We start from the raw sequence: 72,089 nt of genomic DNA, 5'->3' as shown, positions 1-72,089 counted from the left end.
ACTATGATAGCACTAGAAAAGAGAAATGTCTCCTCAAAGGCTTCATTGAGTTTGACGTAAATTTCCAAACACTGAGTCTTTGGAATAAACCATAGTATTTTAAAAAATGATTTTGAATAATTTTTTTTTCATTAATAAGGAAATACAAACGATTTTGTTAAAGTCAAAGAAGCAAAACGCCCAACATCATTTCTTTGTGATATTTCCCATTTGGCACATACATGGCCACAGAGAATCTTGGAAATAGGAAAGACACTAAATGGTTTTGATTTAAAATCAAACCAAAACAAAAGCAACACAACAGCAGTAGTACAGTCTTTACATTTTATCAAATAAATAGCAATATTTTGAACCACACTCTGTTTTTATCCCCTTACTCTCAACTAGGAAATTCTGTCAGGAACTCCCTGGGACATCTGAAATCTACTCTCTTCTTTCTCCTGTTACATTTGAAAGGAACATTTAAGCCTCAAAAAAAACAAATCACCAACAAAAGATATTTCAAACTTGACCTAGTTTTGACTAGGCCCCATGAGCATTTCAAGTGCATATTTACCCTATAAGATTATTCTCATTTTTAGCAGTTATTCAGACATGTAGATGTCAGTGCATTAAGCTAAACAAACTGAATAAGTTAATTGCACTTCACGTTCTGAAACACAGATTGACTTCCATGTGTAAATTTATGTATTGTGTTCTTGATAATTCATTCTTCCTCTTATCACACTGTAAAAATAAATAAACCTTTGCATTTGAAAACTTACCTTAGGATTAATTTAATATTAGTAATATTAAAAATGTTTAATCAAGTTGCAGACTGCATAGTATTTGGCCACACAGAACATGTATCAACATCAAATGAGTATCTGTGCTGGTTTGAAAGTATACCCCCTAAGAAAAGCCATGTTTTAATATAGATCCCATTTCATAAAGGTAGAATAATCTCTATTCAATACTGTTATGTTTGAAACTGTAATGAGGTCATCTCCCTGGATGATGTGATTTAGTCAAGAATGGTTGTTAAACTGGATTAGGGGATGACATGTCTCCACCCATTTGGGTGGGTCTTGACTGGTTTATTGGAGTCCTATAAAAGAGGAAATATTTTGGAGAATGAGAGACTCAGAGAGAGCAGAGAATGCTGCAGCACCACGAAGCAGAGTTCCACCAGCCAGCGACCTTTGGAAATGAAGAAGGAAAATGCCTCCCGGGGAGCTTCATGAAACTGGAAGCCAGGAGAGAAAACAGAAGATGATGCCTTGCTTGCCATGTGCCCTTCCAACCAAGAGAGAAACTGTGACTGTGTTCATCCTGTGCCCTTCCAGATGAGAGAGAAACCCTGAACTTCATTGGCCTTCTTGAACCAAGGTATCTTTCCCTGGATGCCTTAGATTGGACATTTCTATAGATTTGTTGTAATTGGGACATTTTCTCGACCTTAGAACTGTAAAGTAGCAACTCCTTAAATTCCCCCTTTTAAAAGCCGTTCCATTTCTGGTATATTGCATTCCAGCAGCTAGCAAACTAGAACAGTATCTAAGCTAACATTTCATCCATGCTAATAATGGAATCACCTTTCTGGCTGTGCACAAATCAATCAAGTTAATGGTCAGTAAATACTAACAGTAGAGTTGATGCTGGTGAATATTTGTTTATATATATATATACACACACATACACACATTTATGACCATATAATTAAAATAATTAAATAATAATTAAAATTAAATACTGCTTTCAGAGATTAAGTAGATTTATTTTGTCACACAAAGGAGACAAAATCTTTTTTTTTCTGCAAGCATATCATATGAAAACCTTTCAAGACATTGAACAGGGGAAAAAACCATAAGAGTCACTGACAGGTTTCCAATTGGGATAATTTGTTAACATTTATTGTAAACTAACAACCAAGTTAAGGTACCCCAGTAAGGTCAGACTGATTCCCCATCTTCTTACTTTGATTTTATTCCTACCACTTAATTGTTATTTCACTCCTCCGGATTTGCTCACCATCTTTTCCACCATTCTCTGTGGAATAGGATATTGACTTGTGTGCACTATATAAGTAGGATTTCTTGCTCTCTGACCTCTCAATGGGTATAACCAATAAGAGAAATCAGAATTGAAAACTGAAGTCAAGAGAAGAGTGAAGCCCAAAGATTTTTTTTTCTCAGTTACCTCCTTGCTGGGTCACTGTGGTTTGGCAGTAGTATATTCCTTTTTTAAGGCCTTATGGTTCTCTCTGTTTGTGTTTTGTCTAGTAACTACTGCTTCTCCTTGCTTCTTCAGTAGAGGTAGTCACAAGTTTATCTCTATTGTTAACCCCAGAGTGTTTCACCATTCCTTCTTCATTTCCTAAATATGGCCCACAGCTTTGTAAGTAGCTATTTTATTAAAATTTTGTCATTCATACCTTTTTAAATTGTCCCAATCCATTCATTACCTGCTAGGATACTGACTGACAAAAATAACTGACACTAATTCAGTGTTCAAAATAAATTGAAAGGGGCATTATAAGGTGGGGGAGTATGATAAAATTAAATGACACAACAGTTACTTACATTACAAATACACATATCTCTCCTTACTCTATTTGGCTTTCACGCTACACTATTTCATTGACATATTTGATTATTATGTAACCAATTGAGAAATTCCAGGCCAGGGACTGGGAGTACAAAGATTGAACAAGATTTTTAAAGTTTTTGCTTTAATGGGATTACAATCTGGTCGGGAACATAAGAAATACCTGATGAGATGATCTTTAGGATGAAATCTACAATATGGATAGAAGCTGGCCAGGCTAAGAATTCTAGGCAGAAGCAATGGCATTTAAAATGATCCTGGAAAAATATAGTGAACTTAAAGACTTAAAGAGTCTACCCTATCAGAGGCTGAAAAGGGGCCCTTCAGATGATTGGGAGACCTGGTAGCAGCCAGACCATAATGAGTATTTAAGACTTTCCTAAGTCTAATTCTAATGCTAAGGACATCCCCCACCCCACCACCACTACTGCAATGGAAAAACCAACCAGTGCTTTGAATGGAAGAGTGACATGATCAGATTTGCATTTTTGAAAGATCTTCTTGACAGCTGTATTGGAAATGGGTTAGAGAAAGCAATAAATGGACTCGGAGAGAAACAAATGAGGTGAAGAAGACTATTGCATTTATACAGGGGAGAAATTCTAGCATAAAGAAAACTAGCTAAAGATCGTAATAAAAAAATCACCTCTGTCAACACAAGTATAGCTCAACCTTTTTGATGAATGCTCCCTCCTTTTCATTTTTTTTTTTGGTTAGTCATTTTGACTTTCTTATTCTTTCTCATTCTCTTAAATAAAAAGAACCTTGGCATTTGGGTCATAGATCACTGTGGGAATCTAATGAAAACACGGGTCCTTTATTCAGAAAATGATCCATGCGGGCAGATTTAGAAGATTCTTAAAACAAGCAAACTCCATGATTGAAATCATAATCAAATGACACCTGAACCACAAGGGTGGATTTAGGTAAATGAACTTATTAGATAAGTAGAATCAGGCTTATATTGTTTTAATGTTCAATCACAAAAACTAGACTGTATTAATCAGGGATGTAAGCAGAGAACTTAATTTATGTGTAAAGCATTCGCAATAATTTGAAAATATTCATGAATCTTTGCTTCCATATTTTTTCCCTAGCTTGCCTAAGGATCCAAGTATGTGATTGTTTCTCTTTGTTCTCTTTTTTTTGAGGAGAAAGAGGAAGAAGAAAGAAGTGAAACTTTATTTTGAATTATTTTAGTAGGAATGAAGAAAAAACTATTCAAATTCTGACATCAAAATAGTATTTTGATAGCCTCAATTTTGTTAAAAGTTTTAACAAACAAATTCTGATATCCAAAATTCTGTTTTACAGTGCCACCACAGGCTAAAAATCTATGCTTATATAGGGAGAAATAGTTTCTGAATTCCTTCAGCATATCAGCTATCAGCATTCAATGACTCAGATCAAATTATAGTCAATGTAGAAATGATATTCATTGTGCTCATAATGCAAGCCAATGAAGGTCTCTTCCTTAGAGGAAGAGGTTATAAAATAAATTAACCCGGGTAAAGAATAGAAGAGAGAGCAGAAGAAAAATATTTCCCTGTTAACCAGAGGCAATTAGGTAAGAAAGAGTGAAAAAAAAGAGGAAATATAGGAAGAGCCACCATCTCTGCCTTTGGGTCTTTGGTGAAATGTGGTGAAGGTAAGATTGGTTAAGGAAATTGCTGTAGACAGGGTCTTTTGCCTAAATTTATGTCTGGTACTCTTGGAAGGAAACATTCCATAGGCTCTCCCGGATCAATTTGAATGGTGGGATATCAAAATAAAACAGTCGTTAGACCAAGCAGAGGCCTAGGGAATTTTGCTCTTGCCTTAGTATTAATGTGTCATGAGAAGCATCAGGAAGTTCTCCCTTGTGTTTGTAGGGGTATTTAGCTGAGGGTCTACCCAGAAAACTTGTCTGAAGGCAATTTTTATTGTAAGGTAGTGTAATGGAAGCTGTGTAATGGAAGGCTTCCTGAGCAGACAACCTAGCCTGGGAACATATGCAAATAAGAGTCAGAACTTAAAGACAGTCACAACATTAATAGCAAAAGCAAAAGCAAAGTTGATTGAAAGCCTTCCCAGGGGGACCCTGGACGCAACTAAGCTGAGAGCAAGGATCCCTAATTACACCTGCTTAAAGTTTCAGCAGCTGATTCAGGGGAGAGACCAGGGACAGTGAATACCAGGACTAAGAGCAGGTCAAGAAACTCAGCCACAAGGCAGAGGCACTTTTCCTCCCTTGGACAATACGGCCCAAGGGGCTGCCCCAACTTGGAAAAGAAAAGGAAAATGAAAATTACCAGAATGAACCAAACTTTAGATTTTCTTCAGAGAAAAAAAAAGTTTAATTTCAGAAAAATAAAGACATGGTGTTTTTCCTACACACTTGAGAATAGTTTGAATACATCTGTGAACCTAACCAAGTGGTTATAACCATGTACACAACCCAATAAAACCCATTTCTATTACATTTTTTCCCTGTTGAATGGGCAGTAATGAAAATGAAAGGATTCAAAGGGGGAAATCTATTGTATTGGAATAGGGAATTTGATCAAATGTAGCTGAATATACACCTGATTTTTATCCATGCACACACAAAACTCTGCTCCAGGAATGGGGCTGTTTTATGATGATGGTTTTATGATTGGGAAATAAAAACAGAAACAAATGAAATGGTAATTTGGATTTAGTTAGCCCTATCTTGGTAACAGAATTGGGAAGAAATCTGGGGGCAGGGGTTGTACTACAGACACAAGAAAGAGCATCCAGGATAAAATTCAAATTACCTAGGGAAAAGATGACAATAGTCAGCGTGATTTATGAATGTCTAAGTAGGGCATTTCTATTGGTTGTTATTGCTTTTGTTGCTTTGCCTTGATTTGTTTATTTTGTTCTCCTACTACCTTGATTGAAATTAGCCAAAATATTATTTCATGTTAGCTGTGTGAGTGTTTCAACAGATTTACCTGTGCACATCATTAGCTGAAAAGAGTCATGGATTAGAAAATGGTAAAAGATCATTTTTTTTCCTTGCTATAAAAAGACTTTGACAATCTGTTAAATATGTGTTCTCACTACCCTGTAAAATTACAAAGAAGGTTTGGGCCTGATAGGAATTATTTTATTGGAATACATCCCAGTTTCAACATAAAGTTAACTTAGAATCTGGACCTCTTATGAATATATTACATAGGTGCTATTTCTCTTATTTATGTGATGCACTTGTGCTAAAGCATGTCTTAAACATTAAGCTTACCAAAGAAAAACAGAATGAACTAGAAAAAAATGAGAATGTAAAGTGACAAAGAAGAAAAAGAGTGCTTTAAAAGGAACACATCGGCATGTTCCAGTCTCATAAAGACTACTAGACCTTTATCACAACTTCCATCGCTGCTCCTGCTTTTATCAACCCAGAGAAGTCAAACCCTTGGAGTTAGCTCCATCCTCCATAGGCCTTGATTACAAGGTTGACTCTTTCAAGGGAGCTTGTTTTAATTTCAAAGTTTTAAAGATGTTCTTATGTATAACAATTGCTTAATTTGTAAATTGAACAGTTACAATCTCCATGGTGTCTTTCTCGGATACATAAAGAACTAGATAAGGGCATTCTAAAACAAAGGCGCTTTAGCTCAAATGTTTTCCAGCCGAGGAACTGAAGAAAGGAAAGGGCAGTGTCCATCTTTGTCTGCATTCCACTGCCATAACTTTATCCTGCTGTATTAAGCCTTAAGACACAAATATGGGAATTCAGGAAAATTTGGCCTCGACTCTATCTCCCAGCGTCCTGGAGGAGAAAGCACTGACAGAGAATATGAATGTAAAATTCAAAGCTTTAGCAATATCGTGGTTTAAATAGAGCTTTATATGCTGATATGAAACACTCAGACACTGAAGCCAGAAAGAACAGTGAGAATTATTCCAGATTTCTTTTTCCTATTTCTCCTAATTTCTAAGAGAAAATGCAAAATAGTCCTTTTACTCTACTATTACTATTACTGCCTTGGCTCATGTTCTCACCTTTTCTGGTTTTAGCTATTGTCAAAATCTCCTAAATTTTCTCTCTGCTTTCAATCTTTTCTTCCTAGAGAGAGAGAAGTTAATTGTTATAGCATTTATCCATTGCATAAAACTTCCCAATGGTACCTCAATTTCCTATGCCTATAAGACAATTATTATCTGGTTTCAACTCCTATAAACTTTCCCTTTCCCCCTTTCCCCTTTGTCCAATCATAACAAATTCATTTTTCCCAAATATGTCATCATATTTAATGTCCCATACCATTACATATGTTGTATCTTTTGCCTGGAAATTCTTTCACTACCCCTTCTTAACTAAGGTCTACTTGAGATTCCATATGCTTTAAAGAGTCTCTCTAACATTGACTCTCAGTAGAACTTTATGTGATTGTCCCAGGAGACAAATGCAGCTGTCTCTTTTCCACTGCATGTCATTTATGCATTTATTATACTGACTATGAATTTCACCGGCCATGGTTTCTGAATTGTTGACATGTTTTCCTCTTCATTAAACTGGAAAATTTCTTAACGGCAAGGATGAGATCTTTCCAATCTTGGATGGAAACAATATTTGGCAAAGTGGTTAAGCAGGTATTCAATAAATAGTTCTTGAAATGAATAGGAAAATGAACTTAATTTTTGTTCCTTGAATGAGAAAAATGCATCTAGAGTTTTAAGTAACTGATCTAAGCAAACTTTAGGAACCTAACCTCTTTGCAAGTTGCAATCAACCCCTTTATGTTATTTCTTTGACTTTTCAAATTAAATATTAATAATTCAATTTAGAACACACTATTTTCAAACCCTGTACATGATATGATACATGATTGCAAAGACACCTTCCTTGCCCTTAGTTGCTCACAATCTCATTTACACGCTAAGGAAACTGGATTTATGAATACAAGGACACACTGAATCAAAACAGTTTAATTCTGTTTGACGCTCCTTTATTCCACATTCTCCATTATAGCACCTTAGTACAAAGCTTTCCCTTTTTACATTGTTTGAACCTCTATTTTCAGTATTCTGACAACAGTGTAAAGTAATTATTTGATATCTATATTCTCCATAAAATATGGAGTGAAAAAAAGGATAAAGTAAAAAGATATTAAATTCTAAACGTCAAGGTGATTCAGTTTTGTTATTGCAGTAATGCTCTTTTGACTTCAAAAGTATTTTGAAGTAGGGAATTTAAATCTTACTCATAGCCCATATGTTTCTTTGTTTTCTTTTTCTTCTTTTTTTTTTTTTTTTTTGTCTAAGGAGCAGGAAAAAGGTATAGAGGCTTCACATATGCACACCCTTTCTTCTTTATCTCCTTGGCGGAAGAGGTGGGATTTAGCCTGTCAGTGACATCTGGGATGTGGTTGCAATGAAATCTGTATGAAATATGTCAGAACATCTGAGATTTTTTTCAATAGTAATTATAAAATTAAATCTTTACAATTTCCTTAGGGTGCTAAAGGAATAAGACATTGCTTCTGCAAAAACACAATAGATTTAGAATCTTTAATAAATTTAACTCTTTTCTTGTATACATGTATATACACAGTATTTTACCTTTCCACAGTAGACTTCCTTTTTCTTAACTGCCTTCACTCCCTTGCAGTCTCTGGCAGGTCTATATCTTGTCTTTGATGAAGTAGAAGATTTAATTCATGTAACAATTCTTCGTTGTCTACTTCAAGTTCACATTGCACCATTTTGAGAAATTATATATGACAGATAAGACTTAGTGGTAAGCTGTATAATAATCTCTAAATATGGAGACAGAACAGACATAAAATATTCTACAATGACATTCTGATTTAAACTTCAAAGTCCATTTCAGATATATTAAATTGTATGATGTTCAACCATAAGTTTTTTGTGTTAGTGACTATGTTAGTATTGCTTTGACATTCACGTTATATTTTTCTTCATAATTTGCATTATAGTTTTTTATATATAAATAAATATATATATGTGCAAAATACTCAGTATAAATTAATGGCTAGGTTACTGATTTGAGTGGAACATTTTTTTCCATTAGGTTCCATTTAACCATAAAATCCAGCAATGTATATAAATGTCCCAATTACTGGTGTTTAAAGCATTATGAATTAGAACTGAAATAATATGTTTTTTATTTCAGATATATCTGAGCTATTGAAATTTGTTTAAAATTAAAGATTTTCAAATAATGTATATGTAAATTTCCTAGAAACCTTTAACTTTTAACGAGAAGATATTTTGAGGAATAAAAAACATTGTTCAATTATGACAGTATACTTTTGCTTACTCAACTGATTAATTTTTCTGTGCTCAACAAACCCACAATTCCCCATACCTGAATGAAGGTATTTTATAAGACTTAGTCCTTAGGTCTCTATCGTTATAAAAACTTTGCTTTTCTTATCTCATTTTGTCCAATTGATACAACTCACTTCTATGCAGCATGGGTCCAATCACCATCCCTGCCCTCACTTCTCTCCTGACTGGCATGCACATCTCAGGATGTCTGATTATCCTCTTGGCATATATGACAGCTTCCAAAACTCATTGCTGACCCTCACTAAGCCTGTATTTTTCTCCTGACTTCACTATTCCTGTCTATGTAACTACCATTCACACAATCCTGCCCACTCCAAACACCCTCATCTCTTTCTATTTCTCACACACACAGACTGTTCATTCTAGTTGTTTCTCATATATACTTCTGCTTTATATTCCAGAGCTGTGAGGCAACTTCAGGGCCATACAAAATTTTTGCTTAAAATGGTACTCTGTATCTTTTCTACATCATGTAAATGCCATTTGGTGCACTGCAACCATATCTAACTTTTCATCCTGTTCCATGCATGTCATTCTATATTTTGAAGGCCTATAGAATATCTCTGCTGTCTAAAAATGAATAAATCCTTTAGCCTCTTATGCAAGATCCTATACCATCTACTCTGTACCTGATAATCCCTGTTATTTCTTTCTCTTTTTACATGACAACAATCAACTCCAATTTAATTGCTCTACTCTTCTCAAAGCAAGTGTTTCACATCCCTGGTCCCATGCGCATTCATCATTCTATCCTCACTTTTTAGTGTTTTTCCATGCCTCTGTCCGGGCTCTACTTTTCTTTGGGGTCCACCGTCATTTTCCATCTCCTCCAGAAATGCTTTGAAAACATTTAATGCTTAATTTTAAGCTATTGTTCATTACTGCGTATGTTTTTTTAGTTACTGTTTGCTTCAATTAATTGACATATTTTAAAATAACTTTGGTAGGTTCTGAATTACTTTGTGTATACATAGTGGAACTGGCCCCCAACACAAGCAGCTCTCCAAGGTAGTGGATCAATAAAAATATTAAGCCCCGTGGTGAACGACAGAGACTAGTTCTGCTATCCAAGGCTTGGGTATCCTCTCCAAAATAAAGGACACATTACAGCTAATGAATATCAGCTATGGACTCAGGACCAATTACAGTCTGATGTGCTATTGTTTGTCTCACAACCCCTTCTGTAGAAAGCTTTCCGGAGATTGTGAACAACTGGGAACAGATTAACACATTATTTTTTAAATGAAAGAAAGTATTTTAAAGTATAATCAACTATTTTTATCTATAAAATCATTCCATTAACTCCGAGAAAAAAATTGTTGTGTTTATCTTTCCCTGCTTATTTTAGCTCTTTGCCACATTAAAAAAAAATCTGGTACATATTTTACTAAAATTTTAGCAAAATGGAATAGCTATTATAACATACTTTGCAGTTTGATTATTTCTAATCTAACATATTTTGACATATTGTTCAGAAAGTATGGTTCAGTCTCAGTGCGTGTGTTTTTTTTTTAAATCAAAAAACTTTGAATTAGGCAACACTCAAACGCACTCCAAATTATTTTGGAAACTCCAGGTAAAACCAAAAACTAAAGGAATATTTGAATAAGTAAAAGAAAATTATTACTCAAAGTAGTGACTTTCTAGATCCAATCGGTTTATCCAGCTGGTGAACCCAAACTCGCCTGATAAAAAGCTACCTACCTCCTTCCTCACTGAGTTATCCTTGGGTAATTAGAGCTGTATCACTGAGGTGTCACAGCTTTCACCACCTGCTTTGGGGCAGCCCTGAACTAATGACTGATACAAAGGGTGGTGATTGAGTTATGCACCCCAACTAACACATGCTCTTAATCTTAATCCACGATGCTGTGTGTTTGAACCTATTGTAAATAGAAACTTTTGGAGATTTTTATTTTAGTTAAGATGTGACCAATTAATGCAGAGTGGGCCTTAATCAGACTTATTGAAGGCCTTATAAAGAGAAACCGGAGCAAGGAGAGGACATCATCATATGATGGGAGGCAAGCAAACATGCAAAGGAATCACAAGGATTGCCTGCAGATAGCCGCAGAAAGGTACAGACTCTGGGAGAAAGGAAGTCATGCTGTTTGTACTTCTAGCCTCAAAACCATACGGCAACAAATTCCTGTTGTTTAAGTGAACTTTTTTGTGATATCTGTCACAGCAGCCTAGAAACTGAAACAAGTGGGTACCAAACAGGCAGGACTAACTCTGTGTTGATGTTTGTGCGGTAGTTCATTCAGTACTTCCCTGTGTTATCGGACTGAAACTGAAACAGAAACTTCCTTTTGCTTTGCTTCTTTTCCTTCCTCTATTCTGCTTCCCTCATTCACTCTCTACTGAGGACACTTCCCAAGCACATAACTTAATCTAATCCCCATCTCAGGCTCTGCTTCTAGGGAACCTTTTTTGAGGAAAATTGAGCAATCTAGTGTAGTCACCCTAGGCTGGGGGAACCAGTCCATCCTGTGAAGGAACAGAAGGGTGAAATCGAATTCTAACCTGCAGCCTGAAAAGAAAGCAAGCCTTGTAGGAAACTGCTTAACTGCAAGGCAAGTGCATGAAATGTGAGGAATTTTTTCCTCCCAGTTCTTAGCTATGGAAAAAAAAGAAAAAGAGGGAGAAAGGAGAGTTCTCACAAGGAAGGGACATTTGTAATTTTCCACACCTAGCTTTAGCTTAACAGCAAAGCAAAAAGCCAGCATATAAAAACCTCAACCTAGCTTAATCCAGGCAGGTCTTTATCTTGAGCACGCCCGTGGTAAAATTTCCCACCATGTACTTTCCTCTCAATAAGCTTTGCTGTTTTTCCTCTCAATAAATCTTGCTGTTTGCTGCTGATTGCATCTTTGAAGTCTTTCAAATGGTGAGAGACCCGACCTGGACCAGAGTTGGCGCCTTTGTTAGCCAATGTTGAGCCAGCTTGGGTAACAAATCCTCACCAGGGGTTTATAAGCAAAGTGCTCCCTCCATTTTATCCCAAGCCAGTGTCTTCCCAGAATGATTGCCTAAGAAGCACAAATTATAACTCTTTAATATACAGAATTGCATCACATTATAGGAACTACTTGAGTGTTGAATAGATATTTCAGGAAATATTTTCACTCCCAAGGATTTTTTTTTTGGGGGGGTAAGTTTCTCAGCTCCATAGTTAATATTAATTTTTAGCATTTGGAACTTATTGAGGAGAATTATGATCTTTGATAAGTATTCAAATATCAATTCCCTTGAAGCAACTTCTGAATTCTTAAATTTTTTATTTGTACTACCATATCTTTGGGCTATTTGCAGGTGAAAATTATTATCAATGCCACTATTAATAGCAAAACGTTATTAATCAAAATATCTCTCAATGAGAAAAGCACAATATGTAAAAGACAGCACAAAGAACTACAATTAAGAGAAAGAATATGAAACCACAGCAGCAAATGGAATCCAAAGCATCATGATTTTACTCATTGCATGAAAACAAGTCTTTTATCTCAAGGAAATTTTTGCTTTGTTCTTTCTTCTTTGTTCTAGTACAATATGATGTCAAGATAGCTTTGATAACTAAGCAAATTTCTCATGAATTTGAACATGCAGTTCTTGAGGAGACAAAGTAATGAGAATTTTACATATTCAAGAACTACTACAGGCTTTGTGAATGTCTCTCTAGAATTTTATTTTATCTATAATTTTCCCACATCCTACAGAAAACCTGTTTTACTGATATAAATGAGATATTTGAAAAGTCTCTACATTATATAATATAATACTAAAATATAGCATTAGCACTAGAAAATGCTATTTCCCATGTTGACTAATTCTAAAATTAAATTGTATAATATTCTCTTCCTTGACCAACTAATTAAGGCATTTGTTAAACTTGTATAATTTTAAGGTAACAAGGAGAACTTAATGGAGTTCTATTGGATTTTTTCTATTAACTTAACATTATAGACTTTTAATGAATGTCTTAATTAGATACTATTATTAACAAGGTTGAAGCACGAAGAAAAATCTGTCTCAATGTGTGCAAAATACCGCATTAGCATTCACTACAGGACACTGACCCAAACGCTCTTAATTAAAAAAATAATAATAGCAGTATGCATGATCATCCTATGTATAATTGCCCATTCAACAATGTTGGTGTGTTCAGAAATGCACTAACATTAAATCAAACATAGAAACAGTATCTGAACTTAAATGATGTGTTGAATTTCTTTGATGCCTGCTTTTCCTTGTATCCTCCAATTTTCTCATTCTATTCACTCATTCCCTTTAACTGCACACTAACTATATTTAGACTTTGCTCTTGCTATAGCTCATATTTTGCCCTCCTTCCATAACAAGTAATCTTCACATTTTTCACTTGTTTCTTGCACTGTGATTCCTCAGCTTGCTTTGGTCTGGCTTCCACGTCACCATTCCCGTAACTGTCCTCAATATAGTCACCTCTGATCTTGCTATTGACACTAGGACCAACAGACACTCTTTCTTTGTTTCCTGACATGACTTCTGTGACCACTGAGATCATTCAGACATCTTTTATGAAATTTTCCATTTTTTACCTCTGGATTACTACATTTTCTGCTCTTTTTTTTCTATATCAGTGGCTATTTCTCCTCGAATTTCTATGTTATGTTGTAAAACTGACATGATATAAATATTAGTTTTCCTTATGGTTTTACCTTCTTCCTCTGCTGTTCTCTTCTATATAATCTACCTGGTGACCTCCTCAACACATATAACCATGTGTCAGTCACAAAGCTTATTCAATAAATAGGTAATATTTATTGATTGTTTAATTACAAAAGACATTTATATTTTCCTAGGTGCTGGAAATACATTAAAGAAATAGAGTAGAAAAATTATTTGTCTCTCATGAAACTAACATTCTAAGCTTCAGGTAAAACAATGGTAATTTGCATTATATCTAGCAATTATATCTAGATCATGACTCTCTACTGTGCTTAAAACTTTTAAATCCACCTTCCTACTGTATGCATTTACTTGGTTATTATTTAGCTACTCAAACTCAACATGGTTGAACCCATAATTATTACTTTATTATGGGTTGAATTGTGTCTTCCAAAAAGATAGATTTACTTCCTAATCCCTATTCCATCAATGTGACCTTATTTGGAAATAGGGTCTTTCAAGATGTGAATAGTTGACATGAGGCCAAACTGGATTAGGGGTCCTTGATTCAATATGATGGGTACCTTTATAATAAGTAGAAAGTTGGACATAGACAAAGACAGGCCCATCCTTGGGTTTGAAGGATGGGTTGAAAGAGTAAAGAGAAATAATGAGGACATTCAAAATGGGATATGGCACACACTCAATGAAATACAGGTGTTTACTATAGCTAAAGGGGAGAAGCTCATGTAATATGGAGGCAGATGCATCTCTAACATAAAGAAAGTCAAGGATTGTCAGAAAATAACAGAATCTAGAAGAGTCAAGGACGGTGTTTTGATTTGATAATGATGCTGCAAATGCAATACAGCAGAAATGGGTTGGATTTCATAAAGTGAATTTATTACTACAAGTTCACAATTGTAAGGCCATAAAAATATTCAAACTAAGGCATCTGAAGAAAGGTATCTTGACTCAAGAAAGGACCAATGATATTCAGCATTTTTCTGTCAGCTGGGAAAACACATGGCAGTGTCTGCTAGTTTTTGCTTCTGGCTTCTCATTTCAAACTTTTTCCCTGGGAGTGTCTTCTTTTTATATCTCCAATCATCTCTGTCTGCGTCAGTCCTAAAGCTTTTTCCAAAATGGTTCCCTCTTAAAGGACTCCAGTAAGTGCCCCACCTTGAGTTTCCATGGAGTATTTCCACATCTCCATGGAAACCGCTTAATCAAAAGGTCCCACTAACAACTGGATGGGTCACATCTCCATGGAAACATCTTACACAAAAAACTCCCATCAAACAATATTGAATCAGGATTAAAGAACATGGCTTTTCTGAGGTACACAATAGATTCAAAATGGCATAGAAGGATTGTCCCCTATGGTTTTAAAGGGAGACTGGCCCTACCAAAACTTTAATTTAAAAAATGGTGAGGAAATAGCATTATATTATTTTAAGCCACCTAATTTGTGGTGCTGGCCTATGAAACATGTTTATGCCCTTTTTATCCTCTTTCTATAGCTCAAACCTGACTGAATTTCATCAAGATCTATGAATTTGTCAAAAAAAGAAATTTAGGAAATATCAAAGTCTCCACTTCTTTCATACCAAATCAATACTCCAGATCTAAAAGTATTCCCCTTCTTCTCCATTTCCACTGCAACTAGTTTGTATAATCTCACCATTTCTTGCATTCTTTTAGAGGTCAAATTCCCCTGCTCCTTCCTAGAATGACCATGTTACCACTAGCAGTAATGGTAGTAGAAGATGGGACATCTTACATACCTCTAATCTGGTCATTGCTCTGCATAAAGTACTAATTTTCATTTTCCTGTTGCTTTTAAGAACAAGAAAAATTCCCTTCACTGGGATATATATTCCGGGAATCAAACCTGGGTCTCCCGCATGAAAGGCGAGTATTCTACCACTGACCCACCCTTGCACTGTTAAGCTCTTTATTTTGTAAGCTATATGACTGGGGTCACATTTCATTCTTTTTCCATATGAATATGCTGTTTTAACAGCACCATTTGCTGAATTTTTGTTTGTTTTGATTTGTTTGTTTGTTTTGGGGGAAGTGCACGGACTGGGAATCGAACCTGAGTCCACTGCATGGCAGTTCTACCACTGAGCTATCCCCCACAAAGCAGCTCTTAAAAGTGCAAAAAGGAAGCAGAAGCGTGGTCAGAAAGATGGGATGTGAAAACGTACTTGACTCACTTTGGCTGGCTTTGAATAAGGAAGAAGGAGGTCCATATATCCATGCAATAGCCATTGGTGTATGGGCATGGTCAGAAGTTTACAGATGACAATACAATGGGGATTGCCTTGATCCTATTGATGAAAATAACTGAATTCAGCTAATAAACCAAATGAGCAGGACATACAGTCTCCGTAAATTAACAGAATCTGCCAACACTTCATTTTAGTGTAGTATAACTCCTACAGGAATTTTGACCAACAGAATGGTAAGATAAAATAAGGTTGCTTTAAACCACTATGCTTCTCGTAATTTGTTACAATAGCAGTAGAAAACAAATACATTCCTCTCTAGGTCTTAAAACCTTTACATAGATTAAAAATGTTTGATTCTATTTTGCTTATTTCTTTCAGACACTTCTCTCATCTCTGTCGTTGACCCTTTCTTGTGTAGTTTACTTCACGCTGGGTCCAATATCATTTACCACCACTATATCCCACTCCAATATGATCATAGTATGCAGGGCTTATTCTAGGTTTCTTAACTTTCTCTAGAACACTCCAAAATGAACTTTTCCCTCTTCCTATTTGCTAATTTATCCTACATATCCCTATCAGATAATTACTCCCTAAATTTAAGCTTAATTATGTATTTCCATGATGTAAAATATTGTATATATGTCTATTTAGTATATAAAGAGTTACAAAACTCAGTCAGATCCCTCCACCATCAGGTCATTTTCTGCTTTTCTACCATACTGTGTACTTTTAATCTCACAGACCTTGAATTTCAACTAAGCTAACCCATAAGCATCCCATAAACAATCTCGACATTTTTTTCTGTTATGACTGTGATATTTCTTTCTGTATATTCCATTCTTATTTCTGCCCTTTGAACTCCTTGTTAGCTATCAAGTTACAAAAGTCACCTTCTCCAAAAAAGCTTTGTCATGTACTAGCTATAAGGAAATTTCTATGTGAGGATGCATTATCAGATTCCATGCTTGATCTCCTGTACATCTACCAGTGTCTAGCACAGAGTAGTCACTCAATAAATATTTGTTGAGTAAATGCAAAAAGCAAAAATAAATAAATGAATTAACTTAGTTTCTATTGCTATGAGCCTCCAATCACTACAGATTGGGCAATTTATCCCTCCCCTTCTCCAATATCAGTACTACTCTGTGACTGGGATTAGCTCATTTTACCAATAGAAGAAATGAGGGAACATTCCACCAATCAGCAACGAGGGTATGTAAACAAGGCCTAATTACACAGACTACTAGATATTTGTAAATATATTTTAAAATGTAGTATTCATATGCCTTTATTTAAGTGCTTTTAAAATTGTCATGGAGTCATGTGTATCAATATATATCCATTAAAGCTATACAGCTAAGAATATACATATATAAACTTAGTAGACATAACTATACAGCAGCTTAGCTCTAGTTGTATGCTTTTTATGATAGTTCATTAGTTTGGTCTATCTTGTTCTTTTTTTTGCTCAACACTCTGTTTTGTAATATGTCTTTACTACTTTGTGTCCATTCGCATTTTATAAATACCTGTGGTAACACTCAGTAATCATATTTTATTATTGCTAAACAATTACATATCTGTTTATCCAAATGGAGGTTGGGGTGCTAATAGCAACTTTGTTGAATTCATCTTTTGCTCTCTAGCACCATCCACAGTACCTGGACAACATGCAGAACACAAAAAAGCACTTGTTAAACAAATGGACTGCACTCTAAATTCTGGTTGGGGATTCAATCTTGAACTTGACAATATTCCCTGGAATATGGAGGTACCGTCGCAGTGGTAAAACCTATTTGAGATAAATCATATCAGTGGCTTAATTTCTGTCACAGCTCCCTATCAAATGCCTGTTGTTATGATGCTCACAAAAATTAGTTTTTGCTGATCTATAACTCTGCCGTATTTTCCTTTATATCATATTGTATCTATTTGAGATTATTTTATGCTTTCTCATTAAGATCATTTTCACTCACCAACCTCCTTTTCATAGTCTTTATATATTGAGAGCGAGTATCAGCTAGTTTCCATTAAGGGAAACAGAAACACACAAAGTACTTTAAACAGAGGGGAAATGATATAGTGAGTTTTTAAAAGAGGTTGAAAGAATGAAAATAGAAATTAACTAAAAATAGCAGCTTCCACTCCTAGACTTAGAGTAGAAGGGGTAAGATGAAGAGTCTGAGTAACAGAATCTGAGAAATTTAGATGAGATATGGAGAGGGTACCTCATCTCTGATGAAGACTCATTGCCCTCCTACTGAAGGAAGCATAATGAGATTGGAGCTAACTGATTCTGCTAAAGAAAATGTTTAAGGTAATAGCAATTGAAAAGATTAGTAATGAAGTCTTCTGTTCTGTTCTCACTTTTCAATATTCCTCTACCAACATTTTTCTGCTGAATCTAATAGGAAGCTGTCATAGCTTCATGTGTCAACTTGGCCAAGTGGTGGTACCTGTTTGTCTGGTTGGGCAAGTGCTGGCCTGTCTGTTGCAATGAGGACATTTCATAAAATTAGATCGTGATCGGGTCAGCTGCATCCACACCTGATTCCGCTTGTAATCAGCCAAGGGGAATGTCTTCTGCAATGAATGATGCTCAGTGTAATCCCTAGAAGCCTTTTAAGGGGGATTGAGAAGAGACAGGCTTTCTTTCTCCTTCTGCCGGCAAGCCTCTCCTGTGAAGTTCGTCCAGACCCTCCATCGTGATCGTCGGTTTCACAGCCTGCCTTGAGGATTTTGGACTCTGCGGTCCCACAGTCACGTGAGACACTTTTATAAATTTTATATTTATGAGTGTTCCCTGTTGATTCTGTTTCTCTAGAGAACCCTAACCAATACAGAAGCCAACCAGCAAATGATCTTGGAAATGTAGTTTGCAGACACCCAGCCTTCACCAAAAAAGCAAAGTATAAAGGGAATTGAATGACAATAGGCAAAATGTGTTCCAGATGTATTCTGGACAATCTATGCTTATTTACTTATATTCAGTTTATCATATTTCCTCAGCTAATTATAGCACTTTACATTCCAACTATTTCCTGATAATTGCTAAGTATATATCTCAAGCTACAACAGAGTTTTTGTACTCCAGATTCAAACACTCAACTATACAATAGCTACCTCAAACAAAACTCCAGTTCCACATTCTAAGGTCTCAATATAATTTATTATCCAAATTGTGATATTATTTACATTGGTAAAATACACAAATTAATTGCAGTTTTATAATTTATAAAATATGTGAGTTCCCAATGTTGGTTGAGATGGAGCAAACCAACTACAGTGTCTCTCTTATGGTATCTCTTATAGATTACAACAAAAAACTAGGGAGATTTCAAAAGTTAGGTAGTAATGAAGGAAGCAGAGTAGGAAGGAGAGAAAGAAAGAGAGAGAAAAAGGAAAAAAAATGAAACAGAAAGAAAAATTGGGAACATTGACAACTGAATTCTAAACTTTGGATGACTCAGAATATGGGAGTGTATTTTTTTCCTCCTTTTTGTTCAACTCTGACCTAAATGTATGACAAATCCCCAAACTGTTAAGTAAGCACTGGCAAAACTCTGCAAGAATACACTGTTTCTACCCAGAGCAACTGAAAAAGGGAAATGTATGTTAGGGATTATAAGGAATTTCCATGTTTTTATTTTAATTTTTTATATGCTGTGTGGCAGGGGTGACATTTCATTCTTTTTCCATGTGAGTATCCCCTTATTCTAGCGCCATTTCTTGAATTTTTTTGTTAGGTTTTTCATTTGTTTGTTTGTTTGGGAAGTGCATGAGCCGTTAATCGAACCCACATTTCCCTCATGGCAAGTGAGAATTCTACTCCATGATATGTTTTATTTCTTCTCTTTTTTTCTGCAGAATCTTCCTTGAAACCATTCACAGCTGCTGAGTTGCACTCCATAGTGGCACAGACACGTGAAACCCCACCAGAAAACTCATGACTTCGGAAAGAAGAATGAGAAAAGGAGCCCTTATTGTTTGAAGAGTGTCAGGGAAATCTCCATTTTTGTTCTCTTTTCTATAAACAACCCCCACAGCACAAATACATGAAAATACCCAATAGAGAAAAAGACTGAAATAATAAGAAAATCTTACTTTTATGGATTGAGGAATTTAAAAAATTGTTCCAGAAAGATTTGGATCAATTCCAAAGAGCACTGCATCCCTTCATTCTATATATGAATTGACATAAGCTCACTTCCAAAATATACATGTGTATAGGAGACCCAGAAAAGCATAGCAAAGCCATTAAAATGCATACCTTATAAGTCAACCAGACTTAATTCTGAATGGCACATATGCTGGTCAGATTCAAATGACATAAAAAAGTCATTGAAAAATGAACTAACATGGGCATCACTACCCATAGAAGGCAAGACAGGAATTTCAGTCTGACACTAAAATGGTTGGTTATCTACTGTTCTAGTTTGCTAGCTGCCAGAATGCATTTTACTAGAAACAGAATGGCTTTTTAAAGAGGAGAACTTAATAAGTTGCTAGTTTACAGTTCTAAGCCCGTGAAGATGTCCAAATTAAAGCAAGGCTATAAAAATGTCCAATCTAAGATATCAGGGAAAGATATCTTGGTTCAAGAAGACCAGTGAAGTTCAGGATTTCTCTCTCAACTGGAAAGGCACATGGCAAACGTAGTGACTTTTACTAGTTTTCTCTCCAAGCTTCTTCTTTCATGAAGCTCCCCCAGGAGCATTTTCCTGCTTCATCTCCAGAGGTCTCTGACTCCTTCATGGCTCTCATTGCTTTCTCATGTCTCTCTCTCCCTCTCTCCCTCTCTCTCTCTTTCTCTCTCCCTCTCCCTCTCCCTCTCCCTCTCCCTCTCCCTCTCCCTCTCCCTCTCCCTCTCCCTCTCCCTCCCTCTCCCTCTCCTTCTCTCCCTCTCTCCCTCTCTCCCTCTCTCCCTCTCTCCCTCTCTCCCTCTCTCCCTCTCTCCCTCTCTCCCTCTCTCCCTCTCTCCCTCTCTCCCTCTCTCCCTCTCTCCCTCTCTCTCCCTCTCTCTCTCTCTCCCTCTCTCCCTCTCCCTCTCCCTCTCCCTAAAATGTTTCCTCTTTTAAAGGATTCCAGTAAACTAATCAAGACTGACCTGAAATGGGGAGAGTCGCATCTCCGTGGAGATAATCTAATCAGGCTTCCAACCTATACTGCTGGATAGGGATTAAAAGAAACAGCTCCATCCATAAAATGAATCAGGATTCAAAACATGGCTTTTCTAGGGTCTATAATCTTTTCAAACTGCTAAAATAAAACAAAAATATAACATTTTTCATAGGATTTTTCCTAACATTTTTTATAATTAAAAGTAACATATGTACAAAAAAGTAATGAATTTTGAAATTCATTGTAACAAATAGCTATTGACAGGTTTCAGAATTTGGTATGAGTTACAATTCCATAATTTTGTTTTTTTTTTCCTTCTAGCTGCTCTAAGACATTGGTGACTAAAAGAAATACCATTATAATGATTTAGCAGTCATACTCATTTGATAAATCCTATCTTCTCTGTCATAATACTCCTCCTCCTCCTTTGATCCTTCACCTAATTTTAGGAATATTTGAGCTGTGCCCTTTTGAACTTCTTCACTTTGGAAAGATGTGTTGACAATATGGGACAGGTGACTAGAACCATGCCTCATACCTGCTCCTCCTCTAGTTTTTTCTCCTAATAAATTTCCCACCATTTACCTAGTGGTTCATACTAAAACCCTATAGCTCAACTTTGAATTGTTTTTCTTTTATTCCCTATATCCAACGCATATGCAAATTCTATTAGCGTTAATATCAGAATAAAGCGAAGATAGTCAAATCTTTATTTCATCTCCACAAGTTCTCCTGTGCTGACTCATCATCATTTTTCTCCTTTATTACTGAAATATGCTTCAAATGACTCTAGCAGCTTCCATTATTGTAGACCTTGCACATTCTATTTCCTCCAAAATAGCCAGATTTGTCTCTGTAAAGCTTAAATTGGATTCTGTCACTCTTCTGTTTCCCCATGACAAAACAGAATATAAGAGAAACTTCATGAAAGCATCTACATGACCTTACATGATCCAGGCTATGTCACACTAATAAAAAGGCTTCTCCTAACTACTTAATGTGCCATAATTTTCCTTTCCCCATCTAATCACTCTGTCTCCTAACCCAACACATTTGTTTGTTTATTTTCATTAATAGTAAACCAAAAATATATATTTGCTTATTTATAAGTTCTTTTTCTTCTTTGAGGACAGGGAATGCATCTGTCCCATACATTTGTGTATTCACAACACTTATTCCTACATAGCACTGAATATATGTGTTGAATAAATGACTGAGATACAGTTGATTGTTTACCTACTAGGTTCCAATAATTGTGCAAAAAACATGACATAAATAATTTTATTTGATCCTCAGAAATATATTCCTAAGTAAACACTATTTTTTTGCATTCTAAGTGAAGTAACTGAAAATACAGAAATGCTAGTAAATTTTCTAGATTCACATGGCTAGATAATGGTGGAAACAGAATTGTGGTAGACTGGATTTCTGTACCCTAGAAAAGGCATGCTCTTCACTTTGGTCCCCATTCCTGGTGAAATTAATCCATTATAAATAGGACCTTTTGAAGATGTTACCTTTAGTGAAGGTATGGCCAAACTGAATGAGGGTGATTCTTAATCCAGATATTGCTGGAAACTTTATAAATAGAAAACCTTAGAGAGAAGCCAACATGAACCTGGAAGAGAAAGGAAAGGACATTGCGATGTGAGGTGAGGCAAGGGGACAAGCCAAAGAAGCCCAACAATACTAGGAAGCTGACCACAGAATATTACAAATTTTGGGGAGAAGGCAAATTTTGCTGGTATCATTAATGTATTTCTGGCTTTTGAAACTCTGAGCCAAGAAATGTTTCTTTGTAAGCCAACTCGTTCTGTGGTATTTTTTATTGCAGCTTAGGCAAATTAAGACAAGAATTTGGACTAGAACTTTTTATACTGCTTCTACATTTCCACAAATATATTTCAAATATCTCTGGGGGTTACAGAGGATTTTAGGGAGCATGCAGGCACAAGCTTTTATAATTTAACGTTTATGTTTTTCTCTTATAGTATGTTTTATAATAAAGTACCTACAGAGCATCCAATAGTGGTTTCACATATAGTATTGCTTAGGAATGAATTAATTGATAAGTAAAGAGAATCTTTGGTTTCCAGAAATGATAATAAAATGTAAAAATAAAAAGAGTGGTTTGCACGCATTTGCACTGGGGTATCTGTTGATCCCTGATGGGCAACATGTGTTTAAATGAGGGACAAATGATCAAGCAGACTTTTAAAGAACCCAAAATATTTTTGGAAATTAAGAACATCAGAAATAAAATTTGAATATCAAGTGATAGGTCAAATATTTTACTAGTCAGAGATGAAGAGAAAATAGATCTAAAGGAATTACAAAAAAAAAGACATAATGGTTAAAACTATTAGAAGAGTGAAAGGAAGGTTAGTTATCTGGAAGGACAGAATTAGAAAAAATAATGGATTCAAAAGGACTAGTTAGTTACAGGAGGGCCAAAGAAGGAATTGGGAAAAAGCAACATTCATGAAATTTAGGTTGAGAATTTCTTATATATAACTGGACTGAGAAAAAACAAACATTCAAAGCAGAATAACTGAAAAAGCAATCCACTGAAACAACAAATATTAAAAGAAGATTTTAAAAATAAACAGGAAAAAATAAAAGGCAAATTTTTAATAAAAATTAAAAGTAGGATGAACAAAAGACTTCTCAAAACCAACAAAAAGACAGAATAAACGGTAAGCTCTTCAATAGACCAAGCAGATTAAATGTTAACTATAGTTGAATATAGTTTCCAAACAAAGGTGAAATAAAAGTAAAATTTTTATCAAAATTTCCTCATTATTAAGTTTTTCTAAACTCTATGTTTCAGGAAAAAAGAAAAATTTCCCAGAAGACTATATTACCCATCATATTATGTATTTCAAATATATTCACATGTAACTCATTTAATTTTTTTTCAACTTACTTACAGACTTGCATTTTCTTTTCTTTTCTCAACATTTCTACTTTTGTATTTAAGAACAGTCTTCTGGAATAATATCCTAAACTTTGTGGCATTGAAATTTTAGTTGGCTGCCATTAACTATTAAACAGTACATTGCAATATAGAATAAAATCTGAAGAAGTATTTGCTGCATGATAGAAAGCATCAAGTAACACATACAAAATATATTGATTTTCAGTATACATGTTCTTCCTTTTGAAGGTAAGATTATGCTAATGGTAATTCCTGACATTACATCATGCAAGTGTAAATCTTTTATAGGTTAAAAGATTTACACTTACTTACTGTAAGTTATACATACAGTAATATATATACTTAGTGTTTTTGTGTGAAAAATATGTTATATTCAACACTTAAAGTTCAATGGGCTGAAAACACATAATTTGGGTGTACTTTCTCAAATTTCTATGGTGTAATAGAAACTGAGCCACATTCGTGAGTTATAACACAATTAAGAAGGAATTTTGTATCAAACAAAAATATCTGCCTCTATAAAATGTTTGCTTCAAGTTTTGCAAAAGCAATACCATTATTATAGTATAATAATTTATATTATAATTGTAACGTAATAATAAATTAACTTTATTTACATGCATATTTGTAAGTGAAGGCAATCTAATTAGATCGACTTTAATTACCTCTAGAAGGAAGGCATTATTATTGATTTGCTTGTGAGAGAACAGTAAGAAAAATCATTGAAGTTGTTTTCTTATTTGCTAAGTTTAACTAAAAAAGCCTTAAAGCACAACTTCTGTTAGAACTAAATCCTATGTCTATGAAGATGTTGGAAAGAAATATTCCCCCCTTTCCTTCTTGTGTTTCTTAAGTTAGAGATGGTTTCCTTAAAATATATTTGCTTTTACTTGGAAGAAATTTATAAATTGTCATGCCTATTCTGACCTCAATGCAGAATTTGGATGTGGGTGAACCACATATAAACTTCAAATCTTAAATGGAATTTGGCATTGAATACCATGACCAGTTAGAAAGTTCAACCGTAGATGAAGTCAGGGTAGTTATTTCTGACCATGGCAGCCTGTTATTAGCAGAAACTATGAATACCTATGGTCAAATAGAGGAGCCCCATCTATTGTTGTATTTTTATAAATGCCTTAAATTGTGATAAATCCTCTATACATCACTGACTGTTCATTTTATGTAATTCAGTATTAGTGTGATAGGTACAATCTCTGAAATAAAAGCAAATCTATCATAGAGTTGCCTTATTTTCTTTTGGCAACCCTATCTGGTTTCTTTGTTGGTCACAAAGCTAACACACTATCTATATCTGCTTTGGCTGATGATTCATCATGCTCTCCCCTTTACTTTTTCAATATGTAAATATGGATGATAATAAAGCACTATGGATGACAGGTGTGATTTTGTTCAAGGGGAAAAAAGTTGAGTAAGCTAAAGGGTCATCAGAGTATCAACAATGTTTACTCAACAGTTGCTCTACAGACTCTGATAATTTGTTTGCCTGGTCAGAATAATTTTTGAAATATTATTTATTCTCAAATGCATATGAATTTAGGAAGGAAATTTATACATCAATTAGAGAACTAGACAGGATGGTATTTATTACTCCTTGTAATTGGGGGATTATTTTATTCTTTGATGATGATGATGAGCTTAAAAGATCTGATTCTCAAATATGTCCATCTTAACTAAATAACACATCTTCAGACAAAACGTGTTCACAAATGAGTTCATCCTCACGAGAATATATGTTCAGACAATGAATATATCGATTGCTGAGGCACATAATTCAATATATCCTCATCAGCCTTCTGAACCCCCCCAAATAAATATTTTACCCACATGCAAAATACATTCACCCCTTCCCAATATTACAAAAGCTATTTCAGTAGCAAGTGTGGAGTCTCATCAAAGTCAATGATGTGTATGGTCCATCGTGGGGCAAACTTCTCCATCTGTAATGTGTGAAACTTAAAATTCAAGTTATATGCTCCCAAAATACAAGAGTTGGGCAAGCATAGGATAGACATCTCATTACAGAAGGGAGAAGTCCAATGGGAAACAGGTCATAAGCAAGTCCTAAAATCAGCAGGGCAAACTTCTTAAACTTCTGGGTCTAAGAGTGGATTGATGTTTTGTCCTCGGGGCATATGGAAAGGCAACCCACATTTTCCAAGGACTGAGCAGTTATTATGGTCTCTCCAAATATTGGAGTCTACATTCTACTCTCTCCAAGCCACATGGCCACACTCTCTCTGAATATTCTATTAAAATAGAATATCCACCCTCTCCAAGCAACTGGAAAGAAAACTCATCCTATCCAAAGGCAGTGGCAGAAGATGCTCTATCTGGGCTAAGGGTTAAGGAGATCTCCTCGGTCAGGGCACTGCCTTCATGGTTCTGCTCTTTAAATCATTCTTCTTTCAGTTTGTCCTTTCTCTGCCCTTTATAGTCCAGAATGGTAGTATTTCTGCCCATACAAAATTCTCAAAGCCTTGTCAGTTTCATATGCAGTTCGAGGGGTTCCATGGCACTAAACAAAATGGTTTCCCACAGATCCTTCCTAGCTAAATATATTTCCAATCATGAATTCCTTAAAGATGACTGACTTGATCCAAAAATCATTAAGCCTAATCTTAGCAAGGGTGGTTTAAAGAAAGCCCTGTGTAGGTCTCCATCCTCTGAGGTCTCACCTCCTAGTATCTCAGGGAAGGTCCTGATAGAAGGTCCTATTCTCAGAGAATATACATAAGTTCCATACAATAAAGATTAATAAGAAATTAATAATTATATACAATGTGTTTACAATATAAAATCCATGCCTACAGGTTGCCTTTTGGTGGAAATATGAGAAGTACTTAAAAAATTCCTTTCTTTGCAAACATATCATGCTATGCAGGTATGTCTGATACTATTTCACATATCAGTATTTTACCAATATGAGAGGATACAAAGGAATTTAAGTAAATAATTTCATATATTTGTTTATACCTGCACTAAGAAATGTGCTGTAAAGTTATTCTACAATTTTACATCTGTGATGACAATCTTGATTTTTATCATTAAAATGGAAAGAGATACAAAAAAGCCCTTTTCTTGTTGTGAGATTTTTTAAATGTAACCCAGTTAAGACATCTTTGAACACTGAGTATGTTCACAAACCATAACAATTAAAAATGTAATCCAAGGTACCTTTCCTCTACTTAACTGCAAATTTGGAAAAGTGTAACACCGTGTCTGACAGTTCACAGTCAGACAGACCTAGGTTTGATATCACTTATTCATCATGTTAACTTTAGCAATGTATACAACCTCTCATAGCTTCTTTTTCCTCACTGTGAAAAGGATAATGTAAGTTATTTTATGAGAATTAAAGGAGATAATATATGTAAAGAACTTAACATAGTCCCCGACACAAAAATAGTCTCCCACGCCCAATAAAGCCAGCTATAATTGTAAAATAATAAAATAGAAAAAAGGAAAGGTAATTTTTAGAACATTTTGGAAAATATTAAAAAGTGAGACTGCTAGCCACCCTCATTTAATTTTCTCAGAAACCCCCTTGGAGACTGAAAATCAAACTATTAGCTGACCTGAGTTTATCTTTAACAAAAATGAAAATATCAGTTGACCTGGTTCACTTCCCTGACATTGGTACTGTAATGGATAGATGGAACAGACTTCAGAAGAACATCACCAACTTCAAATTAAACCAAGAGTATTAAACTCATTTCTACAGAGAAATTGCTTCCATCAAGACTGGCTTCAGTCTCCAAACTGAGCAATAGATTGGTGTTGGTGAGGAAGAGAGACAGTCTAGATTACTGAGAGTGCAGCTCTAGACCTTCATTGGCTTGTAAAAGTACAAAAAAAAAAAAAAAAAGCAGTCGACATTCCTTCCATAATGACATCATAGCATCAAACACAACACAATTACAGTATTTTGATATTAATGACAATATCTCTAATCAATTGGGAGGATATGGATGGGAAAGTAAATATATCAATATGGCAACATTTTGAAGTGAATATTTATAATGAAAGGATTGGGGGGGAGCCTGGCTGCTGCCCTATTGATCTGAAGGGGTTGATTACATGTCCTGGAGATTGGAGAGAATCTGGATGCAACCTACATGCTTGATGAGGCTGAGCTTAGAAAATGATGGTCTCCCCAATGTTCCCCAATTTTGCAACCCTCATCGCAGTGTTGGAGAGAACAGAACTGCTGATAAGCCTTTGGAAAGGGTGGGACTGCCACTTCCATAGCCCCAAGGATGAATGACTCTCAGACTTTGCAATTTAATGGAATTTACCCTGCAGATTTTTGGAGTTGTTTAGGTCCTGTGACCATGGTTTTCCTTCTAATTTCTCCCTATGGCAATGGGATCATCTATTCTATGACTGTTCCTTCTTTGCATATTGTAAGTATAACTTGTTCTAAGTTCACAGGCCCACAGCCAGAGGAGAACTTTGTCTTAAGACAGACCATGCCTCCAACTGACTTTGATTAGATTGTGTACTATTTTTTTTTTTGAGGGGAGGTTGCAAGGTCTGGGAATTAAACCTGGGTCTCCCACATGAAAGGTCAGCCTTCTACCACTGAACTACCATGTACCTGTGAGATTGTGTAATATTTTTGAGTTGGTATTGTAAGTAAAATGATTTAAGGCTTTTGTCATATTGTGATGAAGTAAATGCATTTTGTATATAGAAAGATTTAGTCCATTGTATGCAGGACAGATGAACATTGTTAGGAGAAAAATGTCTATTATTTTTTTATATTTAGGTATTAAGTATGGTTTATAGTGATGTGTAGAGTTGCCAAGTAGACAAGGGGTGGATGCTGTAGTAGGTAGGTACAGGTGTTAACTTGGGCAGGTGATGGTCTCTAATTGTTCTGTTGCTGTGGACTTAAATCATCAGCACATGAAATCCACCTATGACTGACTACATCTTCAATGATCCCATTGCCATAGGGAGAATATAGTAGGAAAACAGTGACCATTGGGCCTAAAAAATTCCAAAAACCTGCAGGGAAAGCTCCATTAGATTTCAAAGTCTGAGAGTCATTCATCCTCAAGGCTTTAGAAAATGGCAAACCCACCCTTTCCAAGGACCTATGCAGCATCTCTGTTCTCTCCAAAGCCTGGGATAAAGGTTGCCATGTTGGGGAACATTGGAAAGGCCACCTTTTTTTGGTCACATACTCTTCAATCATCTAGGTGGCATACAGATAATAAGCCATCTCCAGGGCATGTGCTCAACCCCTTCAGAACAATGGGGTGGCAACCAGTCTCCTTCCAACCCCCAAGGAACGTGCTTCACCTTCTCCAAGATCTGGGATACCAAAACTCTTCCTGAACACTGAGGCAGAAGGCAGGCCTTCAGGGCATACTCACCTCTTCCACATGCAAAAGCAGATCCAGTCTCCTGCCTAAGTTTTTTTTTTTTTTGGCTTCAGACCTTAGCTTCCATGGTTCTGCTTCTGAGGCTATTCTTCATCTATCTGTCCATTTTCTGTTCCTTCCAGTCCAAACTGACAGTGGTTCCATCTATACAGGTTTCACATTTTTTTTTTGACTTAGCATACAGTACACAGGGATCAAATTCATCACACAATAGGACTTTCCACAAATCCTTTCTTGATACCTCAAACTCCAGTCCTGGCTTGCCTTGTAATATCTAACTGGTTCCATGTTTGGCTAAATCCTCATGTGGGGAATTATTTTCTGAGGTCTCATTTTCTGGAAGCCCCAAATTTTCCAGACCATCAATTTCTGGTTTCTTTGCACCCAAAAATTCAATCCTCAGCCCATCCCTTTCTTGTTGTATTTGCAAATACCAAACATGTTTGAATGGCTTTCTAAATAGATAAGGGAAAGGTTCTGGAAGAATTGTAAGAAACTTAACAGAGAACACTTAGATTGCTTTGAAGAGACTGTTGGTAGAAATATGGACTCAAAATATTTCTGCTGAAGTCTTAGAAATATAGACTCTAAAATTGTCTCTGTTGAAGTTGTTGTATTTTACAATAAGCTTTCTTGTTGTATTTTACAATAAGCTACAAGGAGAAACAAGGCTGTAGTCTCAAAATTTAGCTTTGAATTTTCTTCAGTCATGTATCCCTGATCATCACATTCAAATTCTTCCTTTCAGCCAGCACCAGGACTCAATTTTGCCAAAATTTCTGCCACCTTAAAACAAGGGTCACATTCCCTCTAATATGCAACAATACAATTCTTTAAAACTTCAACAGAGACAATTTTAGAGTCTATATTTCTAAGACTTCAGCAGAAATATTTTGAGTCCATATTTCTACCAACAGTCTCTTCAAAGCAATCTAAGTGTTCTCTGTTAAGTTTCTTACAATTCTTCCAGAACCTTTCCCTTATCTATTTAGAAAGCCATTCAAACATGTTTGGTATTTGCAAATGTAGCAGCAGCCCACTTCTCTCATATCAAAATCTGTTTTAGTTTGCTAAATCTGCCAGAGTCCAAAACACCAGAGATGAATTGACCTTTATAAAGGGGACTTATTTAGTTACAAATTTACTAATTTGGAAAGGCACACGGTGATATCTTCTCCTCCTCTCTCCTGACTTCTGAGCTCATATAGATTTCACTGGGCATTTCCTTTCCACACCTACAAAATCTGGGACTGAGCTCATTCTATCTCTTCTGACGCTTCCTTTTAAGCCTTACTCATTTCAGAAGGCGCTTCCCTTAGCCAAATACAGATGTAATCATCCATAGATGAATTTCACATGCTGATAATTTAAGTCCACAGAAACAGAACAATATGAACACCCTTATCTGGCCAAGCTGACACCTGAACCTAACTATTAAAAGGGTTTACGTCTTTCCAGACAAATGTAAGAAAGACTCATCTGTGAATGCCATACATGGTACTTGCCAATGATAGTAACTTTGCCTGGGAAAAATTAGGATACCTGCCACACATAATCTCTCATCTGAAAGTTCCTGTTTACAAAGTGAATTATGTTTTGCATCACATATTCTCAATTGCTTGTAAGTATAATGAGTACAAAAAAATGAAAACGAACTTAGTCAATATTTGATGGGATGTTGATGTTTTGTTCAAAAGGTCATTATGTATTCGATGATGACAAACTGAAGCAATGAATCTACCATGTTGGGCATTTATATTGAAAATCTGTGGGAAGGAAATCAGAATAATGGAAGCAATGACAGAGAGCAGCTGAATTCCCATCAAAAAGGAGACCTAAATAATGAGCAATGGAAGTCTTAGAACACAAAATTATATTGGTCACTAGAGAGAGACTCTATTTAAATGATGCTGCCTCTTTAGGTGGCCAGGATGTGCAATTGTCAAAAACATAAGAGTATAAAATTTTTTTTTAAACTTCCATTATAACTCATAAGCAAATATAATTCTCAAAGATGATAAAGAGATCTTCCACTGAATCCACAAACTTCTATGGCAAATGGCAATAAACAAATATTAGAAAGAGAAATTTCCCACTTTACATAATTCATAATGGAAAATTGGAAATAATAAGTTAACAGATGGGAAAAATCAACCTCACAGCTGCATAAAAATTGCAAATGAAAAAAATCCACAGTATTTATTTGATGAATGTGCTGGTTTGAAAATATTATACATCCCGGAAAAAAACATGTTTTAATCCTGATTCAGTCTTGTGGGGGCAGCCATTTCTTTTAATTCTGATTCAATAGTGTAGATTGGAATCTTTTGATTAGATAATCTCCGCAGAGATGTGACATACCTAATTGTGGGTATGATCTTTTGACTGGGCGGAGATGTGACTCCACCCATTCCAGGTGGGTCTTGATTAGTTTACTAAAATCATTAAAAGTGGAAATATTTTGGAGAGAACCAGAAATGAGAGAAGACTTCAGAACCAAGAGAGAAAGAGCCAACAGAAATTTCAGAGCAGAGCTGACACAGATATTCATACTTGGAGAATGAAGATACTTGGAGCACAGCAGACATCACCATGAGATGTTAAGCAAACCACAACACGGAGAGAGCCAAGGGGAGCAAAGAAATGGAAGCCAGCCCTGGAGAAACAAAGTGAGGAACCCCCACAGAAACAGAGGCTGTAGGCAATGGAGCCCAGGAGCAAGAGACCAGCAGATGGCAGCCATGTGCCTTCCCATCTGAAAGAGGTGTTTCTAACCCATTGGCCTTCCTTGAATCAAGGTATCTTCCATGAATGCCTTAGTTTGAATAATTTTATAGGCTTAGAACTGTAATCTTGTAATTATTAAATTCCCCATTTAAAGGCCATTCCAGTTCTGGCAAATTGCATTCTGGTACTTGCAATCCAGAGCAATGTGCAAAAAATTAGTTATAAATACTTATATAAATCAGTATTTTGGTTCCAAGTGACAGAAATATATCTCAATATAAGTTAAGAGCATTGGAAATTTAATGCTGTTGTAATTGAAAATCCATGGATAAGAAAATCTATGGATATAATTGGATTCATACTATAGATTTAATTCATAATTAAATGAATTTAAGTTAATTAATTCATTTCAAGCACATTTGAAATAAATACCCAGAGCCACATTTGGCTCCATATTTTCAGATGTCTGCACTCCACATATTGAGCAGCATGGTTACCAAGGTCTTATAAATCTGAAAATACCCAATAAAAACAGAGCTTTCCTTGCTGACTTTCACACTGAAAAGATTCATAGGTCTCCTATTGGTCAACTGCTCACTCTTAAATAAATCTCTCTGCTACAGAGGTAGAATATACTGATTGTCTTGTCCCAGTATGATCAGCCCCATTCAAATCACAGTGAATATTTTTTCTTGTAAGAAAAAGTCAGTTAATAAATGGGATGCTAAGGAAAAAAGAACATCAAATGTCCATTATACTAGTAAGCCAATGATCTTATACATTGCAGATGGCATTGTAAATTAGTGTGTTCTTTTTAGAAAACACTTGAGTAAAGCAAGTCATCTCAATTTAACAATAGTCATAAAATTTTAATAATCATTGATCCAGGAATCTCAATTCTCATAATGAAAGCAATCCTAAATGAGAACAAGACTTCTTGCATGATGTGACGCATCAGATAATTTGGAGGCATGAGGTAATTCTATTGTAATCCTATTGAGAGTAAAAAATGCATTTCTTGTAAAATGTAGAGACCATAAGCATAATCTAAGTGAAAAGGCTTTCAGAGCAGTGCGGATTTTCTACATAATGCACATTTCTGAAATGCATCAGTTCATCATTTGAAGATTTTTGCTGATGGTAAAAACACAGACAAAAGTAATATCTTCTTTTGAGGTGTTTTACTTATACTATTCCATAAGTCTTAGGGAGAGAGAAGTAGAAATATAAAGATAACTGCCATACTATTTGCCTCCCAATTTCCTTTTATTTCCTCTAATTCCCCTAGAATTACAGGAAAATATCAAATCTTTTGTTATTTTAGCATACCACTCAAAATGATGGGATCATTCTCAAGTGACCTTTTTCTAATGTTCAAATTTTCCTTGAGAAAATGTCTATTTCTTTACCCAACTCCAACCCTTCTAGCAAAATTTTCAACCAATTTGAATACACTAGAACTCTATTTTTATATGACTTGAACTTAACTTACCTGGGATTCAGGTTCCTAAGTATAACCTTACTCATTTGAAAAATGTGAAGGGTATGATGAAATATCTCTTAGGAAAATTTTACAATGATTCTGTGATTTTCATGCTTATTGTATAACTGGATGCATGCATTGTAAGACATTAGATATTTTGAAACTTGTCATTATGCCAATCCCAGTTTTCTCAATGTTTAATGCACTCTTTATAAAGTTTCTTAATATGATACATCTTTTTAAAGCTAATATTTATCTTAAAATAATAACCAATTATATGAAAATTGAACAATGTTTACTTATGTAACACTTTAGACAAAAATTATTGCAAGATCTAAAAAATACATATGCTAGAAAAAAATAAAGTAAAAAAAACATACACTGCTGTCTAAAATATATCACTCCCTGTTCCTCTTACAAGAATTTCATTTATGTCTTCTTCTACCTTACAGAAGAATAGACATATAATTACTTCAAAATATGTCAGTTTCTGTTGATAATCATTTCAGTGCAGTTTTTTAACTCCCAAAAGATGTATATAAACTTGATATTACCAATGTATAATATTTGTCACATTCATGCATAAGAATATCTCATTTTTATATTTTCCTTTTGTTAATTTGTATGAGATTGTACATCATCAGCAGACTACCTGGCAATTGTAATATCTATTGGTGTCAAATGTTTTTTATATATATTTTGATATAATATATTCATATTACTCTTCGAAGATTGCTTTATATATTATAGGACATATTAGTTAGATATATCTTTTTCATTGTAGACATTTGTCTTTATTTTCATATATTATTTTATTTAATGGTAAATGTTTGCTTGCTTTATAGATTCTTACATTTTAATTCCATTCCATCAAACATGTTATTCATTTCCTCGACTGGTTCTAGCATTTTTAAAATTGAGTTTAGGGTATTTCATTAAATACATTGCATTAAAGAAAATTATATAAAAACATCTTTCTAAAATTAGCTTTTAAATATTTTAATAGAAATCTTCATTCAAATTTATTTTGGTTTAATTACCTATTTGTTTTTAAACTAAATATCAATAACTGAATAACATATATTTTCTCATAAATTTATAGTGTCTTCTTTATATTATCATGAACTATATCAGGTTACAATTTTTTTGTCTTGAATAAAATCAAAAAAGATTTTAATTCAGATTAAAATTTTAAAAAATCAAAACAGGTGTGTTGAATTTGTCATTTTTGTCCTCCTGAAAGTTTTCTCCATGAAGAAGTTCTTTGGTTATAATAACCATGCTTTCTGAGTCTGTTGGGGATTGCACCATTTGCCCCTCAAAAGACATCTTCTATTATTAATCTGTATTCTGTGGGTGTGGACCCGTTTGTAAATAGGACCTTTAGAAGATGTTATTATTAGTTAAATTGTGACCAAATTGAACAAGGGTGGGTCTTTTCATCTGTTTTATTGGAGCACTTATAAAGAGAAATAAATCAGATATATTCAGTAGCCAGAGGATATAGAAGACATAGGTCAGAAAAAGCCATAGGAGGAGACCAAGGATAGTGTCATGTGAGGGAGGACAGCTGTCTCCAGAGTCCAGTTGACACCAGGAGAAAACAGAGTATTGGTGACATCTTGATTTTGGATTTCTACTCTCCAGAATCAGCCGATACATTTTTGTTGTCTAATCCAATTCATTGTGTGGTATTTATCATGGCAATCCTGGTAAACTTATATACAAAATTCACAAATAAGTTTAGTTTTCAATATTTGGGTGCAGTGTCTTTGAATAGTATTTATATTATCCTGCTAATGTTTAAAGAAATGAAGTGGAAGCTTTTCATCTCTCCCTCCTCTAGAAAATATTAAATAAAATTATAGTCTTCATTCCTTCTTAAAAAGAGTATTTTGTCATGAAGAAAAAATTTGAGGGTCATGGGAGAGTTAGGGTTTTACACAGTTATTTAATATTTGCCAAATCTATTGTTATACTTAAGTGGTGGAAATCCATATTTTCTTAGAAATACATTATTTTCATTCAAGTTTTCAACTTCATATTTCATTTGTTTTAAACTCTTTGCAGCAAAGAGATTTGATAACTCTTCTCTAGAACTCTGTAACACATTCTACATTTGTAGTCATCGCCTCATTTTCACTCATTTTTGGCACTTTTCTACTGTTTGTACATTTAGTTTAGACAATTGTGCTTGTTTGAAGCACAATTATGTCCCCCAGAAAACCCATTGCTTTTAATCCCATCATGAAGGTCACACCTATTGTGGGGAGGAACTTTTTGATTAGGTTGTTTCCATGGAGATGTGACACTGCCCCTGAAGGTGGGTCTTAACCAGCTTCTAGATTCCTTTAAGAAGGAAACATTATAGAGAAAGTTCAGACATAGACACATAGAAATGCAGAAGGAAGATACCCCAGGAGATGCCAGAAGATGAGAGAACCATGGGAAACCAGAAGCAAGGAGAGAAGAATAGCAAACGTTACCATCTGCCTTCTTCTATGACAGAGGAAGCTGGATGCCAGTTGTCCTTCTTCTGAGAAGTTATCTTCTTTTTGATGCCTTAATTTGGACATTTTCAAGACCTTAAAATTGTGGCTTGTAACTGAAAAAATGCCCTTTAAAAAAAACACAATGAATTTCTGCTATATTTCATTCCAGGAGTTTTAGCAAACTGAAATAGATTTTAGTACCAGAGAAGTGAGGTGCACTAATTTGCAAATGCCAAAAATGAGGAACAACTTTATGAATGAATAAGGGAAAGATTCTGGAAGAATTGTGAGATACTTGTTAGAGAAAGCCTATTTTGCTTTGAAGAGACTGTTAAGTATGGGTGCTAAATGTTCTTCCAATGAGGCCTTAGACAGGAAAAATGAATGTGTATTGCAAACTCAAAGGACGGTGACTGTACTTGTTTAAAACTGTTAAGTACCCCATAAAAACCAGGTCTTTTAATCCTATTCCAATTTTGCAGACCTCTTATTTAGGATGAGAAAGTTTGATTACCCACTCAATTGTGGGTTTAATTTTTTTGATTAAGTAGTTTCCATCGGGATGTGACTCACCCAATTATGGGTGGGACTTTTTGATTAAGTGGTTTCTATGAAGATTTATCTCACCCACTCAAGGTGGGTAACTTACTGGAATCCTTTAAGAGGTAATCATTTTGGAAAAAGCTCAGAGCCAACACAGACACCTTTGGAGATGCAGAAAGAAAATGCCCCCAAGTAAAGAAAGTTGTTTGAAATCAGAAGTCAACGGACCAGCAGATGCCAGACACATGACTTCCCAACTGATAGAGTTGTTCCAGATGCCATCAGCCTTTCTTGAGTCAAGGAATATTCCTATGGATGCCTTAGGTTGGACATTTTTATGGCCTTAGAGCTGTAAACTTGTAACTTATTTATTCCTTTTATAAAAGTCAACCCATTCTGTTACATTGCATTCTAACAGCATTAGCAAACTAAAACACTCCTCTTCCCATACAGTGGATAAAGGAGGTTTCAGTGACAAGATTTTTGCAATCACTTAGTTACAAGATCAAACCTTTATGGCTATACAATCATTATCAAAGATCAAGGCCACTGGGTTACAATTGCAGCCATTTCTGTCTAGCTGTTCTAATTCACAAAACTAACAAAGAAATAGCCTTGTAATGATTCAGTAGTGATAACCATTTGTTAAATCCTGACTTCTCTGTTACAACTTTGATTAGTCTCTCAATCTTTAGTGGTATATTGACAATGACTATTTGTTCTTATCTGTTGAAGCTGCTGGAATGCAATGTATACCAGAAAAAGGACACCTTTTTAAAAAGGATTTAAATTTTTTTTTCAAATTTTTAAAAAATTAAAAAATTTTTTCCAAGATTTTTTTTCCTGGTTTTTTTTCCAGGCTTCTTTGACAGCTTACCTAGGGGCATTTTCTTTATGCATCTCTAAAGGTCTCTGGCTTTGCGGGCTCTGTTCATTCTAAAGCTTTTTTTTTTTCTTCCAAAATGGTTGTTCCCTTTAAAAAGTACTCAGTAAGTAACCATATCTTGAATGGGTGGAGACACATCTCCATGGAAACCAACTAATCCAAAGTCAGTGCCCACAATTGTGTGAGTCACACTTCATGGTAAGAATAAAAAGGATTCCAGCCAGCAATACTGAATAAGATTAAAGTACTTTCTGGGGTACACAATAAATTTAAACTGGCACATTCCACCATTTGGACCCCCAAAAGACGTGTTCTTTCCAAGCACAAAATACCTTCATTCCCTAACAATATCAGAAAACCTTAAACCATTTCAGTAACAATACAAATACAACACAAAGTTAAAATCAGTACAAAATCTCATCAAAGTCAGCTATAGGCATAGTCTGCTCTAAGGCAAAAAATTCTCCTCTGGCTCTGGACCTATGAAAGTCAGAACAATTTATTTGCTGCCAATGCACAAAGGAGGGACAGTCATAGGATATATGCTTCCATTTCTATAGGGAGGAATATAAAGATAAATAGGAGCCACTGGATCCAAAGAGTTACAGAAATCTGCAGAGTAAGTGCCATTATTAGTTTTCAAAGTCAGAAAGTCATTTATCCTTTGGGCTTTAGAAAGCAGCAGTCCCACCCTTTCCAAGGGCCTATACATTGGCCTGGCTCTTTCCAAATGCAAGTTTGTGGGACATTGGAAAGACTACCTTTCCTCAACTCTACCCTCTCCAAACATTGGTGCCGCATCCAGGCTCTCTGACATTTCCAGGGCACATACTCAACTCCTCCTGAACAATGCAGGGGAAGCCAGGCCCTACCCAATCCCCAAGGAATGTGCCCCACCCTCTGCAAGGCTTGAGGTGACACAACTTTTGTTGAGCAATGAAGTGGAAGGCCCACCCTCTACCTCTGGGGAAAATTCACCCTCTCCAAGTACTTGGATGGGTCCACTCTCCTGGTCCAAGATTTCCTGGCTTTAGACCTTAGCTTCCATGGTTCTACCTGCAAAGTTATATTTCCTGCAATTTGTCCCTTTTCTGTCTCTTTTAGTCCAAATGGGCAGTGTCAATACAATGATGCCATGGCCAAGCTCATCCCAGGGAGTCATGTCCCACATTGCCAGAGAAACTTATATCCTTGGAAATCATGTCTCATGTAGGAGAAAGTTAGTGCATTTATTAGAATTTGGCTTACAGAGAGAGAGAAAGGCCACACAGGAACAACAAAAGAGGTTCTCTGGGGGTGACTTAGGCATAATTATAGATAGGCTTGGTTTTGCCATTAAAGAAATAAGTTTCATAAGGGCAAGCCTCAAGATTGAGATACTGGCTAACTAAATTGGTAGTCTCTTATGCCTGAGACAATATCGGGAATTTCCCAGGTGGGAAAGTTTTATAGTTCTAATTTTTTTCTCTAGTCCCTCAAGAGACTTTGCAAATACTCTTTTATTTTCTGCCTTTTGGAATGTATCAGGATATACTTTAAGCTATACAGAATAGCATGATCTCATACCCTACTCTAGGCTCTATGTATTTAAGGTGTTTGAATAACCCAACAGACAAGTTAAGTTAGATAGTGTGCTGCAGAAAATTTAAATATTGGTCTCTTACTTTGGTCTCTCATCGAAGTTGGAGATTTAAATACAGGTACTATCATTATTCACCTGTATTCTGCTTTACTAGTCATAACCAAATCAGTTTCATTCATTTTTCTAAGTTAAGTCCAAATTGCTCCACCCAGCAGCTGTGAAAGAAGCTGAAAAAGAGATCAGATTTCAATTAGAGTTATTTTCAACATGTTGCATTTCTTTTTATTTACCATGGATTCCAGCATTATTTTTCTCATTGTAAAGAGTTTTTACTTTTCTTAGAAGTCAATTGGACATTAACTTTTTCCTTATTTTTGTGGTCTTTTTTCTCTATTCATTTTGAACCACTGAGATATTTTATTTGAGAGGTATTTATTTATGAAGCTTATTGTTAAGTTATATATTTTTGTAATTTCCTGAGTATTTTAATAGTTATATTTATATAATTATATTTGCTGAAAAAAACTAGGTTTAATCTCATTGCACTATTTTACCTATTAAAATAGATCTTTATTATAGCATATAATTTGCTTCATGATCTGGGTCCCTGCATTTTTTCTCCCATTATGTCTTCCAATTTGCAAGTTCATATTCCATTTTAATTCTTTTGCAAGATTGTTCATTTGCTAGATAAATTATGCCCTAAGTGTTAAATTTCCTTATGTGTTGACTTTACAAGGGAAATTATTTATATCAATGCATACTAGGAGATTTGCAATAGATAACACAAGTATCTGTCCTTTTTTTTACCCCATCCCACCTCTATCTCCAGATGTTTGCTAGTATGTTCTGGGAACTTTGTCCCAGTGCATTCATTAGATTTATGTTCTGTAGTTACTATTTTAGGATTAATACTATTTATATCCTTTATAATTATATAAATAGATTCAATCTTTCATACCATACCCTCACACCATTATTTTCCCTGTTCCTAATTTGATGATTTCCCTTTTCTTCTTTTTATTCTTTTAATTTATGCCTTGAGACGACTGATTTAATTAAGACATTTTATTTTCAAGATAGGCTGTTGTTTTAATATCTTCTCAGTCCACATGTTGAAAAACACTATTACTATAATACTGGAACTACTGATAATGAAATTCTTAATCCATATAGTTTTTCATTCATTTGGCATCTGTAATCATAGCTTTATGGTAATCAGGAATTGAATATTGTTTAAAAATAGTCTGATAGCAAAATTTATCCCCCTGCTAAAGTAGATTTCTATTTAAATTCCAGAAGGAGTCCTTTCTTGTTCTCAAATTTCAATGATTTCGCAAAATGTGTCTTGGTGTGGAACAACAGCTGTCAATTTTCTCTTGGACAGAGATTGGTCTTAAATATTTTATGGACTTTTTTCCAACCTCTAATAGTTTGAATATGTTACTGTGTACTTTATTTAGTTCAATAATTTAGATCAATATTTGCATTTTCTCACTGATTGCTATGATCTTTTCTGATATTTCATTCTGCAGCCATGTCCAGCCTCTACTTCAGTTACTTGATTTTTGATTTTTTATATTTTTTGGTGAATACATTTTCTTTTCCTAAATATTTTAATTTTTATATCTTGTTTGTGTCCAAATATTTTGCCTACATAATCTCTCTTTTCTTCTTGTATCTCATCATTTCAATATTTTGTGATTTTTATTATCTAAGTAATTTACACAATATTTATTATAGAAAGGAACGTTTCACTTGTTCTTCTTTATTCTGTAGTTTACATAATCAATATTTTTTCCACAGGCTTTATAGTTGCTTGTTTTCTATTTTTTCATTCATGTGTACTCTTAACATATTTTTGTTTTCTGTGAAGATATTGCATATTCTAAATTAGAATGAAACTGAATTATAGTCTGGGCTTTTTTCTTTCATTAAAAAATGTTATAAATTTTGGGTGGGTTACTGATCTGTAACGGGAATAAAATGTATTTCCATATATTGATGTAGTATCCATACAACTAATTAAAAAAAGGCCATAAGAAATTTACATAAGTGATAATACCAGTTTATATCCCTATAAGTTATATAACATTTCTATTGCCCGCCCTTGACAATTTGGCAATATTTTCTATTGTCATTTTTTCCTTTTTTCTGTCATTCTGGTTGGTGTGTATTCTGCTCCCCTGTAATTTTTATTTTGAGCTCTAATATAAAGAATTTAGAACTCTCATATTTGCTTTTTGATGTGAAGATGATATTTATATATTCTGGATATGATATCTTTGTTTTTTTGTGTTGTAAATATTATCTCCCACTTCGTAGGCTGATCTATTTTTCTTCTAACGATGTTGTCAACAGCAATAAATTCTTAGTTAATGTAGTCAAATTTATCATTATTTTACCTAATGATAAAAGTTTTGTTATTCCAGATTAAATATGTTGTCAATTCCTAAATCTTAAAGATATTGTTTGAGATCACTTTCTAAATTCGTTTTTACTTATTTACCATTCCTATTTGCATCTAGAATCCACCTAGAATTTTATTCATTGAGATGAGATGTAGGGATCAAGTTGCATTTTATTTCATACAAGTTTTCAAATTGTTTTAACTATATTCTTTGAAAAGACAAAGGATTTTTCTAATTCTCTGCAATGGTATTTTCTAACACATCAATTCTCTATTTTTGCCTGTTTCTATGTAGGTCAGTTTCAGGGCATCACATTCTGTTCCATTGGTCTAATTGCATATCATTTTGTGTAAATACAATAAACTTATATTAGTCCTGATGGTAGGTACAGAAGTCCTCCCACCTTCTTCCATCTGTATAGGAGTGTTTTGGTTACATGTGAATTTCCAGATAAATTTTAGTATTAGCCTGTTAATCTTCTTAAAAATGTCATTTGTGGGAAACTGAACTAATTATAATATTAATCTTTCCATCCCAAGATTATAATCCATCCCTCCAGTTATTTAGATCTTCTTAAACTTGCCTCAATAATGCTTTCCCCAACATAAAAATGTTTGAACATTCATAATAGAATTATTTCTAGTAATTTGATATCATTTAGTGGTATAATAAATTTGTTTTAAAAAGTCATTTCTAAAAATGTTTTTGTTGATATATGGAAATACATTTTCTTGTAATAATGACCTTTCACTCAGACAAACCTGCCAAATTTAGTTATTAATTTGAAAAATTGTTTCTAGGGACTTTGGGTATTACTACTTACACATATCTGTGAAAAATGGACATTCATTTCCTCAAACTTTAATTCTGTTTATCTTTTTTTCTCTCATCATTTTGATGAGATACATCTAGTACAATATTGAACTGATGAAGCTCAAAAAATTGATGGCTTACACCCAATCTAAGAGGAAAACATTTCGACTTTCACCATTTGATTATTTTTATTTTTACTATTTTTGTATGGGCTGGCACTGGGAATTGACCCTGGGTGTCTGGCATGGCAGGTGCGAACTCGGCTCCTAATCCACCATGGCCCACCCTAGATTACATTTTAATATTTCTTTTTAGATACCCACTTCAGATTAAGGAAGTTATATTCTCATCTTAGTTTTCCATATGTTTTCATCATAAATAAATGTTATATTTAATCAAATGTGTTACCTGTGTCCACCAAGAAATGCTTTCTCCTTTTTACTTTTAATGTGCTGGACTACCTTGGTTGATTTTCAAATATTAATACAACATGCAGTCCTGGAATAAAGCCAAGTTGATTTCAGATATTTTATTTTATATGCAAGAATAATTTCATTAACATATTATTATGACATTTGTATTTCTATATGTCAGATTGACCATCAATTCTTTGACATTTTAATGATAGTTTTTCTTACAGTTACTTTGTTCTTAAGGGTGTTGGGTAGTCTTTCCTTTTTTTATAATTTCTGATGGATTTTCTATTCATTTATCATTATATTTTCATTAAATATGTGGAAGAATTCCCCAATAAAGTCATCTGAGTCTGATGCTTTTATGTGAAAAGGATTCTAATTACAGATTTATCTACTGTAGCAGTTGTAGGACTATTTCTTCTTTGGGTAATTTCTTTTTTTTCCCCTCTGTTTGTTTGAAAATGAAACTAAATATTTTTAAGTTTTTTTTTTTTTAATATGTTTTTCACATGGGCAGGCATTGGGAATTGAACCCAGGTCTCCAGCATGGCAGGAGAAAATTCTGCCTCTGAACCACCATCACACTGTACATTTAAATTATTTTTAATACAGAATTTCTTAATTTTAGTTCTAATAGTCTATAAAATTGCTGTTTTGTACTTATTGCATTTTTATGCACCTTGAAGTAGTCATTACAATGGTAATGCATTTATTATCAAATACTGTCTTCTAAGACCATTGCTGTTTATCTATCATATTCAGATTGGTCATCCACCTGGAATTTATTTTTGTATATTATGTGAGGTGGGCTCAAGTTTCTTTTCTTAAACTGCTTTTTTATTTTGCCCTGACGCATTTATTAAAATGCCCTTATTTTTCGTGGCTCTGAGGTACCACCTTGGTACCACAAATGAATATTGTCTGTGATTTTTTCGTGTGTGTTTTTCAATTCCACTCTATTATTCCATTCCTTTATCACACATACTGTTTAAATTATTAAAACTTTTTATATTGAAAGTTTATTACCAGTATATATCTTCTACCTTGTTACTGTTAACGATTGCCTTGTCTATTCTCGACATTTGTTATTGTATATATATTTGAGTCATCTAATTTCACACACACACTCACACACACACAAACCACTACAGTACCTCCAACACAGTAACTATCACCACCACAACAAAAACGCTGCTCTAATTTTTTTTTTTTTGGATGCTGTATGGTGAGTACACATTTCATTATTTTTCCACGTGAGTTATTGCAGCACCATTTGTGGAATTTTTGCTTGTTTATTTTGTTGGTTTTTTTTGCATGTTTCTTTGTTTTTTTGTGAAGTGCATGGACAGGGAATCGAACCCGGGTCTCCCACATGGCAGGTAAGGATTCTACCACTGAACTACTTTTGTACCCCTGCTCTAATTTTTATTGTGATTGTTTGATGTTTGAAGATCAGTTTTGGGGGAAATTATATCTTTCTAATATTAAGTATTTCTACTTTTTATCTTGTTATATCCCTTCATCTACTTAGTTTTTTTTTTTTAATCTTAAACATTTTTGTAAAGAACACAGTGTAGAGGACCTGCACATTACATCTTTCATTGAGCATGTTCCTAGGTATTAACTGTTTTCAGATATTATGATAAATGATATCCTTACTGAAATTTATTTCATGGCTGTTCTTCTTGATCTGTAATCATAAAATTAAATTTTGCTTTCTGACATTGTATCCAGAAGTCATTGCTAGCTTCATTTACTAATTTAATAAGTTGGTCATTATTTTGATTTCCTATATATACATTCATATACTATATTTGTGAACAATAATTTTATTTCTTTCATATATATTTAATGTCTTCTCATCTTCTCCTGGTTAGGTAGTCAAGATATATATGTTGATTATACATGGGTATAGTTGGGTGTCATTGTCTCATTCTTAATTAGAAAGGAAGCCTTTAATAATTCATATTGAGCTTATTTTTTCAGTTATTTTATTAAAATTGATGATATTGTCACTTTTTCATAATCTGCTATTCTTTCAATTCTGGATAGTTAACAAATTATACTAAACATCTCTCTGCATATTTTGAGGTAATCCTATGAGTTCTCTTTTCCCCCTTCTTTATGTATTACATTGATTCCTATGTTTTCAGATATTTTATGCTTTCTAGTGTTTTTTGCAGCAAGACCTTTAGTCCGCCACAAGCTATACACATTCTACTTTGAAATGAAAGCTCTTCAGATAATATTTTAATGACTTTTGTATTTGTATTTATTTTTCCCATATTGATATATTTATTCCATTTTTTCACTTCTTAATGGATCCTCCAATGTATTGAGTAATTGTATAACTATTAACATTGTATTTGTGTTTATTTTTCCCATATTGATATATTTATTCCATTTTTTCACTTCTTAATGGATCCTCCAATGTATTGAGTAATTGTATAACTATTAACATTGTAAAACTTTTGACATTGTGAATCATATTATACACTCTTTCTTCCTTTTCCCTCTTATTCTATTTCTATCATTATGCTTTCTTTGAGTTTTAATAATTCAACAGTTTTTCAGTTGTTGAAATGGATTTTTTTTCTTTTCTTACTCCTACTATACATATTGATTTGCATAAAACTTCTTTTAATTTGTTTTCTATTAATTTCAATATGCCCTATATTCATTCCCATTTAATTCTAAATGCATTCTTACATTTATTGTGTTTTTATGTTTACTGTGATTTCATCTTTATTCCATAGATTTTTTAGGAGTATATTTATTAATTTTGAATACTTAAAAGTTTCCTGTCTATTTTTGTTATTCATTTCAATTTAATTCTATTGTAGAGAAATAACATACTTTATGTTTTTAACTTTGAACTTTGAGACTTGTCTTGTGGCTAAGATATGGTTGTTTTATATAGCTTGTCAATACATGTCTACATGGCCAAGACTATTTATCTTATGACTTAAGGCTTCTATCTATCTTTCTGATTTTGTGTCTCCATCTTTTTGGCTTAAATTTTCTGCTACCACAGAAATCCTGCTGGAAATGTCATTGGGATTACATTAAAATAACTGATCATTTTGAGGAGAATAGTCATTTTAGCAATATGATTTCCCAATCAAGGATATGGATCCATATTTTCTAGCAAAAGGTTGCACATTTCACTATACAGGGTTTACATGTATATATATATATATATGTATGTGTATATATATATATATATATATTTTTTTTTTTTTTGCATGGGAAGTCTCCAGGAAGTTAACCCAGGTCTCAGGCATGGCAGCCCAGAATTCTGCCACTGTCGGACTACCCCGGTTTGTATATTTTTAATCATATTTAAGTATTTTAATATTTTGATGGTATTTTAGTAGCTTTTTGTATTTTATCTTTTATATTTATTACTTATGTATAGAAATTAAAAATGACTTCTGTGTGTTCACCTTGAATCCTATGATTAGCTAAATCCACTTATGGATTCTAATAGTTTTGCAGTAATATCCTCAGAATTTCTCAATGGATGAGCATATTTTCCTAAAGGAATATGTTTTCAATCTTCCTTTTCAATCTTTTATCCCATTAATTTTTAACTTGCCTCATTGCACTCACTCAGACTTCTACTATAATATTGGAGGAAAATAGTGAAGGCAGGAAGCTTTGAGTTGCTCTTGATCTGTAGGAAATGTTGGCAATTAATACATAATCACATATTATCATGTTTGCTGTCTATTGCAATTTTTTCACGTTAATCAGTGTTTTCCAGTGGGACTTCAATCTCCCTCCCCCCAGAACTTCTTACTTCCGATAGAACTGAAGGAAGTATCAATGATATTTTCAGCAAAAAATCTTGCTTTTCAAGCCCTGCTTTAAGAATTGTCTGTTGATTACTGAAATCTTCTCTCTGCTTTACATGGAGAATTTGTCTAAGTTTAAATAATGGTAATATTTCATTTTCTTAGTTGGAGAGTGTCATGGTCAGGTTCACTTGTCAACCTGGCCAGGTGATGGTAACTGTCTGGTTGGACAAGTGCTGGCCTGTCTGTTGCTATGAGGACACTTCACAGAATTAAATCATGATCATGTCAGCTGCATCCACAGTTGATTCCATCTGTAATCATCCGAGGGGAGTGTCTTCTTTAATGAGTGATACTTAATCTAATCACTGGAAGCCTTTTAAGGAAGATTCAGAAGAGACAGGCTCTCTTCCTGCTTTGGCTGGCAAGCCTCTCCTGTGGAGTTCATCCAGACCCTCCATTGGAATCTTCAGCTTCACAGCCTGCTATGGATTTTGGACTCTGCGTTCCCAATGTTATATGAGACACTTTTATAAATTTTATATTTATGAATATTTCTCGTTGATTCTGTTTCTCTAGAGAACCCTAGCTAATACAGAGAGTAACTAACATTTTCTTTGATCCACTTTTATTTTCTCTAATCATATTTCAATACATCAGATTTTGGTATGAAAGGCATTATTATAAACTGGCTTCCCTTCTCCATTCAAATTCAATATTATTTATAAAACAATTTATTATGCAATATGTGATTTTACCTCCTCTTTAAAAAATTAACTAAACCAATATGCTGAAAACACATATTGCAATTTCATTTGCTTATCACTTTTACTTGCATTTCTTTGACTAAAGCAAGCCAGATGTTGCTTATTCATAGGAAAGTATAATTATCCCATAAGGTAAGTAGCAATTTTTTGAACAATAATATTATAGACCATGTAGTCAGCTAGCAATGATCAGAATATGACCTGTGGAATGAGTTGGTATTCCACATGTCATAAAAACACAGACTCATGCACAACTGAGACTTACAGCAAATGACCACTTTATTACTTACACAGCAAAAAAGGTTTAAATGAGCAGGGAAAGAAGTCACATCATAGCCAGTCCCCTGAGTGGCCTACCACTCAAGTCAGGTTTGGCAGCTCTGAACAACCCACTTCTCATCAGAGATAAGGGAAAATTGTGCGGCTGGAGTGGTTGAGTTTTATAAGGGGAGGGGTTTGCACCAATGAGCAAAAACCACCATCAAGAAATCCTTTTGTCCTGGCAAGAAGATGGAACTGGTTTATATTTAATTTCTTCCCCCATTTGCTCACAGTCCTTTATGAAATAGAAGCATACTGAATACCTGCATGCAAACAAGCAGAAATAAGAATATACCAAACACCTCCACACAAATGAACAAGAAGGGAAAATGAAGGGTTAGGTGAGTGTGCCAGTTTGAAGCTATTATGTACCCTAGAAAAGCCATGTCCTTTAAACTTCATTCAATGTTGCTCTGGGGAATCTTTTTTATTGTTTCCATGGATATGTGACCCATTCAATTGTGGGTGGTAACTCCTGATTAGATGGTTTCCATGGAGATGTGTTTTCACCATTCAAGGTGGCGTTGCTTACTGGAGCCCTTTAAGAGGGAACATTTTGGAACAAGCATTAGAACCAACAGAGCCATGAAAATGGACAGAACCCTGGGGAAGCCATTGAAGGAGCCTGGAGAGAAAGCTAGCAGACATCACCACATGCCTTTCAAGTCAAGAGAGAAACCCCAAACATCTTCAGCCTTCTTGAACCACATATCCTTCGCTGGATGCCTTAGATTGGACATTTTTATAGCTTTGCCTTAATTTGGACATTTTCACAGTCTTAGAACTCTAAACCTGCAACTTCATAAATTCCCCTTTTAAAAAGCCATTCCATTTCTGGTATATATATCTCATTCCAACAGCTTACCAACTAAACAGTGAGCATTGGGAGATAGTCACTGAGTGTGTTCATGACTTCCCCAGCATCCCACCCCTTGGTCTCATTTCTAGGCCTGGTCTATATTTCCCCACATTAGCTTTTGCATAAGCCAAACTCCCATCTTGGATACAAGGGCTGAAAATAGGCTCACTGGCCTGTAGCTTAACAATGCAGACAGTAAAGGTTTGGGAACACCTGCAGCTGCAGCAATTAGGGGGACTTAGATGATTCCTGTGCATACCATTATTCCAAACAGGGTGATCTGGAATGAATGAAGTAAAGCCTGCATCAGGGTCCTCCAGACAAACTGGAGCCAGCTGAAGAGGTTCCCACAGAATCTGTCCATACACTTTCCAACCAGTGGATTGCAGCTGCACTTTAGTAACCTCCAGTTCTGTCTCCCCTGAGGTATCAACCCATTACAGTAGGCAATGTTAGTCATAGAACACACCCCCTTTGTTGGACTAGGAGGAACCGTCTTGTCACTGTGTGGCCCAACCAGGTGTTATTTTGTTTCCTCCACAAAGGAAGATAAATCCTGGAGGGGAGCAGCCGATACCTAGAAAGTCACAGCTCGTCTTAGGGATGCTATCAAAAGGAGAATATAATATTCCAGTTTCATATCCATAAATCAGAATAACTGCCTTCCACCATGCTTTGGCAAAATTTCCCTCCCAGCCATTTGACTATATATATGTGTGTATATATATAATATATATATCCTAGCTTTGAAGGAAGAAAAATATCTACCTATTTTAGAAGTCCTTCCTCTGGGCCAGTAATACTTCAAAGCATGGATTAACTATTTAATTATCACATTAAATGTACAAAGTTGTTTTCCATATAAGATGTAAAAACCATCTATTCCTAATTTTGCAAATGAAAGTAACTGAAGCACAGAATATAAAATGGAAGCTGAGAAACATAGGTAATATATATCAAATCCTCAAGTGAAATATAAGAAAACCTAGCTTGGAATATTTTCAAAATAAGGCCAAGACACAGTCAGGTCTTGTACTGATTGATTTCCATTTAGGAGAGAAGAATATAGAGAGAAGTTTACTTTTGGAGAATTGAATTGGAAAATGCTGCTGATGGGCTGGAGGGCTCACCCTTCCATCTCTCCCCTACCTCAACCAGGAAAATTCCTCTCACTTTAAAGCCTGTTGTAAAGGGCTTTATGAGAACTTGTTATTTGTCCTCAGCAGTAGGTTAGAAAATTGCACTGTGGTCTGATTCCTGCATGGAAAACCAAAAGGCTGAGTTGGGTTAGTGGTGCACATTTAAAGGAAAACAAGAGAAATATTGCTGACTTGAGAATCAGACCTGGATTAACCAGGTCGAGATCAAGGGCCACTTCAACTGTGGCTGTTATTGACTGAAGATCCAAAGCAATTATTTCACATGTGCTTTTTTCTGGATTCCATCTGTCCCAGAAGTTTCTAAGTGACTGCATTAAATGAGGGGAAAAGTCCACAAAAAAAATCTGTCGGATTCTACTTCCCAGCAACCTTTGCAGGATTGACAGATTGCATTATTTTACTTAAGAAAATTTTAAAAATATGAAAAAATTTAGCTGTGGTTGGTTAGTCCATATAATCTTTATATAAAAATGAGAAATAACATTAGAAAATTATGGAAGTTATTGTCCTCTCACCAAGTTTGATCGTATAGTTTTCAACAATTTGCTATAATGACATACTATTTAAACAACATAAAAAAGTAAATGTATAGTTTCCAAATGTTAATAGAATTACATACAGTGTGGAGAAGCTTCATAAGAGAAATCAGTAATGGAAGAATAAGTAACTCTAAGTTACCTAGAAAGCCTTGTCAGGAAATGTAAGTTGTGCAATAACCATGTTAAAAAATATTTTAAATTTCTAAACAGAGAGTAGTATTTGTACTAGCAGTTGAAACATTTGCAACTAAAATGACACTGTAAAGAAAACATGTATAAATATTGAATAATTCAGAAGAATCATCTAATAACCAAATTGGAGCTCCAAAGTAGAAAGCATTTTCAGCAAGACAAATAAGTGGATTCTAAGTAGTTAGGTGTACATTTCTAAGGTGTTAATTCCTCCATATTATTCTTTCATAAAATTCATGAATTTTTGCCTGGTTGATTAATCTAAATCATCAGCTCATCAGTATGATCTTGGCAAATAACCAAATTATTTCTATAATTGCAGTAACCAAAATGAGCTACCAAATTTGTCAGGCCATGCTTTGTTTGAATGGCTGAAGATAAACATGCCTTTAAATTGTCTTGGTTTCATCATGTTCTCCATCAAGCCATTTGATGAATCAGGCATGTTTTTGCTCTGTCTGCACAGCACAGTGTGAAGTGGATATATGGCAACTTTTCAATTAACTTGGAAAATGTAGTAAACCAAACCAGATAATTCAGGTTGAGGGGTAAAAAAAAAACACTGGAATTATCTGATCTGGCTGCCTACATTAGGGAATAATTGAAAGCAGAAAAGAACTGCTTGTCAAACACAGTCACTTAAAATTATTACAACTGATTAAACAGATCCCTCATTGCCTAAATTACAAGACAAGTTAAATTTTAATAGCTATAAAGGGAACCTAAGGCAGGGTCCTTATAATAAAATGGATTGGCTATTTAACGTCAAACACTTGGTACTCAATCTTATTTATAATCAGTTGTGTCAAGCTAGTAGTTCTAATATTTTAATGACTAAAATAACCAGACTCTTATTGTGGACAGTAAGATGATAAAGTCTGATCAAAATATATCTTTAAAAACTTCAATATTGACCAGCTTTCACTATATAGAAATGCTTTGTGATTTTATTAGAAGGAATAGTATAAGGTTATTGATTGCTCTTATTGGAGCTCAAGAGTGAATTTTAATACAAATTAAGTGTGCTGGTGCTCATTATTCAGTAAAGAAAACTGGTTCATCACTTGCATGAATTAGTAAATATAATGTTCATATCAATGAAGGGCAAGACTACACTTCAGTTGTCAATAGATTTCTAAAATGATTATGTTTTTCCACTGATATTGAAAATATACCTAGAAATCTCATGCAGTCCTCTTCACTGCATTAAGATGGCTTGAAACAACAGTAATTTCCATATTTGACTAATATGCTAACAAAAAAATACAAATGAGGAAAATGAGATCTTTCCTCTCAAAGCAAAGATTTTGTTTGCAAACAAAAGTGTATGGGCTTTGATAAACATTTAGTGAGTAATACATTCTATATCATTTAACACAAAAGTGTATACTTTTATATTTAAAAATATGGACTTACTCTCTGAGGCAATAATAATGATAAACCCTGAAGTAAATATTCAACATGAACCAATGCAATTCAGGAAATAGTTTCTAAAATGAATACTTTGATATAAAAGTACATTTTGAAAGTAATGCAATGAACCAAGTTATCTACAAATAATTAAGAAGAGAATATATGTACAATATCACTTGCATCTTTTCCTCTACTATAATATCTTTATGTATGCAGTTTAATTATTATAAAGAAAATTTGGCGTTTATTTGACCTGACACTGTATTACCATATATTCTTCAAAAATTTAATTATCATGTAAAATAAGTAATTGTTTTTATACCAGACACTATATAATAATAAAAGCAATAATGTGTTTTAGAATTTTAATTTTAAAAACTTAATTTTAGAGAAAAAACTACACATTTACTTCCTCACACCCTGGGATCCTTTTAAATTCATTAAGAGATATAAAAGGATAAATAATTTATGTTAGTTTCATATCTTATTGGACATTGTTGCCACATTTTTTATACCACGTAATTGTAAAGAAAGTATCAGCAGCTGATTCTGCGGCCTTGCTATGTCCTCAGGGACATCTCTGAATGCAACCTTTGTCAACTTTCCTTGTAACATTAACTCCAAGACTTGGTAGGAATTCATCAGACCAGAGATGAATAAAAATCTCACCAAGACATGCACAAGACCAAAACATCCTGCATTTCACTGCAGATATAATGTGTTATAAAATAAGTGACCTAATGAAAAAGTACAGCTGCCCTGGAAATAGGAGTTAGCACATCCCCAAAGAGGCTGTATGATGGGACAGACTCAGGGAGGAGAGCTGCGGGGACCCCTGAGCGGAAGACCTGCCTGAAATCAGCACTCGGACATGAGATGTGTGCCTGGAAATCACAAGATACACATTAGGCGATTGATACACAGGCCTTGTTGTTTTCTGTCACAAACACTTTCTTAACTCAAAGTAAACTCGAGCTGGCTGGAACCTATTGTGCTTGATGAGTTTGATTGTCAATTTGAACTTAAAATCACTGTTTCCAATAGGGCAGAGCAGGCTTTGCAAAGACAATTCTTGTGACATAAAAATAATATTGTCTCTAACATCTCAAGGTTCTATCCAACAAAAGAAATAAACGGTCCAAGATAACAAAGACAACATGGGCTTAAACCTCCAGCTGGAATATTGACGTTCTGTAAAACCCCAGAACTTGCATTTTGAGATTATATTTTGTGAATGAAACCAAATTAATTACCCTTCTTAATGATATTTCATTCATTAATTTCCCTGTTCTTAAAAGGGAAAATAAAGACAAAAAGTGCCTTTATTAGTTTCTGTAAAAACTGTTCAAATAAATTCCAAAATCATTTCAACGATTTTGTATACCTACTATGTTTAGGAATTGTGCTTGTTTCCAGAGATATGCAGTTCATATTTCCGAAGAGTTTAGCTTCAGTGTAACATCAATTTTTCAGTATGTGTGCACGTGAGTGTGTGTGAGGTGATTTCTGCTACTCTAGCTCATAGCTAGAAAATTTAATGTGTGCTAAAGTATAAAATCTAGCAGGCCATTGGAAAATATAAAGGCAGGTAGCTAAATATATTTGCATGGTTCAAATCTTAACTCAACTGAAAGAAAATCATAGCTGTTAATTTTACACAATTGGCTTTCAAACACATTCATTGAGCTCATTTCCTTGTGCATATTATAGGTGCCTAACCCCCTCTCCCCCACCAAATAAAGAGCCATACTTACATGAAAATAATTGTCCAGATAGTCCTAGCATAGATGTATTAGGTTAAACATTAAATCCATCAACAATTTTATAGAATTCAACCTAATGTATATTTCTTGATATTGGTTGAACCCTAGCAATTTGGAGTTTATATGTTTAAACAAGTGCAGACAATACAGCTGGCTACTTGGATAACGTTCAGAGACTTCTTTACTAGATAAAAATTAATGAAAATTAAAATTTATGCTTCATAAATAAATGAAATTATTTTACCATTTCCTGGCCAATTGAAAAAGGAAAACTCATTAGCTCTTAGCTCTGACACTGTTCTCTATGAAAATGGTCCCACTATTGAAGGTTTATTTTATGAAGTCCCATGCTCTGTCCTTGCAACACAAATCTCAGCATATTGAAAGTTTTAGGAATACCACAGTCACAGTGTAAGGAATACAATCTATGACTCTTATGAGTCAGTTACGTCAAAATCAGTGTTATTAGAACACTAGAAAATTCTCTATTTTTAGAGCGCATGATTTATTACTAAGTTATGCACTTGACCTCCATGTATCTCTTTGGGGTGCTCTCATATACATTAGTTGTCAAAAGGTATTCGAAGTTTTATAGGAAAAAGAGTAGTGCAAGATGTGAAATTTATAATCGAACATTGCATTTTTGACTCTTTTTTATATGTCATCTTTGGGACGTAATTTATTTATCAGATCATACCCATCTCCGGGTGTGTTTGATGTTTTTTCAGAAGGCAGGTCTTTTAATACAGCTATAATTTTGACAGGGAAGAAAGAATTATCCCTAAATAACTAATGACATTTTTTTTTCCTCCTTTCCTTATCTGAAAAGGATGCTTGAGCCATGTTCCCTGAAGGATTCTCTGTCCCATGAAGACAAAGTTGACAGGTGATGGCTAGATATTTTTAATTAGGAGAAACCCCAAAGTAAAGAGTTTTCCAGAAGGAGTGGCAGTTAGCTCCAGTAAACAATATTTGACACCTGTTTTGCTAAATTAGAATGAACTCCTGCTATCACCATCTAAAATACCTACTGATTATCAATTTAAAGTAAAACATGAAAGTTAAAGACTTCATGTTACTGGAGAATTTAAAATTAAATAAACTATAGCCTTAAGTTTTATTTTTTTCATTCAGTTTTATTACACAGGCAACATATGAATCAATTCTCCTTCCAAAGCTAGTTTTCCCCTAAAGCTAAGATCCCATTTGACCACAAATCCAATCTCATTTTTGAATATTAAGTCAAAGGCAGGAAGTCAAATTTTTGTCATTTGGTGAGAAGGATGTTTTCAGTAGAATTATCCACACGTATGGGTAATTTTTAAAATCTCTGTAAATGAGCAGGCACTGAGAACCTCCCAGACACTGATATTACGGTTCCATATCTAGAATTATCTGATAGGGAAAAGTCATGAATAATTTATCCTGTACCTCTGTAGATATTTGTTTCTGGGTAGAAATTCATTGGTTCTCTCAATACATTTTTTTTTTTTTTTAGCAAATGACCCCTTTATTATTATTATTATTATTATTTTTATTAATTAATGGAAAAAAGAAATTAACCCAACATTTAGAAATCATACCTTTCTACATATGCAATCAGTAATTCTTAACATCATCACATAGATGCGTAATCATCATTTCTAGGTACATTTGCATCGATTTAGAAGAACTAGCAACACAACAGAAAAAGATATAGAATGTTAATATACAGAAAAGAAATAAAAGTAATAATAATAGTAAAAAGAAAACCTATAGCTCAGATGCAGCTTCATTCAGTGTTTTAACATGATTACTTTACAACTAGGTATTATTGTACTGTTCATTTTTGAGTTTTTGTATCTAGTCCTGTTGCACAGTCTGTATCCCTTCAGCTCCAATTACCCATTATCTTACCCTGTTTCTAAATCCTGCTGGACTCTGTTACCAATGACATATTCCAAGTTTATTCTCGAATGTCGGTTCACATCAGTGGGACCATACAGTATGTGCCCTTTAGTTTTTGGCTAGACTCACTCAGCATAATGTTCTCTAGGTCCATCCATGTTATTACATGCTTCATAAGTTTATCCTGTCTTAAAGCTGCCTAATATTCCATCGTATGTATATACCACAGTTTGTTTAACATTTTGGCTGTTTCCATCTCTTTGCAATTGTAAATAACGCTGCTATAAACATTGGTGTGCAAATGTCCGTTTGTGTCTTTGCCCTTAAGTCCTTTGAGTAGATTCCCAGCAATGGTATTGCTGGGTCGTATGGCAATTCTATATTCAGCTTTTTGAGGAACCGCCAAACTGCCTTCCACAGTGGTTGCACCATTTGACATTCCCACCAACAGTGGATAAGTGTCCCTCTTTCTCCGCATCCTCTCCAGCACTTGTCATTTTCTGTTTTGTTGATAATGGCCATTCTGGTGGGTGTGAGATGATATCTCATTGTGGTTTTGATTTGCATTCCTCTAATGGCCAGGGACATTGAGCATCTCTTCATGTGCCTTTTGACCATTTGCTTTTCTTCTTCTGCTAGGTGTCTGTTCAAGTATTTTTCCCATTTTGTAATTGGGTTGGCTGTCTTTTTGTTGTTGAGTTGGACAATCTCTTTATAAATTCTGGATACTAGAACTTTATTCAATATGTCATTTCCAAATATTGTCTCCCATTGAGTAGGCTGTCTTTCTACTATCTTGATGAAGTTCTTTGATGCACAAAAGTGTTTAATTTTGAGGAGCTCCCATTTATTTATTTCCTTCTTCAGTGCTCTTGCTTTAGGTTTAAGGTCCATAAAACTGCCTCCAATTGTAAGTTTCATAAGATATCTCCCTACATTTTCCTCTAACTGTTTTATGGTCTTAGACCTAATGTTTAGATCTTTGATCCATTTTGAGTTAACTTTTGAATAGGGTGTAAGATACGGGTCCTCTTTCATTCTTTTGCATATGGATATCCAGTTCTCTAGGCACCATTTATTGAAGAGATTGTTCTGTCCCATGAGAGTTGGCTTGACTGCCTTATCAAAGATCAAATGTCCATAGATGAGAGGGTCTATATCTGAGCACTCTATTTGATTCCATTGGTCGATATATCTATCTTTATGCCAATACCATGCTGTTTTGACCACTGTGGCTTCATAATATGCCTTAAAGTCAGACAGCGCGAGACCTCCAGCTTCTTTTTTTTTCCTCAAGATGTTTTTAGCAATTCGGGGCACCCTGCCCTTCCAGATAAATTTGCTTATTGGTTTTTCTAATTCTGAAAAATAAGTTGTTGGGATTTTGATTGGTATTGCATTGAATCTGTAAATCAATTTAGGTAAGATTGACATCTTAACTATATTTAGTCTTCCAATCCGTGAACACGGTATGCCCTTCCATCTATTTAGGTCTTCTGTGATTTCTTTTAACAGTTTTTTGTAGTTTTCTTTATATAGGTTTTTTGTCTCTTTAGTTAAATTTATTCCTAGGTATTTTATTCTATTAGTTGCAATTGTAAATGGGATTCGTTTCTTGATTTCCCCCTCAGTTGTTCACTACTAGTGTATAGAAATGCTACAGTTTTTGAATGTTGATCCTGTAGCCTGCTACTTTGCTGTACTCATTTATTAGCTCTAGTAGTTTTGTTGTGGATTTTTCCAGGTTTTCGACGTATAGTATCTTATCGTCTGCAAACAGTGATAGTTTTACTTCTTCCTTTCCAATTTTGATGCCTTGTATTTCTTTTTCTTGTCTAATTGCTCTGGCTAGAACCTCCAACACGATGTTGAAGAATAGTGGTGATAGTGGACATCCTTGTCTTGTTCCTGATCTTAGGGGGAAAGTTTTCAATTTTTCCCCATTGAGGATGATATTAGCTGTGGGTTTTTCATATATTCCCTCTATCATTTTAAGGAGGTTCCCTTGTATTCCTATCTTTTGAAGTGTTTTCAACAGGAAAGGATGTTGAATCTTGTCAAATGCCTTCTCTGCATCAATTGAGATGATCATGTGATTTTTCTGTTTTGTTTGTTGATATGGTGTATTACATTAATTGATTTTCTTATGTTGAACCATCCTTGCATACCTGGGATGAATCCTACTTGGTCATGATGTATAATTCTTTTAATGTGTTGTTGGATTCGATTTGCTAGAATTTTATTGAGGATTTTTGCATCTATATTCATTAGAGAGATTGGTCTGTAGTTTTCTTTTTTTTTGTAATATCTTTGCCTGGTTTTGGTATGAGGGTGATGTTGGCTTCATAGAATGAATTAGGTAGTTTTCCCTCCACTTTGATTTTTTTGAAGAGTTTGAGGAGAGTTGGTACTAATTCTTTCTGGAATGTTTGATAGAATTCACGTGTGAAGCCGTCTGGTCCTGGACTTTTCTTTTTAGGAAGCTTTTGAATGACTAATTCAATTTCTTTACTTGTGATTGGTTTGTTGAGGTCATCTATGTCTTCTTGAGTCAAAATTGGTTGTTCATATCTTTCCAGGAACCCGTCCATTTCCTCTAAATTGTTGTATTTATTAGCATAAAGTTGTTCATAGTATCCTGTTATTACCTCCTTTATTTCTGTGAGGTCAGTAGTTATGTCTCCTCTTCCATTTCTGATCTTATTTATTTGCATCCTCTCTCTTCTTCTTTTTGTCAATCTTGCTAAGGGCCCATCAATCTTATTGATTTTCTCATAGAACCAACTTCTGGTCTTATTGATTTTCTCTATTGTTTTCATGTTTTCAATTTCATTTATTTCTGCTCTAATCTTTGTTATTTCTTTCCTTTTGCTTGCATTGGGATTAGTTTGCTGTTCTTTCTCCAGTTCTTCCAATTGGACAGTTAATTCCTGCATTTTTGCCCTTTCTTCTTTTATGATATAGGCATTTAGGGCAATAAATTTCCCTCTTTGCACTGCCTTTGCTGCGTCCCATAAGTTTTGATATGTTGTGTTTTCATTTTCATTCGCCTCGAGGTATTTACTAATTTCTCTTGCAATTTCTTCTTTGACCCACTTGTTCTTTAAGAGTGTGTTGATGAGCCTCCACGTATTTGTGAATTTTCTGGCACTCCGCCTATTATTGATTTCCAACTTCATTCCTTTATGATCCGAGAAAGTGTTGTGTATGATTTCAATCTTTTTAAATTTGTTAAGACTTGCTTTGTGACCCAGCATATGGTCTATCTTTGAGAATGATCCATGAGCACTTGAGAAAAAGGTGCATCCTGCTGTTGTGTGATGTAATGTCCTATAAATGTCTGTTAAGTCTAGCTCATTTTTAGTAATATTCAGATTCTCTATTTCTTTATTGATCCTCTGTCTAGATGTTCTGTCCATTGATGAGAGTGGGGAATTGAAGTCTCCAACTATTATGGTATATGTGTCTATTTCCCTTTTCAGTGTTTGCAGTGTATTCCTCACGTATTTAGGGGCATTCCGGTTCGGTGCGTAGATATTTATGATTGTTATGTCTTCTTGTTTAATTGTTTATTTTATTAGTAGATAGTGTCCTTCTTTGTCTCTTTTAACTGCTTTACATTTGAAGTCTAATTTGTTGGATATTAGTGTAGCCACTCCTGCTCTTTTCTGTTGTTATTTGCATGAAATATCTTTTCCCAACCTTTCACTTTCAACCTATGTTTATCTTTGGGTCTAAGATGTGTTTCCTGTAGACAGCATATAGAAGGATCCTGTTTTTTAATCCATTCTGCCAATCTATGTCTTTTGATTGGGGAATTCAGTCCATTGACATTTAGTGTTATTACTGTTTGGATAATATTTTCCTCTAACATTTTGCCTTTTGTATTATATATATCATATCTGATTTTCCTTCTTTCTACACTCTTCTCCATACCTCTCTCTTCTGTCTTTTCATATCTGACTCTAGTGCTCCCTTTAGTATTTCTTGCAGAGCTGGTCTCTTGGTCACAAATTCTCTCAGTGACTTTTTGTCTGAGAATGTTTTAATTTCTCCCTCATTTTTGAAGGACAATTTTGCTGGATATAGGTGTCTTGGTTGGCAGTTTTTCTCTTTTAGTAATTTAAATATATCATCCCACTGTCTTCTAGCTTCCATGGTTTCTGCTGAGAAATCTACACATAGTCTTATTGGGTTTCCCTTGTATGTGATGGATTGTTTTTCTCTTGCTGCTTTCAAGATCCTCTCTTTCTCTTTGACCTCTGACATTCTAACTAGTAAGTGTCTTGGAGAATGCCTATTTGGGTCTATTCTCTTTGGGGTACGCTGCACTTCTTGGATCTGTAATTTTAGGTCTTTCATAAGAGTTGGGAAATTTTCAGTGATAATTTCTTCCATTAGTTTTTCTCCTCCTTTTCCCTTCTCTTCTCCTTCTGGGAAACCCACAACACGTATATTTGTGCGGTTCATATTGTCCTTGATTTCCCTGATCCCCTGTTCAAATGTTTCCATTCTTTTCCCAATAGTTTCTGTTTCTTTTTGGAATTCAGATGTGCCATCCTCCAAATCACTAATTCCATCTTCTGTCTCTTTAAATCTATCATTGTAGGTATCCATTGTTTTTTCCACCTTTTCTACTTTATCCTTCACTTCCATAAGCTCTGTGATTTGTTTTTTCAGTTTTTCTATTTCTTCTTTTTGTTCAGCCTATGTCTTCTTCATGTCCTCCCTCAATTTATCGGTTTCATTTTTGAAGAGGTTTTCCATTTCTGTTCGTATATTCAGCATTAGTTGTCTCAGCTCCTGTATCTCATTTGAACTATTGGTTTGTTCCTTTGACTGGGCCATATTTTCAATATTCTGAGCATGATCCGTTATCTTCTGCTGGTGTCTGGGCATTTAGTCAGATTTCCCTGGGTGTTGGACCCAACAGGTTGAAAGATTTTTCTGTGAAATCTCTGCGTTCTATTTTTCTTATCCTGCCCAGTAGTTGGCACTCATGGCACACGTTTGTCTGCGGGTCCCACCAGTAAAAGGTGCTGTGGGACCTTTAACTTTGGAAAACTCTCGCCGTGGGGGAAGTTCGTCAGCCGAAGTGGCTTGGAATAGTGCCAGCCGGCCCGGGGGTCCGAACGTGGGGAGGGTCGCTGGCCGCCGCAACCCGGGAGAGCACCCGACCAAATTTCCAAGTCGGCCCGGGGCACCAAGCGTGGCAGGAGGGCACCAGCCACCGCAGCCTGGGAGAGTGCACCATTCCCAGCCGGACCGGGGAGTAACGTGTTTGGAAAGGACCCCCCCGGTCACCGTTCTCCGCGATCTGGGGATTTCCGATCCAATTCTCTCAGTGGTCCGGGGCACCTCGCGTGGTGGGGGCGCCAGCCACCGCGGCTTGAAGGAACCGCCTGCCCAATTCTGCCAGCTGGCCTGGGAAGGAGGAAGGGAGGGACTCCGGCCGCTGGCCGCCCCGCCCGGGAAAGCCCGCGCCCCTCAGCGGTCTCACCGGAGCTGGTTCTCCCAGACAGTCAGCCGTTCCAGGATGGGGTACGCTGTCTTTTTTATCTCTGTTGTGGCTCTGGGAGCTGTTCTGTATCATTTCTACTCCCCTAGTAGCTGTTCTGCTGTGCAGGAGGACCCAGGTTCAATTCCTGGTGCAGTGCAGCCCAGCTGAAGTGTGGATCAATTAGAAAAAGTTTCATTTCAGAAATGAAGTTGAGCCAGAGATCATAAGCCAGGAAGAGGAGCCAAAATCCGGAAGACTGTAGAACCAGAAGTCAGCGGAACCCTCAATACATTTTTACAAAACAGATGATACACAGATTAATTAAGCAAAATGCATAATATGTTAGAAAGTGATATGCACTGTGACATTCCTGAGAAAGAAGAATTGAGAGTGGCCTTGGTAGGCAAGATTGCACATTTACTTGATTTGACAAGGAAATCTGTAATAGGAAACTTTTATTAGAGAAATAGTGAGATGGAAGTGAGACGTGTGCCATGTGGATATCTGGAAAGACAGAAGCCAGGTAGAGAAAAGCCATAGTAAAGGCTTTGAACTAGAAGTCCTGGCATGTTCAGAGAAAGTCAAGGGAGAAATGATGGGTGGATAAGAATGAATATGTTGGAAAAATAGTTCCATAAAATAGTTCCATAAAATAGTTCCATAAAAAATACATAATTTTGTGGGAGACTGTGCAAAATGATAATGTGGGGGTCCTTGTTCAAACAGCAGAATAAAAGTGATGTTAAAGGCACTAAAGTATACAGATTTTTCCTTTCCTCTGCAGTCCCTCTTTTGACTTGACATGGCATTCTTTATTTGCTTTTTAATAGTGTCATAAATAAAGAAAAAATAAAGTTTTAAATTATTAGCATTAATTTTACTGTTCCTCTTTATATTGTGCAATGGCAGTTTTAAATGGAAATATAAGCACATTTGAGCCATATGCAGAATCACAGAAATGAAACAATTTGTATCTTGAAGCTCACACATTAATAGATATTTTGTGTTATGTGAACAGTGGAAACATAGCACAAAACTAAATCAATTGTTCTCACTGCTTTAAACGTTCCCCTTCTCCCAACCTTCTCTATGAGTAAACAAGGACTGAAAAGAAAAGAAACAATGAGTTGCCCCCTCTTTCCCATTTCTTCTATGTCTTCACTTTTTAATGTAAATGATTGACTAACGGTGGAGTGTTTACATAAATATTAATATGAGGAGGAAAATGTATGATATGGTTCTTGGGTCATTTGTGTTTCTTAAAATGCCTTTGTCTTCCTTCTGCCTGAGGAGCAAGTTCCTGCTCAAACCAAAGCAAGCCTCTTGGGGGGCTCCCCAGCCTGCTGCTTATTCAATCACAGACACAAGATTATCTGGTTTTCCCTTTGAATCTGTTGAAGTTCCACATCTATCCATCCACCAGAATTATGTGCTCATGGGCCATTGTAACTGCTGTATGTGAATGGACGGTAAAAGGCAGAACGCATACGTGAATCTCTGCTCTCAGAAACACGGGCTGCACTATCCCATCGTATTTCACTTATAAACCACAAAGTCAAGGATAAAATTATTACAAATCTCAAGAAGGTGAGAGCAGATCATTAAACTGAGCACAGGCCCTGTGAAATTGCCCAGGTCAAACTCTCTGGGAGGTATAACTCAGAAAAGAAAAGTAATGAGACCACCTGATATAAGTCCTAATGCAGGCCATTGCAAGAATTTTGAATATACCCCAATTAAAATTGAAAGTCCCCCCAGGGTGTAAGGAGGCAGCGCTATCACATTGGCATTTTATGTTCACCTATACTTACTTCATGCTCTCCATTTTCTGAAATTTTAGCATATTAGTCTTCTAAAAAATTCCCAGTATTTTGGCAATCCCCAGGGTACGTCTCCCATATTCTGTGCTTGTGGAATTTTTTAGTACTCCACAGACCCGTGCTGAAATTTCTGATTTTTCTCTAGGCAGAGCAATTCTTAAATACCGTCTCAAGCTGTGCAATGTTCTAGAATTAAGAGTTTCCAATACAATACAACAACACCCCAATATACTTCAATTTTCATAAAAGCATTTTTGTCTCTATTCTGTCTCTTGATGGGAATAAAATCTTCATCCAGCAGGCAAAGTAAGGGATAGATTTGTATCGCCACGGCTGTCCTGTATTCAGAACCCTACTCCTTCAGTGAGTTAAACTCATTCAATAGAATAAATACCCTCTAAGGAGCATCTTCTCACAAACTCAAACCTGCGTTTCTGTCATTTTCTGAAGGGATGACCGCTTTTTTCCCATTAGCATAATGATTATTAACATTTGTTTTGTTTTCAGAATAAGAAGGATTTGTCAAAATGAAGTTCTTTCATCTGGTATCAAAATCTTGATTTCTGACTCCTGATGTAAAATGATGATATTGCTCTCAGCCTGAAAGTCATTGGATTTGATTGACTTTCCAAAAACTTGCTTTTCTCCATCCTTGCAGATAGTTTTATGAGCAAAATTTCCTTAAACCATGTCTCTGCAAATCCAATTAAGAAGATTCCTAGGAGGTGCCTTAATAAAAGGTGCCTTTTAGTCTATTCGATTTCTATAATTGTTGCTTCCTCAGGTTTTGTACAGTCTTTGCAATGCCTACTCCATAGCGCTGCCTGAGTTACTGACAGAATTCTCCACACAGGCAGCGCATACTCAGGAAGTGTCTGCCAGCAATAACCACCACCCGAGTCTCAGCCACGCAAAGACAAATGATGTTCAACTTTGGGTTCTACAGACCACATGGGTTATATGTAATTGTCTCAACATTAATCATCTAGGAGGCTTCTATCCTGACAGGGAACGTTTAGGGATGGTCAACATCATTAGGCAAGTTGTTCCAACTCTCTTTATTAGAAACCCTCTTTTCCCAGAAAAACTTATCTAGTTTCCATCCTCCAATTTTTCCTTGATATCGGAACTACCTTTTTATGGTTGTCAGTGTGCTCCTTCTTGTCAGGCCCCCTTCTGCCTTCCAGCTTTATCTCCCACTATGATTTATCACAAATATATGAGTAGTCAGCATTGTCCAAACCCTCTGTCCATGCTATTCTCACACTGTGTGCCCAACTGGAATAATTTACTCATTGATTCCGACAGTCGAATTTTTTTCACAAAGACCCAGCCCAGAAGAAAATTTTTCGAAATAAAGATAAAGCCTTCCTAAAAGTTCCCATTTTTCAGTTAAATAATAAACACCATTTGAATGTTTCCCATGCTCTAGTCATTATATCAAACCTTTATAAATAACATTGATTCATTTACTCTTCATACCAACCTTATGTCATAGATACTATCATATCTCTATCCCCATTTTATAGATAAAGAAACTGAGGCACAGAACGATTAAGTAACTTGCTAGAGCTGATGCAATAATTAGCTGGAACAGGAGCTCAAACCCAGACTTTCTTGGTTCAAATCCAAGTTTTAATAATTTGACTCTATGTTGCTCCCTCAACATGAAATTTCTGTAACTTCTGCTCTTGATTAATTTGGTCCTGGAGAATAAATACTGAAATCTTCCTTCATTTATGAGAAGTGAGGAGACTTCATCTCAATGATATTTTAATCACCACGAAGTCAGAAGCACTATTTTATACTTAGCAATGTTTACCACCGCATTGTGGAGAGTTTCTGTTTGGTGCATTGTGAAACACAGGCTGCGGCACAATAGAAACTTGCAGCAAATGACAGCCTTATTGCTTACACAGCACAAAGGATCAAAAAGAGCAAGGAAGACATCTTATCTTGGTAGATTTCCCAGGGAGACCAACTGCTCAGATCAGGATCAGTGGATAACAACACCATACATTACGCTTCTCCTGGGAGAGGAAAAGCAAATCTGTGCTGCCTAAGAGCATGGTATTTATACAACCCCAGGGGAGCAGTCCCTGCCACTGAGAGTTCCTGCTTTCATTAACAACTGGAAGAGCTTGTTCCTTGTTTCCAGGTTTAGGTTATGGTCAGTCCTTTTCCTTAGACCTAACATCTCCTCTGGGCTCAGGATTGGAAACATACTGAAACATCTGAACACAGTGTAAAAGAAGGCAGGAGTTGATGAGGGTAAAGGTGGCCTTAGTTGTGTCCCTGACTTCCCCAGCAAGCATTACACATTTTTGCACAATCAAAATGAATAAGCAAGTCCAAAGAAAGTTCCATGTCTCATATGTTTATTTTTTACTGGTGGTCTACAATAAAGTTTTTGAAGTATAATGGTGTTTGAGAGTATTTGGGGCTTTCTTTCATGCTGTTTATTCTTCACTTATTTTTCAGGGAAAGGGGTATTCAACTACATATCAAGCAATTTGTTAAGATGTTTTCCATTTATTAACCCACACTGTTACTGTTTTTGTAAGTATTGTTTTAAGTACAAGGAGGCTCAAGTTGGAGAAGTTAATTTGCCCACAGATATATGCATAAGTGTATATATAATATTGTGTATCATTGCATGATATTAATATCAATTATAATAGATAATTTTTTTTCAAAAGAAGTATACTAGCCTAATATTACATATATTATAAGTAGAAATAGTTAAAGATTCCTGTGTAAGTAGAAATATACCATATCGTACTGCAAGAAAAAGTACTGCAAGAGGAAAGGACTTTATTTTCTTTAATAAGAATTTCAAATGACAAATTTATTATGACTATTATTAGTGACCAATTAGAAATCCACATAGATTGTTATGCTTTCACCTCCAGTAATTTATTTAATGCTAAGGATCACATTAGGCTCATTTTGTAGAACTCTTCTTTGACTTACAGAAAGAGACACTGAGTTTCTGACAGTGCTAAGACTAGGAAAAAAAAAAAAATGCCTGTCCCAAACTCTTTCCAAGTAATTCTTTATCCATAAAAATAATTTACACAAATTTCTAGGCAAATAATTTATTTTCCCTTGATTCTGAAGAAAGCAACTTTCATGCTGGGTAGCTGAACAGCAGGTGTTAATTTTGCATGTACTAATTTAACTTAGCAGGTGTCAAATACACTGAATATTAACTGCGCAGTTGCCCCAACGTGATGACAATTACTAAATGAGCTCTGATCAGGTGGTCATCGGCACTCACGAGCAATCTGCTCAATTTTATTACTCACCTGAGCTGCATCCGTTGGGGCAACATCCCACGGAAGCTGCTGCTCAGGAATTTATAGAGCATCTACCCCGTTGATCTAAACTCCTGGGATATGGACATTTTTCTCCATCTCCATCATCATTTACTCTCTTCAGTTACATATGATATGACATATCAGGGTAATTACAATCATTTTAATTTTTAAAAAAGGTGAATAATACTGTAAGAAAATTGCCAGCAGCTGCTTCAAAATTTATTCCTTTCCAAATATATTGCCAACCACCTGCTCCCACTCCACACCCCCAACCAACCATATAAGTAATCTGGAAAAACACATGCACACGTGCACTCACCTAAAACTTGGTACAATTTATAAAAATATAATTTCAAAAAGTAAAAATTTAATTTTATGCCTTGCCTTTAATTAATATTTTGATCCAGATGATATATTCTCTCTCTCTCTCTCTCATATATATATATATATATATACATACATATAAAATTTCTAGATATTTTCTACAATCCATAACCTTTTTATATATTGTTCGTCATGCTGGTTTGAAAGGATTTGTGTATCCTAGGAAAGCCTTGTTTCAATCCTAATCAATTTTGTGGGAGCAACTGGTTTTTTTTAATCCCTATTCAATAATGTAGGTTGGAAACTTTTAGGTTATCTCCAGGGATATGTGACTCACCCACTTGTGGGTATTAACCTCTCATTTGAGGGAGACTCCATCCATTCCAGGTAGGTCTTGATTAGTTTACTGGAACCCTTTAAAAGAGGAAGCATTTTGGAAATGGCTTGAGATTCCAAGAGAGCACAGCCACGACAGGGTGACGAGAACCATGAAGCAGAGAATCCATGCCACCGAAGACTTTTGGAAATGAAGAAGGAAAATTTTCCCAGGGGAGAGCTTCATGAAACAAGAAGCCTGGAGAGAAAGCTGGCAGATGTCGCCATGTTTTCCATGTGCCTTTCTAGTTGAGAGAGAAACCCTGACCTTCATCAGCCTCCTTGAACCAAGGTATCTTTCCCTGGATGCCTTACATTGGACATTTCTATAGACTAGCTTTAATTGGGACAATTCCACAGCCTTAGAACAGTAAACTTGCAACTTAGTAAATTCCCCTTTTTAAAAGCCATTCCATTTCTGATATATTGCATTCCAGCAGCTAGCAAACTGGAACAGTCATGCAGTCTATATTTCACAACAGTTTGTTTAATTTTGTAGTTGTGCATTCACAGAAGTTGACTTTCATGTCTCCATGTTCAAGCTTTGGTTATTCCTTCTCAATAATATCTCTGAACTTAATAAATTATTTCACTCTGTATTCTTTAATTATACTGTACCAGCACCAAGGTCTCATTTTCATACCCCATTCTTTCCTAGAAACTTAATTTTACTTTTCTCTCTCCTTTTCTTTAAAAATGGCTAGAATCTGAGGAATCAGAGACTGCTGCTGTTAGTAAAAGGGACTGCCTAAAGCTACTGAGTTCTGGAGGAGGCCAACAAATGACTGAAATACAGCATTTTCCACTAAACTTAATTTTAATACGAAGATATCGTATTGTTCAGGTCGAGTTGACCTAGCCCTAAATCTCCCCACTCTTTGATCATATGACTGTGGCTTATATGACAGCAATATATGAAGTAAATTCATTGAGTTTTAGTCGAAATCATCAGCCTCATATTCTTTGAGAATGATCGCCTTGTTGCAGATAAAATCTATATAAAGCCCGTCCGCTGTCAGCTTTTTACTTCTTGTCTAGTTGGTTAACACTGTGTTCAGAGGCTGAGTAAAAGCAGTATTTGTCAGGCTTTTGTAAAACAAAGAACTCAAATTCACAAGCCTTCCAATGAGAATAAAGCCACGCACAGGCATGTTTTATATCAGTTTGATCTAAAAGAAATGAGGCAGGGTGCTGAGAAAGGTGCCACACACAGGTAGAGTAAAATTTGGTGGTGAGAACACCAGCTTCAAGGGCAGTGAATCACAATGTTACCTTTTATTTGCCTCTAATCAACCAATATGCAGTTTATGACCCGTTGTGCAACAGCCCATTTGTGATGTTCTTTAGAGAGGTCTTACTTCATGAGGGGAAAGTAGGCATGATGTCTTTGAAATGGAGATCTAAAAATGTAATGAGGATGTACTCTTCACATCATAAATGTGTTTTATGTAAGATCATCTTTCATCATGGAGAGCTTATTGTGTGGACAAAAGGACGGCAATGAAACCCTAACTTTAAAGGACTTCTAAACATAGCTCCTTTCTCCACCCCCCTAAACTTAGAAAGGAGGTAAATTAGCTGGTGAAGTTTCCTTTAAGAGTGGTTATCACATTTATGGAATCATGAAATTCTAACAGGCTTTTTATATCACACAAAGGGAAGCTGAGCCTTGAATCAGCGTTAGCAAATGGGAAATGTGGACCAAGAAAAGCCTCTAGCTAAATAGACAAATGTTGAAACAGTAAGCATTCTGCTTTCTTTTGTTCCTGCATAAATATAGTCATAAAAACGCTTTGTGAGTTGGTAATTAGCTTATCCTGACATAGAGATGGAACCATAATGCCAAAGGTCGACTAAATCAGAACTCAGCCATTACTTAAGAGTTCATCAAGATCTAGCTGCTATTTGGAGATAGAAAGCGGGGGTGCGCTTCTATAGGGGGTTCGTGTGAATAATTTGGTCGCAATAAAATATCATTTCTGAAATTACATTGAAATCAAATGAGATATAGAACAAATGACAATCTTGTCAAAAATGCGTGCTTCTAAATATATGACTCTTAGATGTGGCAAGAAACAAAACCCCATCTAATGCATGCAAGAGCCAAAGACAACTGCTTGATGAGAAACCACATAATTACTTCTACTTTCTTCTAAAATATCTAATTATCACCCAGTCTCTTATTCTCAAAAGCATGCTTTTATTGTATTTGTCTTTTTGCTAATTTTACCTATCTCACATGGATTCCTCAAGCCTTCATAAATGATGATCAAATCTCGGGTAAAATTTCAGCATCTCGTCAAATCAAATCCCCCTCCCAAACAGACATCTGCCCCATAGAAGCATGCACAGGTACACAAAGACACACGTGCCCATGCCAAATCCTAACCTTGTCAATATGCATGCAGATTTTCTCATGCTTTTCTTAATCTAACATGGAAAATTAATGAAAACAACTGACAGGCAGATGAACAATTAAATAGTACTAGACAGATTGTTATTTTGCCTTTTCCAGGGAACCCTGACAACCTCTTTTGGTAGTTTTTGTTTCTTTGCTTGTGGGATTTTTATTTTTTGGGTTTGGCATTTTTTTCTGGTCTCCTCCTTATATACTGAAATTTTTCCTTATTGGCTTCCAGTCTAGCACAAATTCTAAAATTACATAAAGGATTATCAGAATGGGTAAAATAGAATATGAGAAGGGTTTGCAATTGATATTAACAATGATATATCCCTTGCCTACTCTGGAAAAGATCTAAATTAGCTTTCACATAGAGAGTAAAATAATTAAAGGGAAACATTTTTAAAGGAAATAGATACATGCTTCTAAGTGTTAATTGCCATAATTAATTCTCTCTGGTTGAAAGTAATCTCTCTCCTGAACCTCACTAAAGTAATTAACACTTTATTTCTTGTGCTATAGTTGTTTACACATAAGTTTACTACTTCCCTGCAAGCTTTGTGAAAATAGAATCAGTGTTCAATTTAACTTTGTACCCTCACAGTATCCTATATAGCACAGATTTTCAATAAATATTCAATATACCTTGAGCTTCATGGAAAACACACAGAAGGAAAGGGCTGGACTTAAATTGTTTTCCTTAACAAAACAACAACAACAAAACCATGAAATTAATTTGTAAAGCAAATGTTTTTCTTGCTCTGAGTTCTAAGAAATATGTCAAATGATTCTCATAAGAAAGAGATGAATAGTTTAATGAATATATTTGGCTATTATTTTCCAAGGTAAAATATGCATTTTATAGAGATATTTCTTACAAATATCTCATTACAAAAGTGAAAAGGTGAGCCTAAATCTTCACTCGGGCATGCCATTTTGCTGAATTAACTCTTGACAGGGATAGAATTTTGAGAATATAGAAAGCCTACATGTCAGTCTTGAGAAAACTTTTGACAAGTCATCATTAATTTCAACATATGGTTTAGTTTTCTGATGGGTTCACTAAGCATGATATTCTATTTTGTTGATAAATACACTGTCTCAGATATCTGAGTCATTCATTTTGCTATGGATTTATTATTTCAACAAACATGTGTGGACTACTTAGCATGAAGTATCTGAGCTCATGATGAAAAAAACTTGCAAATTCCAAGAGCTATTAAGTTAGTCCAGGGGCATGCAATAAAAGTAAAGCAAAAAGAATAGAGAATTTCAAGAAGTGAGTAATACACAGGTAAATGAAATCACCAATATTAATAAGATGAGCACCCAACCATCTATTAGCATTTCTTTCCCCAAGGCAATGAATTAAAACAATTATTAGAGCAATGTAGGTTTAGAAAAAATTATTAGAACGGGCAGTCTACAGTGACTCAGCAGGCAGCATTCTCGCCTGTTATGTGGAGACCCAGGTTCGATTCCTGGTGCCTGCCCATGTAAAACAAAAGCAAAAACAAAGCAAAACAAAAATTATTAGAGCAACGTAAGCTTATAGAAAAATCATTAGAGATATGTAGGCTTACAGAAAAATCATGCAGATAGTACAGATTTCCCATATGACTTACACTCACACATGAAATTCTGCCCATTAATAACAATTTGCATGAGTGTGGTACTTTGTTAGAATTGATGGAACAATATTATTACAGTTATACTATTAATTATAGTCCATAATTTATATTGGCATTCACTCTTTATGCTATATAGTTCTCTTACTGGTTTTTAAAAAACTTTTATTCTGGTAACATCAACACAACCTAAAAGATCTCATTTTATCCACTTTGAATGATACAATTCAGTGGTGTTAATTACATCCACAATGGTGCACCACTATCACCAACATGAAATTTCAAAATCTTCCCATCACTCCAAACAGAAACATCATAGTCTTGAAACATCAGATGCCCACTATCCACCACTGGCCTGATAACTTGTATTCTAGCTTCTGATTTTGTGAATTTGCATATTCTTATTATTTCATATGAATGAGATTGGACAATATTTGTCCTTTTGTCTGGCTTATTTCCCTCAACATGATGTCTTCAAAGTCAATTCATGTTGTAGCATGTATCAGAACTTCATCCTTTATTATGACCAAATTATTTTCCATTCTATGTATGTACCACATTTTATTTATCCCCTCCTTTGTTGATGGACACGGATTGCTTCCACCTTTTGATAATTGTGAATAATGATACTGTGAACATCAGTGTAAAACTATATCTGAATCCCTGCTTTCAGTTATTTCAGGCATATACCTAGAAGTGGAATTGTTAAGTCATATCGTAATTTTACGCTCAACTTTACGAGGAACAGCCAAACCATTTTCTAAAGTGGCTATACCATTTTACATTCTCATCCACAGTTTATTAGTATTCCTATTTCTTCACATCTTCTCCAATATTTATTTTCTGCAGCCATCCTAGTAGGTGTAAAATGGTATCTCTGTGGTTTTGATTTATATTTTCCCAATGGCTAATGATGTTAAGCATCTTTTAATATGCTATGCTTATGGGACATTTATATATTTCTTGGGGGGAAATATTGCTTCAGGTTTTTTGCCAATTTCGTAATTGGGTTGTTTGTTCTTTTGTCATTGAGCTGTAGGAACTCCTTGTATATTCTGAATTTTGAACCCTTATCAGATACAGTTTCCAAATGCTTTCTCCCATTCTGTAGGTTCTCATTTTACTTTCTTGATGAATTCTTTTGATGCAAAAACATTTTTAATTTTGGTGAAGTCCCATTTATCTATTATTTCTTGTGCTTTATGTGTAACATTGCCAAAGACAAGGTCCTGAAGATGTTTCCCCATGTTTACTTCCAGGAGCTTTGTATTTCTGGTCTTTAAATTTGGTCTTTGATCCATTTTGAGTTAATTTTTGTAGATAGGGAAGGATAGGAGTCCACCTTCATTCTTCCTCAAAAAGCTATCTAGTTTTTACAGCACAATTTTTTGAAGATACTA

This window comes from Tamandua tetradactyla, chromosome 21 (genome assembly GCF_023851605.1).
Source record: "Tamandua tetradactyla isolate mTamTet1 chromosome 21, mTamTet1.pri, whole genome shotgun sequence".
Classification (NCBI taxonomy): domain Eukaryota; kingdom Metazoa; phylum Chordata; class Mammalia; order Pilosa; family Myrmecophagidae; genus Tamandua; species Tamandua tetradactyla.
The sequence above is the reverse complement of the archived record's forward strand: the minus strand, read 5'-3'. Positions refer to the sequence as shown.